The sequence below is a fragment of the Passer domesticus genome, chromosome 18 (assembly GCF_036417665.1).
Source record: "Passer domesticus isolate bPasDom1 chromosome 18, bPasDom1.hap1, whole genome shotgun sequence".
NCBI lineage: Eukaryota > Metazoa > Chordata > Aves > Passeriformes > Passeridae > Passer > Passer domesticus.
The window spans coordinates 957,442-1,028,020 of record NC_087491.1 but is presented as its reverse complement, the minus strand read 5'-3'; the positions used below and the strand labels follow the sequence as shown (position 1 = coordinate 1,028,020).

The 70,579-nt window shown below is 49.3% G+C and overlaps 1 protein-coding gene and 1 long non-coding RNA gene across 17 annotated transcripts; one reads left to right on the top strand and one right to left on the bottom strand.

Annotated features, from left to right (window-relative positions):
- The first annotated feature begins 27,463 nt into the window (after nt 1-27,463).
- Nucleotides 27,464-50,417, top strand: LOC135283070 (uncharacterized). 16 transcript variants are annotated; one of them, XM_064393497.1, is made up of 11 exons: nt 27,464-27,520; nt 31,010-31,062; nt 34,172-34,225; nt 35,177-35,203; nt 35,801-35,860; nt 37,260-37,427; nt 38,542-38,703; nt 38,964-39,128; nt 40,243-40,407; nt 48,579-48,731; nt 49,906-50,417. In XM_064393497.1, the coding sequence occupies exons 4-11, from the start codon at nt 35,188-35,190 to the stop codon at nt 50,148-50,150; spliced, it is 1,134 nt and encodes a 377-aa protein (XP_064249567.1). In that variant the 5' UTR covers nt 27,464-27,520; nt 31,010-31,062; nt 34,172-34,225; nt 35,177-35,187; the 3' UTR covers nt 50,151-50,417. The 16 variants fall into 16 exon arrangements, with proteins under 16 accessions (XP_064249567.1, XP_064249569.1, XP_064249566.1 ...); XM_064393499.1 differs by having other exon boundaries at nt 27,492-27,509; XM_064393496.1 differs by lacking the exon at nt 27,464-27,520 and adding an exon at nt 27,554-27,687.
- On the bottom strand, nt 31,370-45,834 carry LOC135283071 (uncharacterized). Its single transcript, XR_010348977.1, has 2 exons — nt 45,346-45,834; nt 31,370-32,841 (listed from the first exon to the last, which is right to left on the bottom strand). It is a non-coding gene; the product is annotated as an uncharacterized LOC135283071 (long non-coding RNA).
- Nucleotides 50,418-70,579: the final 20,162 nt, after the last annotated feature.

The following is a 70,579-nucleotide window of genomic DNA, read 5'->3' as shown; positions in this document are numbered from 1 at the left end:
ACAGCAGTGACACCTTAGAAATTAAAATTCTAGCAGAACCAGTACCAGTCCTGTAAAAGGGCAGAAAATAATGAGGAAAAGCAGCATGGATGGGAAAAAAAGAAAATGAAGAAACTTCATTCTCCAAGCAAAGACAAAACAGCAGTTAAAAAAAGCGGGGGGGGAAAGTAACTACTAAAAGTGGCTAAAATAGTTCAATGGAGAGAGTAGAAGCTGAAGGTCCGCTCACGAGCCACCCGTTGTCCAGGCTCCCTCATAATCTCCCCACTGGGCTGCTGCTCCACACCCTTGCCCAGCTCCCATGTCCTTCTCTGCACCCGCTCCAGCCCCTCAGTGACGTTCTGCTTCACAGGGGCCCACAGCTGCACACAGCACTCGCTGCAGCTGCGGCCGCAGCGCTGCCCAGCACAGGCCGACGCTCAGTGCCCTGCTCCTGCTGCCCCTCTGCTGCTGACACAGGCCACCATGCCCTTGGCCTTCTTGGCCACCTGGCCACACGCTGCCTCACGTTCAGCTGCTCTGGACGGGCAGCACCTCTGGCTCCTTTTGCCCACGCAGCTGGCCAGCCACAAAGTTGCCCATCTGACTTCAAATACTGCATCCTCCATTTCAACACGTCCCTCCTGTGCAGAGCAACACAAGACCGCACTCAAGGACTTGCAGCTTCACCCCCACTCCAGGCTCCAAGGCACTTTCCAAAGCTGCAGACTTCAGAGCGAAACAGATCCACGGAAACTCGCCGCTTCTGCCTTTTGCCTGACAAGAAGGCTTCGCAACTGCGCGGTTCCTTTCCTTGGCCACATGGGACAGAAATGGCCCCCCACAGCTTCACGGACAGCACAATCATCTCCTTGCAGCTTATCAAAAGCCAAAAGTCAGCTGGGCCAAAAGAGTCTGTACGAGTGAAGAACTCCTCAGGAATACTGCAGAACACTTCCACAAGCCAACTACACCTTTCCACGATGGAAAAACCAACATAGCCCAGGACCTCCAGCACTGCCATGTGTGCCCTTGGCCAAAGCACTGCAGAAGCCCAGAGATAGAGCTTCACTGAGTCAGGCAGCCAAAGGGTCATGCAGAGCGCCCAGCTCTTCGGTGCCTCAGCATGACAGGTTAAAGGCCAATTTTGAGCCGTCACTGCCCGCAGGAAATGGCTACATCCTGCAGGACTCCAGCACTCGGCATCCTTGGCCAGCAACACAAAGTGCTGGCTGCTCAGAAACTTGCACCTCTTCCTTGCACTAAAGACAGCAGCACCCACAACTGGCACTTAGTCTCTTGGAATGATCGGGCTGTGCTGTGAGCACAGCTGGACGCATGTGGTTGTCCTGCTCACTTTGCTCCTTTTTGGCTTCTTTCCAGGAGCAGAAGGAGCCAGGGGAGAGACAGCTGTTGCTTTTGTCGTCTGTGGCAAGACAGAAGCATCAGGGACAGGCTTTACCTATCATTTCTAACCTCATTTCTCCTCGCATCTACAACCAGAACTTCTAAGGAGAACTCGTTAACTGTGTCACAATGGTCTTTTGGTTCCATGACCCCCCAATGCATCATAATGGTCTCCACAGTTTTATGAGGCCCCTTGGTGTCACAATGGACCCTCTGTAGATGGGGCCTCACAGTGTCACAATGGTCCCTACCTTCCATGGAACCATACAGCTTTAGTATGGTCCCCCTGTTCCATGAGGCGAGCGAAATATCACAGTGCTCTCCATGATTCCATGAAGCCCCACGGTGTAACAATGGTCCCTTGGTCTCACAGGGCCCCACCGTGTCACAATGGTCCCTTGGTGTCACAAGGCCTCACGGTGTCACAATGGTCCATGCATTCCATGAGCCTTGTGCTGCTGCATTCCCCCCTCCCCTTCTCAGGCTGCCCTGCCAGCTGAGAAATGCTCCTTGGGCCTCAGCCTTGGCCAACAGCCTCTGGGCTCAGCTCCTCTGTGTAGGAATCCATTAAATTAGAGGGTTTTGGGAAAGCTGCAAAAGGCAAGCCTCAGAGACAGGAGAACTGTGATTAGAGCTAAGCAGTAGCCATAAGATAGGTCAGCAGAAAATTAACTAAGAAGTACAAAAATAAGCACAAATAGAACAATGGTCTGTGTATTAACGCTGGGCTAAAATAACTCCCTAAGCTCCAGAAAAGTACATCTAGTGAGATATTAGGAAGTTCTAAGCTTAATAATGGAGATCTTTGCCTTGTATTTTAAGGCTTACAAGCAGGTATTGTATTTGAAATAAGCAATCATTCTTTATGTTATGCTGCGAGCTGACAAATGCTCCTTGGGCCTTGGCCTTGGCCAACAGCCCCTGTGCTCAGCTCCTCTGCAGCTCAGCACAAACACTGTCTGCTCCAGGCACTGCTGCTGCCCAACCAGCTCCTGGTTGCTGTAGGAGCAGCCCTGGGAAGTGGTTTTGTTCCCTCAGTGGCACAACATCCCTGTTCTCACACTGCCAAAGAAAGCTGTTGATGCCAAGTGCGGCCAGGATGAACCATTGCTGTGACTGTAGCCCCTCTCTTGGGGCCCTACAAACAGCGCTGCAAAAGGAGCCCCTTGGAGCTCTCCTGGGCCAGCGACTCCCTCTGAGTGGGGCCTCTCTGAGCCGGGAACTCTCCCGTTTGCTGCACTCGAGGATCCTGAACAACGAGGGAGCCTGGACCGATGCCCCCACTCCTCCAGGCTCAACCCTTCACCCACTGGGGAGATGCCAAAGCATCCACAGGGAGCATTTCCTGCCCTCAGGGGAATTTCTCACAGGTGCCTTGCACTGACTCCTTGTGTCTGTGTGCACACAGGAGTGCCTGTGCTGGGGAAATGTGGTAGAAATGCTGCTCTCGGAGGGGTTGGATTGCCTTGGATAGCTGAGTCAGTCAGGCCTGTAAGTGAGGTTAAGTCATGACGTCTAAGCTAAGTTGTTATAAGAGTTGCTGCTAAGAGTTGTACTTCTGTTAAGTTTAATATAATTATAAGCTGATATAAATATTGTTCAATGTTATTCCACTGTTATATTGCAATATCATAGGTTATAAGTAAGGTTAAATAGTGTTAAGTGCTGTTCTTTTGCTAAATTGTGAAGTTTAAGGCAGAAATTAAGGTTAAGGTATAAGTTAAGTCCTGTTAAGTTTGAGCTCTGTTAAGCTTTAAGGCTGTATTCCTTTTGTCCTTGCCATCGCTGTCCTTTTGTCACACACAGACACACACAGGGACAGTTCACGCTTCAATTCTCGTTTGACTGCCTAGATTTTGTTTGGCTTAGTTGTTGTTCATTTGATTGGTGTGCCTGAAGTGTCCAGTCAGGAGCAGAGTGACTCTTGCCAAAGAACTTGGTGGTGCTGTCCCTTAATATTAAATCTGGTTGTTGCTGATCCCTTGCAGGGATTTTTCAGTGCTCTCAAGCCCTCATTGATAACAGGGTGAAGAAGCCCTGGCCCAGGTTCTGGCTCTGGGGGACAATGCCAGGGGGTCCCTGTCCCCCTGTCCCACCCCCCATGGCCCTGGCCCCCCATCCCCGTGTCAGGCTCTGGGGTCGATCTCGTGGAACATCCTCTGGGGGAGGCTGCAGCGCCGGGGGCGGGGGGACCTGAGGGGACAGGGGACCCTGCTGTGCACGAGCAGGGTTGGACTGCTCTGGGGGAACTGTGAGGGGGGCTGGGGCAGAGTGACCTCCCCAGTGACCTCACACAGCTCCTGTGATGTCACACAGCTCCTGTGATGTCACACAGCACCTGTGATGTCACACAGCCTTCCAGTAATGTAACACAGCCCCTGTAATGTCACACAGCCTCCTGTTATATCACAGCTCACGCTGGGATGTCACCCTGTGATGTCATACAGCTGCTCTGTGATGTCACAGAAGACTCTGTGGTGTCACAAAGTCACCCTGTGATGTCACTGTCTGTTCTGTGATGTCACAGCCTGCTCTATGATGTTTCACAGCCACCTGGTGATGTCACAACCCACTCTCTGATGTCACAAAGCCACCCTCTATGATGGAAGAGTCTGCTCTACAGCCTCACACCCTACCCTGTCCTGTCACAGCTGTTATAAATTCGAACAAGGCCAAATTTCAGAAGAGAGGTTGAAACAGGCTCTTGTTTATTAAAAATAAGTCAAAGAGAACAGAAGACCCAGGATAAGCCCAGGTCTTTCACAACAGCTCAAAATTCCAAAAGCAGTGTGCTTCTCACACGCTGGGGTTCTTTCAAAAATACACAAACACCAACACGAACAAACCCAAAAGAACCCCGAAGAACTGAAAACCCCCCTTTTTATAGCAGTCCCTGGTCCAGGATTGGTGGGTTTTGGATCCACGCACCAATTGGTGGAATTTGGGCGCTTTGATTGGTCCTTACTGATGTTCATTCTGGACCAATCATTTTCCCAGGGCGTTGAGTGATTGGTCGGTGCCCTGGTCCAATCCACTTCCAGCCCCCACCAAGTCCTGGACGCTTCCCTTCCCCCACAACGAGCAACCCCCATTCTTCCCCAACTTCCTAAAAACAAAACTCATAACAACTCCCCCTCTAAAACTTTGATCGGGCTTTAGCCCGCATCAACCCGCATCAACTCCCACTCAGTCTTTAGTTTAAACAGTCTTTTTAAATAGTCTCTTAACAGTTCATTTCTGAGCTGTTTTTAACAGTTTCTCCAAACAGTTCGTTTTGAACTGTTTTTAAATAGTTTCTTCTTTGATAGTGTATAATTCTCTTAATTTCTAGTATCTTCTGTAAGTCTCTGCCGCGGTTTCATCATTCTCTGCCACTGGGTTGGGTTCCATCCCTTGTTCTTGTAACATTAAAATGTTCTTAGCATCTTTGTCTTTTTCTCCACTTTTGAGGGTGTGTTGGAGGGAGTTGATCACGGTTCTCGTAACGACCCAGATGAGGCATGGGATCATACATGGAAGAAAAATTATACTTATTAGGGCATCACCTAAGACAATCAATACCTTCTTCCACCAATTACCTTTTAATAAGTTATTCCACCAATTTCCCCAATCAGTCTCTATCAATGGGGTCCACCTTTGAACAGGGACGTGGGCTAGTTTTCTGATGTTAGTCATGATATTGGTAATTACTTCACTGTGATCATCTATTTCAATACAGCATTCCGAGGAATTAAATTTCCCACATACTCCTCCTTCTTTGGCTAGAAGGTAGTCTAAAGCTAGCCGGTTTTGGTATATCATGGTTCTCATCTGCCTCGATTGGGCATTGAGGAGGTCTATTGTTAATGTGGATTGGTTGGAAATAATTTCTAATAAAGCTTGTAACCTGATTATTCTGTTTAGCGTGTAAATAGGTGTCCTATATCCCCATGACCCATCTTGAGCCCAAGTAGCTGGACCGTAGGTGGCTATGATACGTTCTGGTGGCCATTCTTCCTCTCCCCATTGCTGAGTGCCTCCTATGGATACATATCACCTTTTCCGGCTAACTCATCATAGAGAGGTACCCCTAGATGATATCCTTCTATCCTGGGGAGGAGAAAGAAGGAGGGTCTTATTACGCCCAGGGTACAACTCCCAGCCCATCCTTTTGGCAGGACTACATATGCTCTTTTTCCACACAGCCAATATAAATTTTTCGGAGCTCTCCAAAATTGGAGTTGGCTTTCTAAGTTATAGTTGGTTTTGTTCCAAAATTTGGCAATTTGGGGTGCATCCCAGAATGGATTGGGCTCTCTGGTAGGGCATTCATATAACTTTTTCTATATAAGAGCATTGGGATCTTTTGGACCTTGACCAATATAAGTGCGGACGTTTGGGGATCCACCACTGATAGGTTTTATTCATGACTAAATAACTCTTACAATGGATCTCACCCAAATACACGGTGTACTCTGGATGCCTCCTCCAAAGGCACTCTTCACCAGTCATTTCGGATCGTAGGTTCCATACCTCTTCTTCCGGTTGGTTGTCTCGCTCGGATCCTTCTTTGTCTAGAATTCTAAGTACGTCCTGTGGACTCATGGGGATTCCCTCCCATGGCCAAATTTCAGCCATACGAGTATCTCCACAAAACCAGCAGTTAGAGATGTTAAATTCGTGACTTATCTTTTCTGCTAGGTCAAGGAATAGATTTTTTCCTCCCGGAGTTGGGATTTTCGGTCCCTTTTTAATCACCCATTTTATTTCTTTTTCTTTTATCAAATCGGGTTCATAATCCTCAAATCCTACTTGTCCTTCAATGGGTTTCTTCTCAGAACAGATCCACTTCTCTTTCATAGGGCATTCCCCCAACAATTTTTGTTTAAAATTTGCTATATTTTCGAATAGCCAATATGTTTTACCGTCCTCTATACAAGTTGTTACTGACAAAAAGTTGATACAATTAGGACTCGGGTTAGTGTGTGTTCTGAGGACGGCAGTCCGAGATTCTCCTGCATACAGCGGATAGTAACACTTCTCACATGGTTCTGTCCCTCCCTTGTCGATGATCATAAGTAGGAGGATTCCTAGGAATGGGGGTCCGGTACAAGCCACTCTCCCAATCATGTCTCCCCTCCGTAGAGGATCAGCAACTCTTTGTGGCGAGAGTGTAACTTGATCCGGTCTTGCCCCCCTCTCTCTTTTTCTTAATGTGTTACTCTTACCAGTTACTGTTGCAGGAGTTCACTTTCCCTTTTTTTATCAACTTGTTTCTTCTGTTCTTTTTAGGGCCAGATTGCTAGATGTGTGGGAGAATGCTCTATTTCTTTCCTTTGATTTTCTGATCTGAAACAAGAGATACCAGAAATTAATATATTTTACAATTTTACATCTTTCACACTAAACATTAATTTCATTAAAAACATATTAACAACTTTTCACTTAAACATTTATATAACAAGTTTTAGGAATTATAGCTTATGGGTCTCTTGGCGGTGTGCCTGAGGTCTCTTTAGACTTTGTTAAAGTCGGTGGTGGTTCCTTAGGTGCAGAAACCGGCCCTTTTACTCTGGTTATATGTGTCCATCCTCGTTCTTGGGTTCGCACAGCAGTTTCAGTAGTCAATAGTACTTGAAAAGGGCCTTCCCATTTTGGGACTAAGGGTTGTTCTTTCCAGGCTCTGATTAACACCCAGTCACCGGGCTGAAATTTATGAATTTTAAAATCAATAGGAGTGGATTGAGGAAGGTATCCTTTAACTCTTAGTTCTTCTAAGGTGCTGGTGATAGTCTTTATATATTTTCTTACACTCATTTCTCCTTCTTCGTATGTTCCTGCATGTCCTAGGGTTGTTAAAAACGATAGCCCAAACATCATTTCTTATGGGGATACTCCTACATCTGCTCTCGGTCTTGTCCTTATTCTTAGTAAAGCTAAAGGGAGACATTTCAGCCAATTCATTATCGTTTCCTCTGTTAATTTGGTAAGTGTATTCTTAAGAGTTTGATTCATTCGTTCTACTCTTCCAGAACTTTGGGGTCTCCAGGGTGTATGAAATCTCCATGTGATGTTTAGGGCTTCTACAAGCTGTTGTATTATTTTGGCTGTGAAATGAGGACCTCTATCTGAATCGATGGTATTTATGATTCCGTACCAGGGTATGATTTGTTCTAATAGGATCTTACTTACAGTTTCTGCAGTTTCTCTGGTGGTTGGATATGCTTCTACCCAATGGGTTAGATGGTTTATTATTACTAATAGGTACTTATATCTCTGCACTTGTGGCAGTTCTGTGAAATCTATTTGGATGCTTTGGAACGGTCTTTTTGCTAACTCTCTTCCTCCTTGAGGTGGTTTTCTCATCACTTTTCTATTTATTCTCTGACATATCATACAGTCCCTCATTATTATTCTTGCAATTTCCCATACTCCGATACATGCATAGGTCCTCATGAAATGGTCATGTAATGCTTGGGTCCCCCAATGGGTTGATGCATGCAGGTCTTCTAATATCTTTCTGGTGAGTGCTTTGTTTAGTATTTGCCTCCCATCTGGCATTTCCCATTTTTCTGTTTCCTTTAATATTGCACCATGTTTTTGTAACTCTTCCTGTTCTTTTTCATCAAAGATTGGAACTTCCTCTAGACTCATTATACCTGCCCCCTTCTCCTCCTGCTAATCCATTGCTTCCAAATCCTGCACTCTCCCTTGCTACTGCCACCATCATTTTCACCTTGGTTCTTGTCTTCTCTTCATCTCTCCTCAAATATACCTTCTGTGCTTCTCTTAACAATTCATTCATTCCCTTGTCTTGCCAATCATCTATCTTTTCTAGTTTCCTTCTTATATCAACCCATGCTTTTGTCACAAATTGTATCTTAACCAACACTTGTCCCTCTGGGCTGTCTGGGTCAACACTTGAATATAGCTGGAAATTTCTCTTTAACCTCTCTAACCAGGCACTTGGTGACTTTTCCTTTTCCTGGTGACTGTCAAAAGCTAACCTTGCGTTATTGGTTCTCGGTACTGCCTCCCGTATTCCCATTATTATTAAGGTCCGGTATTGTCTCATATTTGTTCTTCCTTCCTCTTCATTTGGGTCCCAGTCAGGGGCGTTAAGAGGCATTTTATCTTCCCCTCTAGGACCACCTCGATTTTCCCTCTCCCAGATTCTCATACCTGCTGCCCTGATCATTTGTATTTCCTCGGAAGAAAATAATATATTCAGGATTGAGTTTAGCTCCTCCCACACGTAAATTTTAGGTCCCAAAAACTGATCTAATTGCTGGGAAATACCTAGTGGGTCTTCCAAAAAGGGTTTAATATCTTTCTTAAAATTTCTAACCTCGGAGGTGGTTAAGGGTGCATTCACAAAGCCTATACCTCCTCTGGCTCCACCCATAGGTACTTCCCTTGAAGGAAATAATTTTTCAGCTTTTTTTAGATTTTCTTGTATTTTCTTGGCCTGGAACCTAGTATTGTATGGGTGACTCTCAACATATTTGTCTTGCCTAAGGCCCTAATTCCTCAGGGGTCAGACTCCTCTCAGTCTGCCCCTGAGGAACAGCTCTCCAGATGGTTTTAGTTAGTGGGCAGAGACCCCCCTCCACTTGGGCAAGTCCACCTCACCAACCCCCATCCAGACACTCCTATGACCCCCTTTAACTGGGGTCCTAGTTCAGAGTGCCGGGCGTGCCCCCCTCTATGACCCCCTTTAACTGAGGTCCTAGTTCAGAGTGCCGGGCGTGCCCCCCTCTATGACCCCCTTTAACTGGGGTTAACTGGGTTCGAGGGGAGCAATTCGGGCCATTGACTAAGACCACCCCTAGGAGCCTCCACTCTTAGGAGGAACGGGAGCCTACGCGGGTAGGGGCGGCGAACGGGTGGGTACTCCCCGTCTCCCCTACTCCCGGGGGTCCCTAGGGGTACATTCACTCCTTCTCAACAGTCGCTTCCCTCCGTTCCCGGCCGGCCCCCTCGCGGGAGTCCAGAACCGCGGTACTAGGAGGTCCACACTCGCTCCAGGAGTCTGTACTAACAGCCCCAGTCTCACTCACATGCACGCACTTCGCACCCCCGATGCCTTAAACCGCACTCGTGTGCCTCATGGACAACACGAGCCCCGCTCCCTCTCGGAGGGCTTACCCTTTGAGCTGTTGTCGTTCTCTCTGACCTTGGGAGTCGGCACATTCCCCTCCTCGGTCCAACGTAGTCCAAGATCCGAGCAGCCGAAAAATGTGGCTGGACGCGTCTTCTTGGGCCCGGGCTATCCCGGACCGCTTCAGGGTCGTGGCCGATCCCGGACGAGTTCCCAAAGATATTATAAATTCGAACAAGGCCAAATTTCAGAAGAGAGGTTGAAACAGGCTCTCGTTTACTAAAAATAAGTCAAAGAGAACAGAAGACCCAGGATAAGCCCAGGTCTTTCACAACAGCTCAAAATTCCAAAAGCAGTGTGCTTCTCACACACTGGGTTCTTTCAAAAATACACAAACACCAACACGAACAAACCCAAAAGAACCCCGAAGAACTGAAAACCCCCCTTTTTATAGCAGTCCCTGGTCCAGGATTGGTGGGTTTTGGATCCACGCACCGATTGGTGGAATTCGGGGGCTTTGATTGGTCCTTACTGATGTTCATTCTGGACCAATCATTTTCCCAGGGCGTCGAGTGATTGGTCGGTGCCCTGGTCCAATCACTGTCCACTTACAGCCCCCACCAAGTCCTGGACGCTTCCCTTCCCCCACAATGAGCAACCCCCATTCTTCCCCAACTTCCTAAAAACAAAACTCATAACAATTGCCAGCTCTGTGATGTCACAAGCCCTTCAGTGATGTCATAAAACCCTCTCTGTGATGTCATACTTCCACTCTGTAATGTCACAGCACACACTTTGACCTGACAGTCTGCTCTATAGTGTCATACAGATATGCCATGATGTCACAGCCTGCTGTGTGATGTCACAGAGTCCCCTCTATGATGTCATAGCTGCTCAGTGACCTCACACAACAAACTCTGTGATGTCATAGCCCAGTCTGTGACCTCACACAGCCCACTCTGTGCTGTCACACAGCCCCTTGCTGACATCACAGCTGCTCTGTGCCTCTAGGACACAGCCACAGAGGGGCCACTGTGACACAGCCCCCTCTGGGACATCCTCCAGCCCCTGCCAGTGCTGAGCTCCTGTCAGCTCTGTCTGTGCCCTGCTGGTGTCCCTGAGCTGCCCTGGCAGTGCCCCAGCCCTGCTGGGCTGTGCACAGGAGCTGCTCCTGGCCAGAGCTGTCTCTCTGCAGCGCTGCCCTTGCCAGGAGCTGCCTCTGGGCCAGGAGCCCGGCCCAGCTCAGCAGCACAGACACAGCACAAGGACTTTAATGACCCTCTGGGGCTTTGGTGCTCTTTGCATCAGACTCAGTCCCTCAGAGTGTGCTCAAAGAACTTCTCAAGAACTCCAAATCAGATTCAAACTTCAAACTTTCTTTAACTTCTAATGGGTCCCAAGGAGGGACACAACTCATGTGAAAGTGTCCCCAAGTTCCAGGTAGAGTAGAACACTGGAGGCAGTGATGACAGGTGGGGACAAGCAAGGGAAAGGTGTCTCTGCTGCTGAGCAAACCTGGATGTGTTTCAGGAATGCAAAGGGCCAAGGCCTTAGCCCCAGCCCCTGGCAAGGCAGATTCTGTCCCTCCTTCCTTGCTCAGGGCTCTTCCCAGGGCACTGGCATGTGGGGATGTGCAATGCCAAGGGGAGTACCATGGGGTGGCCCCTGCCAGGCTGGTGGGCAGGGACAAGGAGGCAATGAGGCCCCAGGCCTGCAAGGGTCACTTGTCTCCTGCTCCTGGCTCAGGCCCAGGGCCAGCAGCCATGGCCAAAGTGCTGCACGAATTGGCTCTGTCAGGGCCTTGCAGCTGCTGCCCATCCCTGTGCCCTGTGCAGCCCAGGCTGTCCTACGGTGTCCCTGCCCTGCCCCTCTGTCCCTGCAGGCTGTCGTCATCCCCCGGCTGCCCCACCTGGCTGGCCCCTTCCTTTGCTGACAGCTCTGCCTCCTGCCTGCCTCTGCCTGCCCACACAAAGCCTTGGGTTGGATAGCAAAAGGGTTAATTCAATTCTTAGCATGCCTGTGAACTTTTAGCACAGGAACAAAGCATGCAGGGGCTGCTTTCTCAGCAGAGGTGGTTGGAAGACAAGAAGAAGACATCTGGCTCAAGAATGCAGCGACAGAAAAAGCAAGGACTGAACTGGAAACTTGGGGTGGATTTTACGGAAATGGGTAAATAACCATACACACATAGTGACTGTACATACGTGATACACTTGTGGAATCACGTGTCCCTGTAAGCTTAGGAATTATCCCCTCCTGGACCTCAGGCCTGAATAAATGATGCTCTCTAAAACACCAAATTAGTGTCAATGAGTCATATTCTGATATTTTGGACATTTGGTGACAGCAGAAGGTCCAGGCATCAAGGAGCCAGCTGTGACACTTGGAACCTCATGGAACAAAGGGTCCATTGTGGTGCAGTGGACCCTCATGGAACCAAAAGTCCATTGTATCAGTGCAAGGCCTGATGGAACCCAGGAGACCATTGCTGACAGTATGGAAGCTCATGGAGCCATGGGGTCATTGAGAGAGTTTGGGGCTGCATGGAACCAATGGTCCATTGTCACCCTGCAGAACCTTCTGGAATCAAGGTCGTCATGTTATGCTATGGAACCTCATGGAACAAAGGATCCATGCTGACACTGCAGAACTCAGACCATTGTTGACAATGCAAAAGCTCATGGAACCAAAAGTCCATTGTGACACAGCAAGGCCTCCTGGAATCAAGGGTCCATTGTGGCTCTGTAGGGCTTCACAGAACCAAGGAGACCATTTTGACACAGTGGGGCCTCATGGAACCACCTGCAACTGTGACACAGCAGGGCCACGTGGAGCCAAGAGGCCATTGAGACACTGAGGAACATCATGGAACCAAAGGTCCATTGTTACAATGTGGGGCCCTGTGGATCCAATGGGCCCATGGTGACACTGTGGTGCTCCATGGAACCAAGGAGTCATTCTGATTCTACTTTGCCTCATGGAACCAAGGGGCCACTATGACACTTCAGGGCCTCTAAGTCAAGCTAAGGCAGCCTTGTGACACTGTGGGCCCCATTGGAACCAAGGGTCCATTGGGATATTGTGGGGCCTCATGGAAGCATGGAGACCATTATGACCCTTCAGAACCCATTGTAACCAAGAGGCCATTGTAGCTCAGCAGGGCCTCATGGAATCAAGGGGCCCATAGTGACACTGTGGGGCTCCATGGGACAAAGCGGCCATTCTGACACCGTGGAAGCAAGGAGGCCATGCTATGCTACGGGGCATCATGGTACCAAGGAGGCCATTGTGACACATGGGGCTGCCTCGAACTAAAGGACCATTGCAGCAGGAATCAAGGGGCCCATAGTGACGCTGTGGGGCTCTGAGGGGCCAAGGGGGCACTCTTAAAGTGCAGAACCAAGGAGATTGCTGTGACAATTTGGGGCATCATGGAACCACAGGTCCATTTTGACACAGCACAGCCTCATGAAACCATGGAGGCCAATTTTACATTTTGAGGCCTTGTGAAGCCAAAGGGCCATTGTGGCACTTTGTGTCCCCAAGGAACCAAGGAGTCCATTGTGACACTGTGAGGCCCTGATGGGCCAAAGAGCAATTGTGGCACTTTGTGGCACCACTGAACCAAGGAGACCATTGTGCCACTACATGGTGTGTAGACACATGGCCAATTCCATGGGCCCCATGGAATTAAGGATTCATGAAACAATGTGGGACTCATGGAACCAAAGGTTCATTGTGACATTGCAGGGCCTCATTGAACGAAGGGTCCATTGTGATACTGCAGACCAAAGTGACAACTGTGACATGGCAAGGCCTCATGGAAGCAAGGGGAAACAGTTGTGACACTTCAGGGCCCAATGGAAGCCAGGTGAAAATGTAACTCATTTCATCTCCTCCTGGCTGATCTCCCCTCTTTCCCCTTCTACCCATTGGCTTTTGTCTCCCACCAGGGCCCCCGGTGAAGAGCCTGGCTCTGTGTTCTCCATCACCTCCTGGCTGGCACTGCCAGGCTGGGATGAGGAGCCCCTCAGCCTTCTCTGCTCTGGGCTGGACAAGCCCAGCTCCCTCAGCCTCTGCTCACAGCCCAAGGGCTCCAGCCCCACCTTGGAGGCTCTTCCCTAACCCTGCTCCAGCTGCCAGACATCTTTCCTGCCCTGGGGAACACAAACCAGGCCACAGGGACCTGGATAATCCATGTCCTTGATGTCCTGATCACACAGCCCTGGCCCCTTGTCCCCATGTCAAGCTCTGGGCTGGATCCTGTGGAACATCCTTTGGTGGAGGCTGTGGCTCCAGGTGGACCAGGGAGATACCGGGGGACAGGGACCCCACTGGCCATGAACAGCATTGGACTTGTTGGAAGAAACTGTGAGGGGGAGCTGGGGCAGAGTGAGTAACCCAGTGACCTCACACAGCCCTCCTGGGATGTCACACAGCCCCTCTGTGATGTCACAGCCTGCTCTGTGATGTCACAGCCCATTCTCTATTGTTACACAGCTGGTCAATGATGTAATAATCTGCTCTGTGATGTCAGACCTCTGCCCTGTGATGTCAGACATTTGCCCTGTGATGTCACAGCTGGCTCTCTGATGTCAAAGCCCACTCTATGACCTCATGTTACCAGATGATCAATTGTCTACACCAGGTGAGCTCACACCTGGAGCTTGTTCTCCAAAACCCCAGGCCTATGGAAACCACACAATGCCCATTGTGTGAGAAGGGGAACTGGAAGTTCACCAGCCTGTGTCTTGCCAGCTCAGCCAGACCCACTGGAACATTGGGGTCCACGACCACCAGGGACCACCAGAGAGAACTCCAGGAGAGAAGAACACATGGGTAAAGGGGAGGGGAAATAAGTCAATGATTTTGGGGAAATTAATATCATATATATGTTTAGTCCAGGACATTCAATGAATATGTGTGCAAAATACAGAAAATAAACAGAAACTTTCCTGCACTCAGCATGCACGGCTTTGGCAGGAGCTATCCCCCGTGCATCCAGCTGAATAAAGAATGCTCTCTAATGTTACATTGCGGTTAAGGATATTTTCTATTTTACTGAATTTTTGGTAACACTCCCACTCCCAAGGAAAGCTCTGTTTCCTGCTGTTCACAAACATAGAAGGGCTGGTGGCAGATGTGGGGCTTGTAGGCTGCCGGGGGTACAGTGACCATGAAATAATCAAATTTTCAATGTTCTGTGAAAGAAGGAGGGGTAGAAACAAAACTTTTGCACTGGAATTAGGAAGGACAGACTTTGGCCTGGTTAGGGTGAAGATTTGCAGAGTAACAAATCAGGTACTGATTTTTTAAGGGAAACAACCCTTAAAAACAAAGGGGTCCAGGAAGGATGGACATGCTTCAAGAAAGCAATCTTAAGAGGAAAGGAGCAGCCTGTCTCAGTGTGGCAAAAGATGAGCTAGTGAGGAAAATCATTGGCCGGGCTGCCCATGGATCTTTTGTGGGAACTCGGGGGAAAAAAGAGGGCTCATCAGCTTTGGCCAGAAAATCAGGCAACTTAGGAAATGTATAAAGATGTTGTTAGGTCATGCAGAAAGAAAGGTTGAGAGGTGAAAGCTCAATTAGACCTTAACCTGGCCACCCCCAAGAAAAATAATAATAAATGATTCTACAAATAAATTAATAGAAATGCTTTGGGATAACTAGAACCTCTACTCATTTTTGGATACAGTGGAGAATATTGGAACTAAAGATGAGGAAAAGGCTAAGCTACTTAACATCTTGTTTGTGTCAGTTTTCAATATCAGAACAGATTGTCTGCAGGACAAGTATTGTCCTGAGCTGGTAGATGAGCACAGGGAGCAGAACAGGCCACGGTAATCCAGGTGGAAGTAGCTGGTAACCTACTGAGCCACTCAGATGCTCACAGGTGGATGGGATTAGATGGGATCCATCCTAGGGCAAAGAGGGAGCTGGTGGATGAGCTCCCCAAACTGCTCTCCATCATTTACCATCAGTCCTGGCTCAGCAGGGAGGTCCCAGAGGAGTGGAGGTGCCAGTGTGAGCCCATCCCTAAGAAGGGCTGGAAAGAGGATCTGGGGAACTCCAGGCCTGTCAGCCTGACCTGGGTACCTGGCAAGGTTATGGAACAGATCACCTTGAGTGCCATCACAGGGCACCCACAGGATGGCTGAGGGATCAGAGCCAGCCAGCGTGGATTTTGATATCTGCACTGATGATCTGCATGAGGGGACTGAGTCCAGCATCAGCAAATTTGCATATTACAACAAGCTGTGTGTGAGTATTGATCTACTGGAGGGTAGGAGGGCTCTGCACAGGGACCTGGACAGGCTGGATCCAGGGGCCAAATCCAACAAGGTGAGCTTTAACAAGACCAAGTGCCGGGTCCTGCACTTTGGCCACAACAACCCCTGCAGCACTACAGGCTGGGGACAGAGTGGCTGGTCAGCAGCCAGGCAGAAAGGGACCTGGGGGCACTGATGGACAGCAGGCTGGACATGAGCCAGCAGTGTGTCCAGGTGGCCAAGAAGGCCAATGGCTCCTGGCCTGGATCAGGAATGGTGTGGCCAGCAGGAGCAGGGCAGTTGTGCCAGCACTGATATGCCCCCCAGCACTGCACAGAGACATTTCTGCTGGAGCTCCAGGGAAGGCAACAAAAGGACATCTCTGCAGAAAACTTTCCTGGGAGGTCCTTTAGTTCCTTTAAATCCCCCAAGAGCACAGCCCGTCATTGACACAGTCTGCGGCCACAGGCAAGTTGAAGAGAAACAAAATGGCACAAACAATGACATTCCTTTGTGAACAATATGAAAAAAATTAAAACAAAGAAAAAGAACTTCCAAAATGAAACCAACAAGAAGTATCCAAGATTACTTTTATTACAAGTGATTTGCAGAAATTGGCCAGCAGTTTAATATTCCTGAAATCATCCAGTCATCAGTCTCCACACTGCAGTCTTGAGCTCCTGGTTCCTCAGGCTGTAGATGAGAGGGTTCAGGGCTGAAGGCACCACCGAATACAGAACTGACAGGGACAGATCCAGGGATGGGGAGGAGTTGGAGGAGGGCTTCAGGTGAGCAAACGCTGTAGTGCTGAAGAAGAGGGAGAGCACAGCCAAGTGAGGGAGGCAGGTGGAAAAGCTTTGTGCCGTCCCTGCTCAGAGGGGATCCTCAGCACAGCCCTGAAGATCTGCACATAGGAGAAAACAATGAACACAAAATATCCAAGTCCCAGACAGGCACTAACAGCAATGAGCCCAAGTTCCCTGAGTTTGGAGTGTGAGCAGGAGAGCTTGAGGATGTGTGGGATTGCACAGAAGAACTGGCCTAGGGCATTGCCCTGGCACAGGGGCAGGGAAAATGTATTGGCTGTGTGCAGCAGAGCATTGAGAAAGGCACTGGCCCAGACAGCTGCTTCCACGTGGGCACAAGCTCTGCTGCCCAGGAGGGTCCCGTAGTGCAGGGGTTTGCAGATGGACACGTAGCGGTCGTAGCATATGATGGTCAGGAGGAAAAACTCTGCTGAGATGAAAAAGACAAGCATAAATACCTGTGCAGCACATCCTGTGTAGGAGATGGTGCTGGTGTCCCAGAGGGAATTGTGCATGGCTTTGGGGACAGTGGTGCAGATGGAGCCCAGGTGGCTGAGGGCCAGGTGGAGCAGGAAGAATAACATGGGCGTGTGCAGTTGGTGGCCGCAGGCTACGGCGCTGATGATGAGGCCGTTGCCCAGGAGGGCAGCCAGGAAGATGCCCAGCAAGAGGCAGAAGTGCAGGAGCTGCAGCTGCCGCGTGTCTGCCAATGCCAGCAGGAGGAAGTGGCTGATGGAGCTGCTGTTGGACCTTTGCTGTGCCTGCACATGTGGATCTGTTCGTGGATAAAGGAGAGTGAAGAGTTAGAGGAGACATTTTGGGGACCCAGAAAGGGACCCTGTGAGTGCTGCTGAGCAAGTTTGCGACCTGATGACGCTCCCGCTGGCATCAAGGGATTCTTGGGGAGCTCATTGGTCACGACCATCTCTGCTGCTCACATCGTCCCCGGGAGAGGTAAGGTGCTTTTACTTTGGTTTGGTTGCCTGCCAATAAGACACAGTGAAAGCTATGCTTGGTTGGGCTAAGGAATTCCTGGTGGTATTGCCTAGGCGAGGCGCCATCCATTAGACAATTGCGAAAGCATTGCAGGCTCGGCATTTGTGGTGTATTGTAGCTGTAACATGGAGAAGCTTAAAGGGATTTTGGGCAGCAATGCCCCCATACCACGAACTTCTCCTTTGGGGTGCTTATTAGCACATTGGAAACAGGGTAATTTTGAGGAAGAGTTACGTAAGGCTAAGTTGATTAATTATTGTAATACATGGTGGCCAGAATATGTCTTGAAGGATGGCGAAAAGTGGCCAAAGAATGGGTCTTTGCAATATAACACCATTTTGCAATTAAAGTCATTTTGTAAGCAAGAAGGAAAATGGGACGAGGTTCCGTATGTTGATTTGTTTTTCTATTTAAGGGGAAAGCCAGAATGGCAGGTTGAATGTGGATTAATGGTGGTTAGAGCATCTGCAAGTGATAAGTGTGGGGTTGGTGTAAAAGAGAAACGTTGTCTAGAACACTTAGCATTTAAAGAAAATCTGAATAGGAAAAACTATACAGATGTTGATTTACAGGTAGCTCCAACAAAACCAACAGAACCTAACCCTAGCCCGCCTGCTTCACCTGCCCCTATCCCACCGTCTGCCCCTTCTTCACCTAATTCTATCTCGTCTAGTCCTACTACACCCTTCTCTCTTTATTCTCTCTTTATCCTCCTCTCCCACCGTCACCTGATCCCTCTTCCTCGGAAGATGATCAAAACCTAACTGTGATACAAAAGGGGGGGGGGGGGATGTAAGTGAAGAAGATGGCAAAGGTGATGAATTAGTGACACCAATCTCCCACAAGACTAGGAGTCGGTCAAAGCTTGCCCCAGTCTTGGCTAGGAAAGACCGGGCAGACAAAAGCGGACTGTGATCGCTCCTTTGCGACAAGGAGTAGGAGTGGAGAGGCCAGTCTTTGTAAAAGTGCCTTTTTCTACTGCGGATTTAGTTATTTGGAAACAATTGGCTGGAACTTATAGAGAAAATCCTGATAAGGTGGCACAGGTAGTAAAAATGGTTATGAAAACTCAGAATCCTGAGTGGGATGACACACAAGTAATATTAGATACTTTAATGGATTCTGCCGAGAAAGAGATGGTACTCAAGGCAGCCAAAGAAATGGCAAGGGAAGATATCAGAAATGGACTTGTAACAGGAACGCTAGATGAAAATTTTCCAACTGAGGATCCAGGGTGGGATCCTAATGTACCTGGACATATGCGGAGACTGAAGAAATATCAGGAGTGGGTCCAAATAGGAGTTCAGAATGCTGTGCCTAAAACTATAAACTGGTCTAAATTGTATGAGGTTTGACAGGAAAAGAAAGAATCCCCTACTGCGTTTTTGGAAAGGCTTAAGGAGACAGCAAGGAAATATACAGATCTCCAAACAGACACAGAACAAGCAAAGGTTCAACTCACTCTCATATTCCTGGGGCAGTCACAGGATTTTTTTAGCAGAAAGTTGCAAAAATTAGAAGGGGGGGAATTAAGGAATCTGGATAAACTACTTGAGGTAGCTTGGAAAGTATACAATAATAGGGAAAAGGAGGCTAGTAAAAAGCAGCAGCAAAATCTTTTGGTGGTAATACAAGGAAAAGGGAACCCAGATTTCAGGGGACATGGCAGAGGTGGTCATGGACTGGGTAGAGGCGGGTTTGGCAGGAGCCGTGGAGAACCAGTCATGCAAGGGTTAAGCCTAAATCAATGTGCATATTGCAAGAGGGAGGGGCATTGGAAGAGAGAATGCCCAAGCAACCCAAACAACTGGTTTAACCAGGGCAATCAGTTCCAGCAGGAAGACGCTGCCAAGGCAATGGTACTGGGCGAGTATCACAGCTGACTAGAATTGGAATCAGTAGAAGAACCTGTGGTAACCATTCAATTAGGGGATAAAGAGGTAAAATTTCCAGTGGATACAGGGGCCACATATTTGGTACTAAATGATTTGCAAGGGCAAATTGGGGGCAAGCAAATAACAATAGTTGGGGCTACAGGGAAAGAGGAAAATCGGCCATTCTTGCAACCCCTAGATTTGTGTTTTGGGAACAAGGTTTTGACACATGAATTCTTACATGTACCTGAGTGTCCAATTTCGCTTTTAGGGAGGGATTTGCTGGCAAAACTTGATGTGATAATAACCTTTAAGAACGGGGAACTTGTAACGAAAGTACCTGAATCAAAGGTGGGAGAAATTTTAATGATCAAAGAAAAACCGGTCCCCTCTATCCCTAGGGAAGTAGAAGATGCAGTGATTCCCTCTGTATGGGAAACGGATATACCAGGAAAATCTAAACTGGCACAGCCAGTACATGTAGAGTTAAAAGAAGGGGCCAGGGCAGTACAGGTCAAGCAGTATCCCGTAAAACCAGAAGCACGGCAATGAATAGTAAAGATTATTGATAAATTCTTGAAATACCAAATTCTAGAAGAATGTGAATCAGAATTTAATACACCAACATTTCCAGTAAAGAAACCAAATGGGGAATATAGATTAGTGCAGGATTTGAGTGCAATAAATGAAATAACAAAGGACATTTATCCAGTGGTAGCAAATCCCTATACATTGCTGACATCCGTAAAAGAGATACATAAATGGTTTACCGTAATTGATCTAAAAAATGCCTTTTTCTGCATACCCCTTGACAAAGAAAGTAGGAAACTGTTGCCTTTGAATGGGAAAATCCAGGGAATGAAAGGAAAACCCAGCTCACTTGGACACAACTACCACAAGGCTACAAGAACTCGCCGACCCTATTTGGAAACCAGCTGGCGAAGGAGCTGGAGATTTGGACTGAGAATGGGCAAGTACCGAGAGACCAATACCTGTTGTTACAGTATGTTGATGATATACTAACAGCTACAGAAGAAAAAGCAACCTGTATAAAGGTAACCATTGAGATTTTAAATTCACTGGGAATGGCAGGTTATAAAGTATCCAGAGAAAAGGCACAAATTGCCTGACAAACTGTAAGCTACCTGGGATGTGAAATTTCAGAAGGGCAACGAAAACTAGGTACTAACCGTATCCAAGCTATTTGTGCTATTCTAGAGCCCCAGAATTCACACGAGCTGCGAGTCTTCCTCAGGATAGCAGGGTGGTGTCGCCTGTGGGTCATGGCCTATGGACTAATCATGAAACCCCTGTATGAAGCCCAAAAGACACAGCCATTCACCTGCGGCAAACCACAGAAAGAAGCCTTCCTAAAATTAAAAGAAGCACTGACAACTGCTACAGCATTAGGGTTACCTGATCTGTCTAAAGATTTTCAGCTCTTTGCACATGAAAGGCTGCACCTAGCACTGGGAGTCCTGACCCAATGTCTGGGAAGCTGGAAAAGGCCGGTGGGCTATTTTTCCAAACAACTTGACAACGTCAGTACTAGGTGGCCTTCATGTCTGCGAGCAGTTGCAGCCACTGTGATACTGATACAAGAACCAGGAAGCTTACTATGGGAAGGCACATAGATGTCTATGTACCACACATGGTAACCACTGTCTTAGAGCAGAAGGGGGGCCATTGGCTATCTCCAAGCAGGATAGTAAAATTCCAGGTAATCCTGACTGAGCAGGATGATGTCACATTAAAAACAACTAACCTTTGGAATCCAGCTTTGTTTCTAGGTACCACAACTGAAGAAGGCGCATTACAACATGACTGTGTAGAGGTAATAGAGTACACCTATTCAGCAAGAAAAGACCTGAAAGACATCCCGCTAGAGCAGCCAGAGTGGGAACTATTCACAGACGGGAGCAGCTTCGTGGAGAATGGAACCAGATACGCTGGATATGTGGTAACAACAGTCAGTGCAGTAGTAGAGGCAAGAGCATTACCACCAAACACATCTGCCCAGAAGGCAGAACTGGTTGCCTTAACCAGGGCACTCGAATTAAGAGAAGGGAAAAGGGTAAACATATGGACTGACTCAAAGTATGCTTTTGGAGTGGTGCATGTACACAGAGCACTGTGGAAAGAAAGAGGACTATTGTCTTCTCAAGGTACGCATATTAAACATCAGGATGCAGTCCTGCAATTGGTAAAAGCAGTACAAAAACCTGAAGGAGTGGCAATTATACACTGTAAAGCACACCAAACAGGAAACTCCAAAATCTGTGAGGGAAATTGAAAGGCAGACTGGAGAGCCCGACAAGTTGCTCAAGAAGTGCAAACAACAATGGCATTGATACCTTAAAAGCTTAATGAATCTCAATTCAATTTGCCTCCAAAACCAAAATATTCAGTAGAAGATAAGAGATTGGGACCTTTGCTAAATGCACAAAAGAATTCAGAAGGGTGGTACATGACTGCACAAGGGCAAATAGTGGTACCCCCCTTGATAATGAGAGAAGTTCTACAAATTAATCATAACGAATGCCATTGGGGTGCAGAGGCATTGGTAAAATTGCTGAAGCAAAGTTTAATCTCGGTACGGATGTTAACAATAGCAAAATCAGTAATGTCAAAATGTGAGATCTGCTTGATAAACAACCCAGGGGCTAGACAGCAGGCACAGCTAGGAAGGATTCGGACAGGAATAGAGCAAGGAGACTATTGGCAGGTAGACTTTGTAGAGTTGCCAAGAACTTGAGGATACAAATACCTGTTAGTGGGAGTTGACACATTTTCTGGATGGCCAGAAGCACTTCCCTGTTGCACAAACCAAGCAAAGGAAACAGTTAAGTGGTTACTACAAGAGATTATTCCCAGGTTCGGGGTACCCCTAGGGGTATCATCAGACAGGGGGCCCCATTTTATAGCTACAGTAGTAAGAGAAGGAAGTAGATTGCTGGGAATAACTTGGGATCTCCACACGCCGTGGAGACCCCAGTCAAGTGGACAAGTAGAGAGGATCAGTAAAATATGCCAAGAAGCCAAATTGCAGTGGCCCCAGGCTTTGTCAATAGCACTGCTGAGGATTCAGATAAAGCCTAGGAGTGGGATGTCAGTCAGTCCTTATGAAATATTGTATGGGAAACCATATGAATCTCCTGAGCCTAACCCAAATGTACATGTCACAGGAAAGCAGGAAGTGTATAATTATGTTCTGTCTCTCGGGAAAACTTTAGCTTGACTCCGGAGCATCCTCGTGTGGAATAGGCCGCTGACTCTCGAGAATCCAGCTCATGACATATGTCCGGGAGATGAGGTGTACATTAAAAATTGGAATGAAGAACCGCTGAAAGAAAAGTGGACTGGACCCCATCAGGTACTGCTGACCAGCTTTACAGCAGTCAAAGTAGCCAGTGTGGACCCCTGGATTCACTATACCAGAGTGAAGAAAATCCATCCGGATCAGGGACTGTGTAAACTGTGGAACCAACAAGACTGCAGATAAGATGTGTTTAAGTGCTTCAAGAATGTTATCAGTAATTGTGCCAATGCTCATTTTATGGTTATTAATGTCTTTGGGATGTGGAATGCAAAGCGATCAACTAACCACTCTTAATTCTAGAATGAAGAGAGAGGTACAAGCAGAAACACAGGTGATAAATTTTCTAATGAAATTCGAGCTGAGAATGTAATGATTGGATTAGTCAAAGACTTTGCCAAAATGCAAAACACCAGCAGAATAACTGACTGTCTGCCAATATTGAAGGCTGCAGGAGACCCAATAAACTGGGGAATTATAACAACAAAACTACCTGAAATACAAAAGAACAAAACAATTGCATGCAAACAGGTACCTGAGTTGAGGCAAGTAGTCAAGGAAACATGGGAGAAAATAGGAACATGGATGAAACTTTTGAGCCAGAAAGATTGTCTTCTAAGTGATGGCATACTAGGAACTCCTGTGGGAGGGTCGGGAGACACCGCACAATGGCAATACTATTTGCCACACTATAAAAAGATTATAGAGAATGTTACAGAAACCACTCTGGTATGGAAGTGTGAGGCCAAGGATCAGAAATACCAGATAGAACCTTGAGACAGTGCGTGGTCCATGAGTATATTCCAAAAATTCCAATATATGGCAAACACCCCTTGGAGTATTAAATGGGAAGGCTCTGAGAATGAAACAGATCCAGCAGTAATGAACACTGCCACTACTTGCAGAACGAGGGCAGACAAAGTAAGTTGGTGGGCATGTAATAAAACTTATGACTGCACTTCTGATGATATAGAGATAAAACAGATGCCACCTCTGGTAACAACCCTACAAATTGGTTGTGCCTGCAGAGGGATCAAACATAAACAAGGTAAAGTGGATTACAAAATAATCGTAGGATGTACCAAGAGTACAATCCGAAGTCCAGGACAATTTGTATGGGCAACAAGCAATGGTACCTGGACAACACATCTGCCTGTAGACGGGAAAGTAAAAGAAATTACTTTGGACCTCCCTACCTTATGTCCACTTTGGAAAAAGTCCCCATTTAATGGAGAACATGAACTTCTGCAGATAAGAATAAGACAAGAAGTTCTAGACAATGAAAATCAAGATGAAAGTTGGTAGGAACCCTCTAGCGGAGTGAAATTTGGGTGGGCCCTAGAGTCTTTGCTTGGTCCTATAGCAAACTATCAGAGTAGAGAAATGCTATACAAACTTACAGGTCAGCTAGATAGACTGGCAAGAGTCACTCAGGAAGGATTTAAAGAACTAAACGCACAATTACAAGCTACCACAAAAATGACTTTACAAAACCGGTTGGCCTTAGATTTGTTACTTCTGAAAGAGCATGGAGTATGTGGATTTTTGAAGGGATGGGTTGATCATTGCTGTGTCCACATCCCAAATGTAACTGCAGATGTAGATGATGACATCAATCAGTTGAAACAAATAGAGCATGAAGCACAAGAAGAGCAAGACGGATTGGATACGAGCTGGTTAGGCAAAATCTTCAAAGGGTTAGGGTGGAATGTGAGTTCATAGATTAAATCTATCATTGAGAGTGTGATAATCTTACTAATTGTATTCTTAGCAATTTGGTTACTTTACAGCACCTTAAAGGGAGAAATACAGAAGAAAACGTCCTGGAACCAAAAAATAATAAAGGCACTGACACAAGATCCACACCCGCCATCCTCGGGATCTCCAGTTCCTGACAGCACCCGTGACAACGTTTACATCAATCATGGATTCCAAGAACATCAAGTATAGACCCAGAAAAAAAGGACTGTATCAAGTGAAAACATTTGCACTTATAGTGAAATGAAAATGCTTTCAAAGGGGGGAAATGATAGTAAAAGATTTTAAAATCATAGAAAATTAGGGGATTTAGAAAGAAAGCTACACTTAGTAGGCCCCGGGAAACATTACGCCTTGTGTTTGCCAGATCATGTGAAATTGCGCCTGCGTAACCAGTACATGATAAATGATATAATTGTTAGATATGATGATTGTTTAGATATAATTGTTGTTTAATCATAAGAAGAATCATGAGAAACTATGTTCAAGGGTTTGGGGGGATCAGAAGAAACCTATGCTTGGATGAAATCAATAGAACAATGTAAGTTGTTATGTATACATAACATATGTATACAATAGAACAATGGAAGTTTAATAATTAATATGTAAGTTATATAACGATAGGATATAAAACCATGTTCATCCTGAACCCATGGTGGAGTCAGATTTAGGTCTGTACCCCTGACATCCAGAGCACTTCAATAAAAGCACCTGCATATAATCATTCCGTGATTATGTGTTCCTGAACGCTAACAGTGTCACCATGGTGTCCTTGGACCTGCATTGTCACAACTGACCCATGGCTCCATGAGGTTCCGTGGTGTCCCCAAGGTCCCTGTCAGAGGCTGGATGAGGTCGATGTCCCGAGACTCCTTGGGATGCTCGGAATGCCCGTGTGGGGCCAGGCCCGGGTCAGGCCTTGGTTTGTGGTGGGACTGAGCCCTGCCCCCAGCCCTGGCAGAGCTGTCAATCACACAATGGGGGGAGGGGCCAGTGCTAATCCAGCTCTGGCTCCCCCCAGCATTTCAGCGTTCTGGGGTGTTCCAGCCCTGCAGGCTCACAATGGCCTCTTGTTCCCATGAGGCCCACAGTGTCCCACTGGCCCCTTGGTTCCTTGAGGATCTGGAGTGTCACATGGGTTTATGGCATTTGTCCTTGCTGCCCCTCACATCCCCCTGCCCCACAGAGAGCCCCGAGCCACCCGTGAGGGACAGGCCCTGCTGGCCCAGGCTGGGCTCAGGGCTTGGCCTTTCTTCTTCCCCCAGCCAGCCCAGGCCTTGCTCAGCATTGCAGTTCCCTGCCCAGAGCCTTGGCCTCCCTGCACTCCTGGCCTCAAGGATCTGCTCTCAGCAGTCCCGGGGAGCCTTTGGCACTCCCTGCCCTCACTGGGGCCCAGCCATGCTCCAAGGCACTTGGAGTTTTGCTTCTGACTCCTTGAGCAGCTTCTTCATCCTTCTCTCAGTGCCTGAGGCTCCTGGACCCAGCCCCAAATCCACTGTGGGGCTGATTAAAACACAGAAAGCCCTGGGGGGCTCCTTGTCTTCCTTCAATTGTCTTCAAGTCTCCAGGGCTTGGGCAGTGATTGGAGTCAGTTTGGAGTTCTGTTAAGGAGGAAGATATCAAAGTGCACCTCATGATTTTTATTTTTTTAATCACATGAGTATTTTTTTTTAGTTTTCTGTTCAGAGAAAAGGTGACTGCAGCTTTCTTCAAGTGATCTTGGTGATGAATGTCTCTTTAGGAGGTCTGGGCACAGAGAAGAACGAGCCCCTTGCAGGGTGACCCTGTTTGGACAACCTGCTCCCCATCGCCAGCCTCACCATGTCTGACATGGCCCACCTGGGACTAGCATCCCAAAATACAAAAAAATTAATGTGATTTATTCTTTATTTTTAATATTTTAAATTAAATGTATTTATTATATTTATTTATTTGTAATAATAGTTGTTTCATTTTTATTACCTAATTTTATATTTATATCAAAAATCTGTTCATTTTTAGCAACCAATAAAATTAATGATCATTGGTTCTAAGTATCACAGTTCCCTTCATTCAGCGATTAACTTCTATTGGTTATTTGGTTATTGATTTCTCCCTCTTTATGCTAATTCGCCCTGTGTTTAGTCCTGTAGTAATCTTTTTAATCATCTTTTTCTCACACATGGTTCAAGAGGGTACTTAGCCTTACACGGAGGTAGTTTTGGGGCACATTTGGGGTAGTTTTGGGTCTGGGGAGGGAATTTAGAGAGAACTTGAGGGTCGGGAGGACACTTGGGAGAGCCGGGCAGGAAATGGGGGGGGGGGGGGCACTAACGAATTCTGTAGTACGAATTAGTAACGAATTCAGGGTCCAGGGGACCACTTGCGGGTCCAGAGGGGCCCTTGGAGGTCAGGGAGGGGAATCTGGGGCCCTTCGGGGTCCGGGCGGGCCCTTGGGGGGCTCGAATGGGGCTCTCTGGGGTGCTGAGGCTGAAGGCACAGGGCTAATGGCGCCCTGCGAAGCGCGGGGGATGACGGGAGATGAAGTCCTGGCTGCAGTAAAACTCCATGAGCGCCGCGGAGCATGATGGGAGCTGTAGTCCCGGAAGTAGCTCCACTGCGGCAGTTGGGGGTCCGGGGAGCCAATTGTCTATGCGAGCGGCCACTTCGGGACCTCAGGGGGCACCTGCGGGGAACCTGCGGTGTCGGGGAGCCCTGGGGGGAACCTGGGAAGTCGTTATGGGTCCCTTTTGGGCCCGGAACGTGACGGGACTTGTATGGCCGGAAAGGGGTTGTGTCGGGGCTCATGTTGCAGATGGAGGCCGGGCTATAATGACGCTGCATGGTGCGCAGAGCGTCACGGGAGATGAAGTCTCGGCTGCAATGGCCCTCAGTGGGTGCCGCGGTGCATGATGGGAGCTGTAGTCCCGGAAGGACCCATTGCTCGCTGTCATCCTCACCAGCCCATTCCAGCATTCCATCATTCCAGGGGCTGGTCCGTCACAGGGATGTCATAAATCCACTCAGTGCCTGCTTCTTGGCCAGGTGTCTGTAAGGTTGTTTCGGCAATGAGTCTGATTAAATTCTCTCACGGGGCACCTTGTGCCCACAGCACTCATTTCGAAGCCCAGGACAGTGTTCCGGGCAGTGACACGGGACACAGGCTCTGTCTGCAGCCATCCAGTGGTTGTTCTCACCACCACAGGCACACAGCACTTGCTGGGTGGGTTTGGGGTACAGTCAGTCTGCCAGGCTTCCCCATACTTGTATTCCAGCCCTCTTAAGCAAAACCCTCCCTAAATAGGTTTTTGATTTGGGAGGTCAAAAACTCTTTAATTTGATATTTCTGAGCCCAAATCCTCCCTAAATGAGTGTTTCTCAGCTCCCTAAACTGGTGTTTCAGACACAAAAATATCCTTAAATGGCTGTTTCTAAGCCCAAAATCTCTCTAAAGTGCTGTTTCTGAGCTAAAAAATAGCCCTAAATTGCTTTCTTTGAGACACGGAGCTCCCTAATTAATTTTTTTCGAGCCAAAAACCTCCCAAAAGCAGTGTTCTGGAACCCCAAAGCCCCCCAAATTGCTCCTTTTCGGCTCCAAAGCTCCTGAAATCACCATTATGCCCCCGAAGCTGCTGAAATAGGGGTTTCTAAGCCATGAAGTTCCCAAAATGAGTATTCAGAGCCCTGACGTCTCTAACTGCAGCCCTGTGCCGTCTGCCATCAGCCCCGGGGGTCACTCCCAGTGCCCCCAGTGCCCTCCCGGCGCATTCCCGGGGGCTCCAGGAGCAGGGAGGGGCCGCTGGCTGCGCCCATTTCCCCCCAGCCCAGCCAAGGAGCCGCTCCCTGACCGGAGCATTTCCACTTTCAGTTTCCAGGGCTTTACGGGAAATCAGTGTGAAACCGAGAAAGGTTTTACTGGGGCGGGGGGGGGGGGGGGGCGGAGCCCGTGTGGGCGGGAACGGGAGCGGGCGCTGGGATATACCCGGGTTATCCCGGGGCTATCCCGGATTAGCCCGGCGCGGAGCTGCTTCTTCCCAGCCCTGCCCCAGGTAAGCGCCAGCCCCCTGCTCCTGTGTTTCCCCGGGGCTTGCTCCTTCTGCTCCCGAAACGGATGCTTCTCAGCCCAAAAGTTTCCTAAATCGCTGTTTTGGAGCTCCAAAGCTCCCTAAGTAGGGACTGCAGAGCCCAAAATCGGCTTAAATCGGTTTATTTTTTTTGGAGCCCAGAAGCTCTCTAAATCGTTCTTGCTGATCTGAAAACATTCCCAAATCACTCTCCCTGATTCCCAAAGCTCCCAGCATGATTTTTTTTCTCAGCTTTGAACTCCCCAAATCATTGTTTCATAGGCCTGTGTGTCCGTAAATTGGTGTTTAAGTGTCCCAGTGCTCCCTAAATCAGTATTTCTGAACCTAAATGCTGTTTCAGGTCCCAAAAACTCCCCAGGTGGCTGTTTCTGAGCCCCAATGCTCCTGAGACTCCTGTCTTCTCAGCCGTGAAGTTCCCCAAATGCCAATATTTGAGGCCAAAAGCACCCTGAAATGGTGTTGCCGAGCCCCAAAGTATCCTAAATTGCTGCATTTGAACCCCAAGTCTCAGGACACTGATTTTTCTGAGCCCCAAAGCTCATTAAATTGGTGTTCCTGAGCCCTGAAGCTCCCCAGGTTGCTTTTCCTGACCTGCAAAGCTTCCTGAGATGCCTTTTTGTGTACTGCAGTTCCTTAAATGTGCTTTTGAGCCCGAGAGCTCCCTAAATTGGAATTTTGAGTTGAAAAGCTGCCTGGAGGGGACTTTCTGAGGCCAAAAGTTTCTCAAATCACTGGTTTTGAACCAAATGCTCCCTAAATTGGTGTTTCCAACCCCAATGCTGCCTGAAGTTTAGGTTTGTGCATAGCCCAAAATCTCTCTAAATTAGTGTTTCAAACCTCAAAGTTCCCTAAATCACGAAGTCCCAAAGCTCCCAAACTTGCAGTTTCTTAGCTCAAATGCTCCCGAATGTGAGTTGCTGAACCCCTGAGAACCCAAAATTGCTGGTTCTGATCTCAGAAGCTGCCTACATAATTTTTTTCGGAGCCAAACCCACCCCTAGATAGTTTGTAAGGCTGTGCCTGTGTGCTGGTGGAATGCAGTGGGAGAGGCTCTGCCAGAGGAGTGCCAGGGAGGATGAGGATGGGAGGTGTGAAGAGCAGCTGGCACACCTGGAGATCCTCAACAGGATGGGCAGAGTTTGACTTGTGTGCGTGAGCAGTGGAGGGGTCAGAGAGGGGGACACTGCCTTGGCAGCTCAGAAACTCCCTGATCATCAGGGAGAGTTGGCAGAAGAGCTCTGGGGCAGCCGGGAGGGGTCTCCAGGCAGGGAGCAGGTTCCCAGGGGAATGGCAGCTGCCCTGGCACTCGTGGCCAGGCAGAGCAAAGGGCTCCAGCAGCGTGGGGAATTTGGGAGTGATGGCTCAGCAGAGCTGCCTGGCGGGTGCACAGGGGGATGCTCACGGGCACCTGGTCCTGCCCCACATGGAAGGGCTGGGCAGGGACCTGCTCATCCGTGCCAGCCTGGGCTGGCACAGCCAGGAAAGAGTGGGGTCCAGGCACCAAGGGCAGGGACTGAGGCCAGCAGCAGAGCACAGGACTGGGGCTCCAGAGGAGAAGGCTTTGATGTACTGAACCAGGCGGTGGCAGAGGCAGCAGCTCTGGGGGGTTCCCACCCCCACGGGCCCCTCCCTCCCCCCCCCCAGCACCTCCTTTCTCGATTTGACACTGATTTCCCGTAAATGCTTGTCAGGAAATCTGACTGGGGGCAGGAGTGGTCTCTCCAAGAGGCCACAAGTAAAGCACTCATCTCCCGAGGCTCTCGGCTGAACAGACCGAGCTCCAGGGCGAAAAGGCAGCACAGGGAGGTGCAGCACAGCAGCAAAGCAAGCCAGCAGCACCCGGGGCTGTGTGAGCAGGAGCACAGCCAGGGGAAGGGCTGAACCCCTGCCCAGCACATTCACACCACACCTGCCCAGTGACAGTGGGGCCGTGGCACTCAGGAACCACTGCCCTGGTGGGTCACCGAGGTGGCAATCCTCCAGCTGTCCTTGAAGTGCCAGTGGAATCGCTGTTGGCAATACACAGCAGTGACACCCGCTCCCCACACGGCTTCCCAGGCAGTGACCGTCCCTGGGCTGGGCACTGCTGAGGGCACTCAAGGGCTGTGTCCAGTTCTGCCAGAGAACGGAGTGGGAAAAAAAAGCTTCCTGGCCCATCCTGGGTCCTTCACTGGCCTTTGCTGAGGTTTGAATGAGCCCTGCTGCCCTCCAGGGCCCCCAGGGCTTTCAGTGTCTTTGCCTCATCAAGGCCCAGCTGTGCTGCAGCGGGTGGGGGATCAGTCAAGAAGCATTGGAGGGAGACCACAAAGTTAATATTTAATGGAATTCCCATTCAAAGTCCATTGTCCATTCCCACCCCCAGTCTACAGACATTAATCCAGTTCCTAATTCATTCCTACAAAGAAAAAGACTGTCAATTCTGTCCTTACTTATTTATTTAATGTTATTTTTGTCCAATAGCAAAAATTGTTCCCATGACTCTTGCTACACATTAAGTGGGAGAAGAGTAAAAAGTAAGTAGCATGTTGATTAGGCACAGCCTGGATGCCATGAATACATTATGGAAAATTGTTTGTTTCTTTGATCTTGGCTGATCAGAAAAAAATTTAGTTGGAATATATAATAGATAATTATTTCATGGAATGAGTAGAACTTAATAATATAAAATATAAATATTAAAACAATAGCTCACCTTAGCACCCCAGAAAAAGCATAATGAGATTTAATCACCACTCATACAGTCTTCCTGATTTAACTCAAATACTGGTATTAATGTTGTATTAATGTTGTGTTAGACTTGTTATATATGCTTTAGCCAACTTGATTTAATAAGGAGACTTTATTCCATAATTAAAATACAATCCTAAAAAGGTCACAAGCAAAGATTAGATTGACGCTGAACTAGGCTAACAGAGTCAGGTGAGACAGGTTGGTGCACTTTGGCTTCTCTCCCCTGTACATCACAAAGAGACAGCTCTTACAAAGTCTTTTTATACATTTCTAAGCTCTAAGAGTTGTTGGGAGGGTTTCTTGCTTTCTTATAGTTGATCTTATTCTTTTAGCATATTCACGTAGTTTTTCTTTTCTTGTTGTCACTCTTGCTGAGTTTCCCAAAACTGGTAAATTCACTTTAGACGAAAATCTCCTGCAGTATACATTCTAGAAGACATGTATTTATTTTATTGATGATGCATATCGAATGCATATTGCTGGGGTTTGGTCAGACAAATAAGCCTCTGGAATCAACATTTCTGGAGATGAATATTCAGACTAGGATTTTGGTGCATATCGCTGTAATCTCATCAGAGGGAATTTCCTGGAATTCTCTTTTGGTATGCTAGGATTTTTATCAGGTGAGATTACTGTAGTCTCAGCACAAATTTATACATATCATCTATCACAGACTCAATGCATAATTCAAAATTTCTAATTTATTTGGCCTCTGTTGGCAGACCAGACTCTATTGGTCTCTGGGCAACAGAGACATCACTGACAATGCAGAAGAGAGAGTTTGTTGTTTTTTGGGGTTTTTCCTTTCTCCTCTCTCTCTTCCCCCCCCCCAATTTTCTTTTTCATTCTCCTCCCCACTTCTGTCTTTCCTCCTTCATTTTCTTTTTCCCTCTCAAAGCTTCAATTTTGGTTCAGGATTACAGGACTGGCCTTGCCTAAAATAATTCTCCTGTCTAAAGCAGTTGTCACGGCTCCTTCTAAATATGAGAGAGACAGAGAGAACAATTTGTCTCTGACTGTGAGAAGTGGGGTGAGACTTCCCTGGAAGCACAACCATCTTCCCATGAGTGGTGAGCTGAGGGAATGTCTGTGTTCATCAGTTATCAATGGCAGAGGCACATCCAGGACAGCTCCACATGCACATCATCTCTTCTTTGCTACTGTTTGAGAAGCCATTTGAGAGCTATTGCACTGCTTTCAGGAGAAAACCCCTCGAACTCTGAGCGTTTTATGCATTTATATGCTTTCCCTCCTTTCAGACCAGAGCAAAACAGGAAAAGGTAGTGGGAGGAAACAGAGCAGGGTTCAATCCTGGGAAAGCACCCCTGATATCTCCTGTCTGACCTTCAGTTAGACCCATGGGACATCCATGGGCCCTGGGGCTGTGACTTCTCTTGGGTCCCTGCCGGCATTTCTCTGTTTCTAATCCTCAGTGGAGCTCTTTTCCTCAGCTGGGTCTCTCCTCCCCTTGAACACCAGGAAAGCTTTCTGGATATGCAGCAGCTTTTGGCAAGGGGTTCCTTAATTCAGTCCAGGTCCTCCTCCTTCTCTGGAACATGGCCCTGGGCAAAGAAAACAGAAAGTCAAAAGGAGCAGACAACCCAAGGGAATGGAGTGCAAGAAGGAGAGGGAGAGCAGAGCATGGCAGCGAGCTGTGCCCTGAGCAGTCCCCGTTTCTGCCTTCACCTCATCCCTGCTGCTCTGATGGATGTGGTCAGAAGGGACAGGTGGCTTTGTTGGAAGGGTCAGCAGGGCCCTGCTTTCTGCAGCCAGCTGTGCAGAAGAGGATATTTAGGAAACTTCCCAGTCTGACCCTTCCCGAGGCTCTCTGGCCATCACACTCCAGCTACCAGAGGTGTTCAGGGCTGGGACCAGAGCCCCTCCACAGCAGTGCCCCAGTGCCCCAGTGGGCCCTGCTGGACTCCCCCCACTCCCACACCCAGCCCCCGTGTCCTCCCTGGTTCCAGCCCAGCTTTCCCAGAGCAGAGCCTCAGCTGTCTGATTCCATAAAGCCATTTATTCCCAGTGCAGTGACACAGGAACATCCTGAGCTGGTGCCTCTGAGGAGGGACCCCAACAAAGGAATCCCTTGGTTTTAACCCCTCACAGCGTGCATGCCCAAGGCTCAAGCCTGGCTCTTCCTCCAGAGCCCTCAGCTCCTGCTGGGTCTCTCGGTGTGCCTCCCCCAGCGGTGCCACCACTCTTGGTGCCCTTTGTTGTGCTTTGTTGGCCATTCACAAGCTGTTGTCTCGGGCTCCCACCTGGAGCTCAGCTTGCATCTGGCACTGCAGCTGGCCAGCCTCCTGCACCAGGTGTGTTCACAACCAGGGGGAGGGAGAGTGGGAGTGAGGTGGTTTCAGTTTTGTCTTTGTTACTCAGCTTGCTGCTCTATTGGGAATTGCTGAGAAAGCAAAGCAATCCTCCCCAAGCTGAGTCTGGTTTGCCCATGATGGCAACTGGTGAGGGATGTCCCAGGCTGTGTGTGAGCTCTTCAGTCGTATTTTCCCTCCTGTCCAGTTGAGGAGGGGGAGTGAGAGAAGTTTGGTGGGCATCTGGGAGCCAGCCAAGGTCACTTGTCCTTTCTCCATAGATTTCTTCATAGCTGGTCAGGATAACCTCCAGGATTTGAGTTTGAAGGAATAGAAAATTCCCCCTTTCCTCTGTGGAAAATTGTGGCTGGGGTTGAACACCAGGCTCTGCACTCGGCAAAAGCAGAAGGTCTTAATTTTCACCAGGGAAGATGATGTCTGTGAGAATTCTCAGAGCTCCAGGGCAGACAAGATGAGTTAGGGATTGGCTGAGAGTACAACAGAACATCTTATCTACTGCGTTATCTTCTCTAGTCCTGTGCTCACCACAGAGATTTTGCCCCTCTTTTTCCTTGCATTGCAGAGTGAACATAGAGAAAAGTATACGGGAGACAAGAAAAAAGGACTGAATATCTTGGTAAGAGCTGAATTCTGTTCAGACAGTGATAGAAGAAAAAATAAGTAAATTAAAAAATCCTGAGTAGATCAGAGGTTTGAGTAGTATAAGGGATATATATGTGTCTCAAAAGAGCTCTTAAAAAATGCATTTTTTAAATCCTTAGGGAAATACCATAGTGAAGCTTCCACTTTTTCATTTTTCATTTTCTTCTCATATGAACCTAATGGCCACAAAAAGAAAAAAAAAAAAAAAAAAAAAAGAGTTCATGGCAGCATGACCAAGGAGGCCAATTTGAGTCCATAAGTAAGTGTGGACTCATGGATCCCATTGCTCTTGTCTGTGGCCATCCTTGGGAACCCTTGGGATGGGATGTGTTATCCTGAGAGAAGTGAGGGCAGTGGAGGTCTCTCTCCTGAGCACTTTGCCTGCAGAACCCCTTCCAGAGCACAGCAGAAGGCCTGGCCTTTGGGGTGGGATCAGCTTGGTCACAGGGGTGACTTTCTTTGACCAGAGACACATCCTCCTCTAGCAGGGGGTGTTGCTGAGCAGGGCTTTGATGGTCAGGCTGAAATGAATGTGCCAAGGCACACAGACGGGGCCTGGGAGGTCCCTCTCCTGGAGTGTGAGGCAGAAGAGTCTGACCCTCTCGTGGGTGGCTGTGCTGTGGTGGGACTGAGGCACCTGTGTGGTGCCTGAGTGCTGTGCCAGCTGAGGCAGCTCCCTGGCCCAGGAGACCCTCAGTGGGTCCCGAGGGTCAGGAGCCCCCCAGCACTGCTGTGGGGCTCCTGGTCCTCAGGAGTGGCTCCTGGGCCAGCTGTGGGATATGTTCTGCCCTAGAACCTGCTCAGTGCAGTCCTGGAGCTCTTTGGGGAAAGGTCCTTGTTAAATGTCCTGTTTTTCTTTTTCATTTTATTTTCATATGTACCTGATGTCCTACCATGGTGTTTGCTGTCTCTATGGCTCTGAAAGGCTCAGAAAACATGTTCAAAGCCTCAGGTAAGTGTGCTGGATCCCATTGCTCTTGTCTGTGGCCATCCTTGGGAACTCTTGGGATGGAATGTGTTATCCCTGAGAGAAGTGAGGGCAGTGGAGGTCTCTCCCCTGGGCACTTTACCTGCAGAACCCCTTCCAGAGCACAGCAAAAGGCCTGGCCTTTGGGGTGGGATCAGCTTGGCCAGAGGGATGACCTTCTTTGACCCGAGATATATCTTACTCTAGCAGGGGGTGTTGCTGAGCAGGGCTTTGATGGTCAGGCAGAAATGAATGTGCCAAGGGACAGTGAAGGGACAGTGAAGGGTCCCTCTCCACTCCCAGAGTGTGAGGCAGAAGAGTCTGACCCTCTCCTGGGTGGCTGTGCTGTGGTGGGACTGAGGCACCTGTGTGGTGCCTGAGTGCTGTGCCAGCTGAGGCAGCTCCCTGGCCCAGGAGAGCCTCAGTGGGCCCCGAGGGTCAGGAGTGGCTCCTGAGCCAGCTGTGGGATGTGTTCTGCCCCAGAACCTGCTCAGTGCAGTCCTGGAGTTCCTTGGGGAAAGGTCCTTGTTAAATGTCCTGTTTTTCCTTTTGATTTTATTTTCATATGTACCTGATGTGCAGCTACCGTGCTTGCTGTCTGTGTGGCTGAGAAAGGTGCAGAAATGATATACAACGAATTCAGTAAGTGTGCTGGATCCCATTGCTCTTGTCTGTGGCCATCCTTGGGAACCCTTGGGATGGGATGTGTTATCCCTGAGAGAAGTGAGGGCAGTGGAGGTCTCTACCCTGAGCACGTTGCCTGCAGAACCCCTTCCAAAGCACAGCAGAAGGCCTGGCCTTTGGGGTGGGATCAGCTTGGCCAGAGGGGTGACCTCCTTTCACCTGGGACACATCCTACTCTGCCAGGGGGTGTTCCTCACAATTGGTAACCATTTCAAAGACATAGCACATCCCTTCTGGGATTTTCTTTCTTGGAGCACTAAAGGAGGAATCTCATCCTCGGTTTAGCTACAGGGACCTTTCTGCAGGTGAGTGCCAGTACTTGCCCACACTACCTGGAAACTAAGCCCTGCCAAGCAGAGATCCAGAGGTCTGTTGTTCCTGAGGGCCCTGTGCTGTCAGATCAAGCAATCTCACCTGTCCATAAATGCCCATTTCCAAAGGCCCCCAGCCAGTCCTTTGTTATGTTTGCCATCCCCATGCAGATGCCCAGGACCCCAGGATCCCAGGGTGCAGAGATGTCCCTGCAGTGGGCTTTTCCCAGCACAGACCAGCACAGCCTGGCCCCTGCTGGATCCCACCCCCTGGATTCTAAGTGCAGCTGTTCTCCTGCCCCCAGCTCTTTTCAGCTGGGATGCTGGCAGGGGAATGTCATTCCCTCAAGGGACACGAGGCATTTAGCATGGCCTGGGCTCGCCCCTGTGTCCAGGCCTTTGTGCAGTGAGGAGGCCGTGGGGTTCCTCCCAGTATTCCTCACCAGCTGCACAGGAGCTCCAAGCCCATGTTTAGAAGTGCTGCCAAGACTCCTTTCAAAAGGCAAAACTTGTTAGAGAAAAACATGTCAGGAAGAAAACGGGCTACAGTAGGGAGGCCAGGCTTCTTCCCACAGCAAACTCCTGTTGGGAAAGGATTTGAAAACCAGGACAGTGGTATGTGGTACCCAGAGGTGCATCAGCCTGTGAATTACACATCTCTGTTTTTCAGGGATGAGTGAATTCATTTCCAAGGCTGCTGAGTTAGAAAGGATGATTGAAAGAAAAAGAGGCCTGAAGCAAACAAATTGCTAAACAGGCAGGACATGAGGGAACTAAGTCTCAGCATTTTGTTTGACCTCTGAATAAAGAAATGAAGCAAAAAAATAATCCATTTCTGGATTGCACCTTGAGCCCAGTGTTTAATTCCTCTGAAGTGATTCTTTCTCCAGAAAGAAGAAACAAAAAATGACCTGCAGCAAGATCTAAGAAGAGACCCTCAAGAAGAGACTTTAAGAAAGAGGATATGAGCACCTCAGAGAGGATGGGTGGTCTCCCACTCAAGGGAGAACTGCCAGTTTCCCAGTAACACAAATCTTTTTCTACAGGAAGGAGAAAGAAAGAGAAAACCAACAAGGTCCTGGAATCCATGATAATCGAGGCCTTCCAGGAGCTCAACAATAAAATAAAAGCTCTGCATGAAGATTTCAAAAAATTAGAGGAGTCCACAAAGCATGAGGTTCAGATAATCAGAGCAGAGCTGGAGGAGAACCCAGGTGAGCAGGGCCATTGCCAAGCAGACCTTCACCCGTCTGAAGGCAAAAGCTGCTCTACAGGCCAACCACCCTGTGAGCTCCTCCTGCTCAGCTCCTCAGAGGGGATGGGGAGGGACAGTCCTTCCATGGGGAACAGCTTCTGTGATCCATGGCACTGGAACAGCTCCATGCTGAAGTGTTCTCTGCAGGTGGTCAGAGTCCCTGTTCTGTTCCTCACCTTTGCCTGGGGTGTGTGCTGGGAGTTCTCTCACTGCCCAATACTTGCTAAGGGTCCCCCCTTGAAGTCCTGTCCCTGTCTGTCTCCCTTTCCCACTGCCCTTCTGCTGCTGCCCCACTCCTGGTCCCGTGCTGGGGCACATGTGAGCTCAGCCTTGTTTCCCTGTTGATGATCAGCAGGGAGAGGAGCTCCCCTGAGCAGAGCCTGGATGTGTGTGTGAGCGCAGGGCCTGTGGAGAACAGCTCTGCCTGCAGGAGCTGGTGCTGGGAAGGGGAAGGGTCAGCTGGGGCACAGGCTCCAGTGTGGGCCAGGCTGGCCCCAGACTGTGCCCCTGGGCCTGGCTCAGGCAGGACACAAAGTGTATTGGGAACAGCCTCTGTCTCCAGGGCAGGGACAGCTGAGATCGGTCTGACCTGAGTCCTGTTCTTGCTCCAGCTGCAGCCAGCAAAGCCAGGGCAAGGAGCAGCCCAGGAGAGTCCAGGGAAACCCCTGCAATTCCTGCTGGCTCACGCCATTGTGGTCTAGGAATTAAGTGTGTGGTCCACTTTTCAAAGCTGGAGCTGTTTATGTATTGGGCTACAGAAAGGATAAACAAGATGCTGAAGAGAAATGAAAATTTGTTCTGAATTTCTTGGGCCCTCCCTGCTAAAAGGGTGTGGGTAAAGGCAAAACCATTTCCAGATTGTGTCTTCATGGCCAAATGGAATTCCTGTGAAGTGAGGATTTCTAAGGGGGAATGAGGAAGGAAAAATCCACCCACAGGAGAGCCCTGAGCAGAGACCCTCTCTCTGTCAGGGATATTGTATCAGAGCCTTTGGGCAAGCTTGTGTCAGATAGCTGTTCTCCTGCTCAAGGAGGAAACATCAGTGAGCCAGTGATGTCATTCTTTCATCACAGGAAACAAAGAGATGGCATTTGTATGGGCCCTGGAATCAATGTTGAAGAAGAACCTCCAGCAGCTCTCCCAAAGGCTTCAGATTCTGGAAGAAGATGTACAGGAATGGCCAGAGACCACAAAGCATGAACTTCAGCTTTTCAGAGGTTACCCAGAGAACAGAGGTGAGCAAGGCCATTGCCAAGCAGACCTTCACCCATCTGAAGGCTGAAGCTGCTCTACAGGCAAATCACCCTGTGAGCTCCTCCTGCTCAGCTCTTCAGAGGGGATGGGGAGGGACAGTCCTTCCACTGGAGAGCCCTGAGCATAGACCCTCTGTCAAGGGTTTTGTATCGGAACCTTTGGGCAAGCTTGTGTTAGACGGCTGGTGTGCTGCTCAAAGAGGAAACATCAGTGTCCCAGTGATGTCATTCTTTCATCACAGGAAAGAAGGAGAAAGAAATTAAAAGGGCCCTGGAATCATTGTTGAAAAAGAAGTTCCAGCAGTTCTCCCACAAAATTCAAACTCTGGAAAAAGAAATGCAGGAATGGCCAGAGACCACAAAGCATGAACTTCAGCTTCTCAGAGGTTACCTGGAGAAGAACCGAGGTGAGCAGGGCCATTGCCAAGCAGACCTTCACCCATCTGAAGGCAAAAGCTGCTCTACAGGCCAACCACCCTGTGAGCTCCTCCTGCTCAGCCCTTCAGAAGGGATGGGGAGGGACAGTCCTTCCATGGGGAACAGCTTCTGTGATCCATGGCACTGGAACAGCTCTATGCTGAAGTGTTCTCTGCAGGTGGTCAGAGTCCCTGTTCTGTTCCTCACCTTTGCCTGGGGTGTGTGCTGGGAGTTCTCTCACTGCCCAATACTTGCTAAGGGTCCCCCCTTGAAGTCCTGTCCCTGTCTGTCTCCCTTTCCCACTGCCCTTCTGCTGCTGCCCCACTCCTGGTCCCGTGCTGGGGCACATGTGAGCTCAGCCTTGTTTCCCTGTTGATGATCAGCAGGGAGAGGAGCTCCCCTGAGCAGAGCCTGGATGTGTGTGTGAGCGCAGGGCCTGTGGAGAACAGCTCTGCCTGCAGGAGCTGGTGCTGGGAAGGGGAAGGGTCAGCTGGGGCACAGGCTCCAGTGTGGGCCAGGCTGGCCCCAGACTGTGCCCCTGGGCCTGGCTCAGGCAGGACACAAAGTGTATTGGGAACAGCCTCTGTCTCCAGGGCAGGGACAGCTGAGATCGGTCTGACCTGAGTCCTGTTCTTGCTCCAGCTGCAGCCAGCAAAGCCAGGGCAAGGAGCAGCCCAGGAGAGTCCAGGGAAACCCCTGCAATTCCTGCTGGCTCACGCCATTGTGGTCTAGGAATTAAGTGTGTGGTCCACTTTTCAAAGCTGGAGCTGTTTATGTATTGGGCTACAGAAAGGATAAACAAGATGCTGAAGAGAAATGAAAATTTGTTCTGAATTTCTTGGGCCCTCCCTGCTAAAAGGGTGTGGGTAAAGGCAAAACCATTTCCAGATTGTGTCTTCATGGCCAAATGGAATTCCTGTGAAGTGAGGATTTCTAAGGGGGAATGAGGAAGGAAAAATCCACCCACAGGAGAGCTCTGAGCAGAGACCCTCTCTCTGTCAGGGATATTGTATCAGAGCCTTTGGGCAAGCTTGTGTCAGATAGCTGGTCTCCTGCTCAAGGAGGAATCATTAGTGACCCTGTGGAATTGCTCTTTCTTCACAGGAAAGAAGGAGGAGGAAAATTCAAGGGCCCTGCAATGCAGAATGGAGACATTACTTCAGGAGCTTTCCCAAAGATTTCAAACTCTGGAACAAGCGTTACAGTTGAGACAGGCATTCCCATATCATGAGTTCCTGCTTTTCAGAGCATACCTGGAGAACAACCAAGGTGGGTAGGGCTATTATTAAGAAACCTTTAATCTCTCTGAAGGCAGAAGCTGCTGTACAGAGCAACCACCCTGTGAGCTCCTCCTGCTCAGCTCCTCTGAGGGGATAGGGAGGTACAGTCCTTATGTGGGTAGAGGCCCAAAGAAGCTGACTGTTGTCATGAGATGCACCACCACAATCCATCCTATCACTAAAGTCAGCTTTTCTGAGCCTCTCAGCTGTTGTGATCTATGGCACTGAATCTCCTCTGTGCTGAAGTGTTCTCTGCAGGTGCTCAAAGCCTCTCTTGACTCTTGTCTTTGAGGAGTGTGTGTAGTTATGGCCTGACATCACCTGATACGTGGTAAAAGTGTACAAATCCACTTGCCCACTCACCTTTCTCATGACAGAGTGTTGTCTCCCACAGCCCACAGATGCTGTCTGGGGAGATGCAGAGAGATGATCCCCCTTCTCCATCCTGCCCCCCAGGCCTTTGCCAAATTCTCAGGAATACCCACAGCTTTCCTGCAGTCCATCCATCCAAAGCAATTCAAAGAACCTGGTAAGGAATAAGCCCAGTCACCCATCCAGGCTCAGGGCTGACCTGCTGCAAAGCAGTTCTGCAGAGAAGGACCTGGGGGTTCTGGTAGACAAAGAGTTGTCCAAGAGTCAGCAATGTGTCTTTGTGGCCAAGAAGGCCAATGGCTGCCTGGGCTGCCTTAGGAAGAGCTTTGCTAACCTCCAAGGGAGGAGCAGCCCTAGAGGGGCACATCTGGAGCTCTGTGTCCCATGCTGGGTGCCTCAGTACAGGAGAAACCTGGAGCTCTTGGGACGGTCCCAACTGAGGAACTACAAATGTGATCAGAGGCCTGGAGCATCTCTCTGGTGACGAGAGGCTGAGGGAGCAGGGCCTGTTTGGTCTGGAGAAGAAAAGGCTAAGAGGGGATCCCATCAATGGACAGAGGTGTTTGAAGGCTGGGTGTCAGGAGGATAAAGCTGGGCTGCTCTTGGTGGTGCTGAGTAATGGGATGAGAGGCAACGGACAGAAACAGAAACAAGGGATTTCCAATCTTACCCGTTTGGTGATTTGTGAGGGTAGGAGGAGCTTTTTAATCCTCTCTCCTCTCTCATGACTGCACCTGAGGGAACAGCTGAAGCTGTGCCAGGGTAGGTTTAGGCAGGATATCAGGAAAAGGTTCTTTCCCCAGAGGGTGCTGAGGGACTGAACAGGCCCTTCTTGGTCATGGGCCCAAGGCTGCCAAAGCTTCAGGGGCATTTGGACAACACCCCCAGGCACAGGATGGGATTATTGGGGTGTCCTGTGTGAGCCAGGAGCTGGAATCAATGATCCCTGTGTGTCCCTTGCAGCTCAGGATATTCTATGATCCTGTGATTCTTTCCAGAGCCCATGTGCCCTTGAACCTTGGGAGGTAGACACTTCAGGGAGAGAAGGACCACAGGATTGTGAGAGCCCCAGAGGAAGAGCTTAAGGGAATCTTGGGCTCAGGCCTTGGACAAGGCCTTGTCACCATCCACTGGCTCAGGGGTGCTCAGTCTGTCCTGATGTGGCTTCTGTTCTGTCAACCCCAGCTTGCCATGAAGTGTGTCCCTTTCCCGGACAAAGCAGCTCAGGACCTGGATCACTCATATTCCACTGTGCTTTGAGGTTGGGTCCTCTTTGGCAGGGAAAGGACATCAGAGACTTCTTGGTGTTTTTGAAGTGCAAAGGCCCAAAGGCCCAGTGTCATTACTGAGACAAGGTGTCCCTTCAGGGCAGGCAAGATCACTGTCCCAGTGATGCTGGTCCTTCCTCTCAGGAAGGACAGTGTAGCCTGCCAAGTGTCCTCTCGGGTAACTGGTGCACAAAAGTGGCCTTTGCTCCCTGGGAGCTCCTTCTCTGTGAAATCCCATGTCCTTTTCAGTCCATGTCTGGCCTTCCCTGGCCTCTCTTTCCCATCTGAAAATGAAGGAGAGGCTGAGCTCATCTCTCAGCAGATTTTAGTCCTCCTTGGACCTCAGAGAAGGTTGAGCCAGGAGCTCTATGTCTGGGAAACAAAATCACACACCCTGATTTACTGTTTCCTTTTGGAGACATGAGAGCAGAACTAGTTAAGAGAACAGAGTGGGGAGGAGGGGAGTATGAGGGTGGTCTCAGAGCAGATAGTTGGTGAACTCTGGATCCCCCTCCAGTGTGTATTAGGGGACACATCCTGAGAAGAATCAAAACCTGAAAATTACTGCAGACAATGAGCAGATTTCAAGGCACTCTGAAAATATTGCAATGGGGACGTTTCAGTTTGCACCAGGAAATAGTCAAGGAGCAGCTGGGCTGTGGTGGGGAAGGTGTATCCCTACACCATATAGGACCAGTGAAGAGCCCTGCAGCTACAGCCCCTCCCATTTTGTGGCAAACCAGAGAGTTCTCCTGGAGGGAAATTAATCTCCTTTGTTCCCTATCCCCTCTCCCCTGCCACCAGCATGGCATCTTTCTCCTCAAGAATGCCCACCTGGATTTCAGGTCTGGTTGGAGTTCTTGCTGGTGAACAACCAAGCATCCCAGTGCCTCAGGCTTTGTTCCCTTTGGAGGACGGTCCAGGACTCCTGGATGTTTCCCCACTCTGAGAAGCAGCGTTTCACTCCAGGAGAATATCATCACTTCGGGCAGAGGCTTGGGCTGTGTCTGAGAACATGGGGACCTAGGAAGCCTCAGAAAATCCATCTATTGCCTGCTTTTCCCTTTTCCCCAGAGACATTTTAGAAATACAACTTTACAGCTCTTCCCTATGCTATGAGGAAGCACTGGGAAGATGATGGAGTTGAGTCTTCAGTGCAGCTCTGGAAAGCACATTCCCCCCTCTCAGAGAGCTGCTTGGAGAAGAACATGCCCAGGAAAGGGTGATTTGATGACGTTTTTCACTGTCATGTGCTGCCCAAGGCCCTGCCTGTGCTTGTCAGGAGCCCTCACAGCTCTGGGCAGCCAGCCAGCACTGCCACTGCAGCCCCAGCTCCCACTCCTGCTTTGACCTCTTGGGCCTCTCAGGAAAAGTGTCTGGAGCTCGTCTTGCTCCAGGTGACCCCAGCAGCTGGTTCTTCTTTCAGTCTGAGCTGAGCTAGAGGACCACATCTGATGCCATTGCACCTTGCTTAACTCCTGCCAGGGATGAACCCTTTCCTGATGAGTGTGGAAATCTGAGACAAGAAACCCTTATCCTTGTGGAAGTGTATCACTCTTCCACTCTAATCTGTGTGGAAGCATTATCCTAGACTGGTGCTCTGCTGTTACTGAGGAGTAACTGCTTAAAGATTGAAAATCACCTTCTTCAGACTTTGCTAAGGAGTTGGTCCTTACAGCTGTTGTGGTTTAACCCCATCCAGCAGCCAAGCCCCACACTTGGGGCTACTCACTGACTCCCCCACCAGCAGGATCAGGGTGCAAATTGGAAAGATAAAAGTGAAAATACTCAGGGGTTGGGGTAAAGACAGTTTAGTAGGGAAAGCAAAAGTCAGGCACTCAAGGAAAGCAAAGCAAAACACCTATTCCCATGGGCTGGCAGGAACTCAGCACCTCCAGGAGAGCAGGGCCCCATTCCATGGAACTTGAGAAGACAAACACCACCACTCTAAATGTTCCCCACTTTCCATACTGAGCATGTTGTATTATGTATGTTGTCTTATGTCTATGTCCTAGCTGTGTCCCCTCCCAACACCTCATCTCCCTAGCATGGTCATATGAGAAGCAGAAAAGGCCTTGGCCCTGTGTGGCCAGTGCTCAGCAATAACAAAAACATCTCCATTATCATCCCTGTGTTCAGCACAAGTCCCAAAGACAGCCCCACACCAGGCACTGGGAAGAAAATTGACCCTGTCCAAACCAGCACACAGGACTGATAGAGACTTGCTGATTTCTCATAATATGTGGGTAAATCTGTAATTAGCTAACAAAATGTTTTTAAGACCTTTTTGCCTGTAGTGGTTTTGGTTTGCTAATTTAAGATTTCCCGGTCAATGCACCAATTAGTGTGATGGGTTCAGTGCTCACTAATCACCAGTGCACTCACTAGAATATACTTACTCATTTTCTGCTGTGAGAGAAGATTAGGAGACAGGCAAAGCAGGCTCAAAACTTTAAAAGGATACAAAGGAAAGTTTAGTAGCAGTAACTAAGAGTACTAAGAATCAGAACAAAGCTTTAAGAGCACTTCTCCTCTCCCTGCAACTTTTCCTTTCCTATTGGCAATGCAAAGAGACAAAACTTAACATTTTCAGTCAGTTTACCACCTCTAGAATAGTCTTCTTTCAGTTCACTTAGGGAGAGAAGTCCCTCTTGTTAATCTTATGGCGACATCTCCACAAGAAAAACAGCTCTCTTGTGGCTCTCAATTTCTACGAATAGCAGCTACCCCGGGGAAATCTGCAATCATGAAGTCCCTCCCATTTTCCACAAGCTTTCCCACAGCTGTGTTTATGGGCCATGTCAGCTTATGGGGTACTGTTTTAAAGATGGGCTCTTCAAAAGCAGGAGTTCTCTTTATCTATCTCTAAAATCATCTTCATTTCTGGGAACAGAGATCTGCTTCTCTCCCTGGGGCCACAGGGTCTTCATCACTCTTCTCTCTCTGTTCAAATTCTCATAGGATCACAACTACTTCAACATTTGCTTGCTTTAGCATGGAGGCTTTTGCCAAACAAGTTATCTCCCTATACTTGCTAATGTGTTACAGGGGAAAAAGTCTGAATGTATCAATTGCATTAGTCTCCATAGCTTTGCAATAGGATTTCAGCTCCAAGATCAAGGCATCTCCTCAGCCCTGCTATCTGGGACTTTACTCTTTGTTCACTGGCCTTGATGCCTTTGTGTTGCTCCTCTACATTGTCTGCATTTTCTTTTCTCTCACTGGAGGGAGAATTGAAGCACTGAAAGAGTTACTATCTCGCCCGGGGCCTGCAAATGGTCACTGACCTGGCCGAGCTCGGTGCTTGCAGATGGGAGCTGCGGCTGGGCTGGGCTGGGGCAGGGCCCGGGTCTCAGCAGCCGGGCCAGAGCTCAGCAGCAGCACAGCGGGGCCGATGGCTTCTCGTCCCCCTGCCCGGGGGTTGCGGGTCAATCTCAATGGCGGCAGAATCTTTCCCGAGCCAGCCCCGGGGGCCCGGGGCTGCTCCTGGGGCCTGGCGCACCCAGCTGGGCCCGGGCTGGCGGCGGCGCAGGGTTTAACAAACAGTGAGATGTCGGAAATCGCAGCCGTGGCCCAGCCCGGCCTCTGCCCCATGGCACTGCCCTCGCCCTGCCTGGCAGCCCATGGGGCCCGGTGGGCGCCCCGGGAAGGGGCCTGGCCCTGCAGCAGAGGCTGCCCGGCCTGGCCCTTGTCACCTCTGTGCCGACCGGGAAAGAAAGAGATATTTCCTGGGATTTTCCGTCTTTTACGTGTTTGTTCATAGAAGCATGTACAGCTTTTAGTGCTTTTACAGACTGTCAAACCTATTACTGATGGGTTCTTTTTGTCAGAAATGGAGGAAACTGATAGCAGCTTCTCTGAAATCATCACTTCTGTGCTACAAAACTAGGACATTGCCCTATGGCATAACAAAAATAAAGGGAACAATGGTTAAAAAACCAGAAGCTATAGATTATGTTTAACCAGGAACTAATAACTGCTCAGGAAACATATGAACATATGTTGAGTAATTATTTTTTCAGAGATGGCACCCCAACAGAGTTGGCTGTAGTAGCAAAGAGGCAACCTTCAAAATTTGTAATTAACACTGGGGCTTAAAATCTCTTTGATTACTCCCACAAAAGCCAAAACCCGAAACTTTTAGTTCTGGATAAAAATAAAAATTGTTTAACTGGCTTTAATAGAAAAACCATTATCTGTTATTCTGCTGAAATGCGTTGCAATGTAATTAAAAATTTAAAACTAAGAGGTGTTATGGTAGGATGCATTCGGCTTACAATTCTCTTGTTTGGCTATTGAAAAAAGCAGACAGGAGGTGGCATTTAACAATTGATTATCAAATGCTTAATGCTAACATGGGACATTCCATCGCAGCTGTCCCAGATATTGCAAATCTCACGGCTACGCTTTATGTGCAGGCATCTGCACATAAAATAATGGCAGTTTTGGTTATAAAATATTGGGTACTCTGGGATACTAGAGAAATCATGTTCCTGAATTTTCTATAATAGCAAGACCCTTGTACACATTAATGATACATATATCTCAGTTGGTCACAGATCAAATGGATGTCACTGAAGGACCCACAAAACCTACAAAGTTACAGATAGCTGTGACTCCAGTCATGTTAGCTCTACAGCACCCTTATAAGCCTAGTTCTGTACTGGGTGCTCCTGCATTCACCTCAGACTCTGAAGTCAAAGCTGTGTAGCTCACTGGTGCCTCAGCCAAACACATTGATTGGAAATCAAAGTACAGAGCAGTTGCTTTCCATATTGAAACAGGACTGGAAGCAGTAGAAGACGAAATGGGGAATGCACAAGTAGGAGAGCTGAAAGCTGTATTTCTGGCAGTAAAGGAGAAAACAAGATCAAGAATTATTGAGAACTCCTGTTGGGAGGGGCTGAGGGACCCAGAGATACACCCAGTCCAAGTAGAGAAGAATCAGAGTGCTTATTGTAAAGAAATAGGACATAGGAAAAAGAATTGTCCTAGGTTATGGATTCCAAATTCAGATCCTTGGGGCATCAGGATACCCTTATGACACAGACAAGGGGTTAATTCTCAGCCTGCTGATGGCAGAAGTCGAATGATGGGGACTGGGAAAACCTGCCCTAGCAGACCCAATGGTTGCAATTAGGCTAGGGAATCAAAAAGAAACTGAATTTCTGGTCAAAACAGATGCTTCACATTCAGTGTTAAATCAAGAACTAATACAAGTGGATAAAGATTTTGTAAAAGTAATAGGAGCCACTGGCCCACAAAAGAAAATGTACTTTTTGCAGCCAGTTAAGTATCAAATAAGTAAACAAACTGGGATACATAAATTTTTATACATGCTGGAATCCCCAAAATCATTATTGGAATGAGACTTGTTAGAACTATTAGGAATTGGAATAACTTTTAGGCAAGGAAAAAATAAAATCTAAAATAAAGGAAGATCAATTAATCAGAAATACTAAGCTTAACATTGATGCAACCTGAAGTGAGAAGTAAAGTGCCTCAAGAAGTCCTGGATCAAGTATATCCAGGAGTGTGGGCAGCAGGGACACCAGTTCGAGCTAAAATGCAACTCCAATAGAAATAAAATTGAAACCAAGACCCAGCCCTGTTAGAATTAAACAATATCCATTGAAAGCAGAGAATCAAAAAGGGATAAAAGAAATAATTAGTACTTCTTTGAAATTTGGATTACTCATAGAATATGAATCAGAATATAATACTTCCATTCTTCCAGTTAAAAAACCTTATGGTAAGAGCTATAGATTAGTGCATGATTTAAAAGCAATAAACAAAATTGTGGTGGATTTTTACCCAGTAGCAAACCCTACACCCTGTTAACAAAGTTTAAAAAGTAATCAAGTTTATGGTACTATATTTAAAAGATGCCTTTCCCATTTGGCTTTAGCCAGGATAATCAGAAGCTATTTGCTTTTGAATGGGAAAATCCAGATACAGAGTGAAAGACCCCATTAACCTGGACAGTGTTACCCCTAGATTTCAAGAACAGCCCTACCATAAGCCCAGCAACTGGGACCTTACAAGAGAGCTGTTGCTGACTTCTCTAAGCCATTGGATGAGGTAAGCAAGGCTTGGCCTGGGGGCTTGTGAGCCATCGCAGCCATTATTCTTAACATTCAAGAGGCCTGTGAGTTCACTATGACTTTGACACAGTCTCTGGGGTGTTAGAGCAGAAGGGGAGTCACTGGCTTTCCCCTCCTCCATTCCTGAAGTATCAAGCTATACTGGTAGAACAAAATGCTGTTAATATTGTAGCCCCTAATACTGTAACACAGCATCTTTTCTCAGTGGAGCTACTTTGGCACCTGTAGCCCACAACTGTTTGGAAATCATGGAGACAGTTTACTCCAGCAGACCTGACCTGAAGAAGGAACTCTGGAGGATGCTGAGGACTCCTGGTCCACACACAGAAGCAGCATTATAAAGTCAGGGACTCATAAGGCAGGATATGCAGTGACCACTGCCCTCAAGGTAATCAAGGCAAAACTTTTATCTGCAGTGATAACCATGCAGCAAGAAGAGATAATTCACTTACAAGTCCTGGAACTGGCAAAAGAGGGGAGGATTAATATATGGACTGACTCCAGATGTACATTTGGTACAGGGCCTGCTCAGGGTGCTGTCTGGAACAGAAGATTGCGCGAAGATAGAGGTAAATAAGTTAAGCATGCTGAAAAAATTTTATGTCTATTGGAGGCTGTAAATTTAGATGAACAGGTGGCAGTCATGCACTGTAGAGGTCACCAAAGGGTAACACTGAACAGGAGCTAGGAAACAGATTGGCAGACCATGAGGCTAAATAGGCAGCAGAAGGGGCTCAGACTGAGGCACTGGCTTTGATACCAGATGGTAAAGCCATGGGTACAGACAGAGAATACCAGCACTCAGGTGGTATGAAGAGGATATGAGGCTGGTGAAGGACTTAGAAGCAAACAAGCATGGAACTGTGCTCATTACACCTGACAATCTGGTTCTTATACCTTCAAATATATTGTGGAAGGTAGTCCTAGTAGAACATAATGAAACTCATTGGGAAGCAAATGCATTGTAAGCAGATTTGACTAAATGCGTAACAGGCCATAATCTGTATACCACTACCAAACTGATCACTCAGCAGTGTGCAATTTGCCAGAAAAATAATACAAACACTACAAACAGCATAAAATTGGTACAACTGGAAAAAGGAAATATAGCAGGGCAGCAATGGCAAAGTGACTTTTCTGAAGTCCCAAGGAGGGTACAGGTACCCATTGATACTGATAGACATCTTCACTGGTTGGCAGGAAGCTTTCCCATGCAGAACAAATACATCTATTTATAGAAGATACTGAAGTACTTTTAATAAAATTATACCTCAATTTGGGGTACCAGCTACAGTATCTTGTGACAGTGGTGCACATTTCTGTGCACAAATAGTTCAACAAGTCAGTAAGGCCCTAGGGATAGACTGGCAATTACGTAACTTATCATCCACAGGGCAGTGGACAAGTAGAGAAAATGAACCATTTAATCAAACAGCAATTAGCAAAGATCTGTCAAGAAACAAATTTGCATTGGAAACAGGACTCCAAGTTGCTCTACTCAGAATTAGTGTCAAACCATGGTCTAAGGAAGGCCTAAGCCCATTTGAAATGTTATATGAGAGGCCTTATCAAACTCAATGTAGGGGAGAAGACATCAGTCAAATAGGAGAAGGATACATGAAATGGTACATAAAACTCTGGGAAAACAATTGAACAAAATTAATAAGAGGGTTTTGGAAACCAAGGCTAAAGGTTTGGATCAAGCAATTAATTGGTTTAAATGGAGACTGGGTATTTGTTAAGGCTTTTTCAGGTCAGTGTCTGGAGAAGTGGAATGGATCACACCAGCTGCTTCCGACAACCTTCATGCCAATCAAGATCAAAGAATAGCCTGCCTGGATTCACTATTCAGGAGTATAGAAGGCATCCAAAGGAGCATGGACATCAGAGCCAATAGGACCAACGATCTTCAAGTTCTGATGCTGACCCTTGTGATTCTGATCAGTGTCATAATTCTGGCTCGAATCTTTACCTTACCCTGGATATAGTCCTCACATTCCCATCATCTATTCCAGTATGGCTGGGGAAAAATCTCTCAAATTTTAATTTGGCCACTGTGGTTATGCACAGAAATGAAACATGCTTGAAACAGGATGGGAAGAAGAAAAATGGGACTAGTATTCTAATTGAATAATTCAGGAAGAAATACAGATAGGGTGTAGAGGAATCAATACATCCACACACGGAAAACTTGTATAATTCAAATCACTGTAAGGGATTTTATAGAATATAATAAAGGAAAAATAATTGGTCAATCTGTTTGTGCATCCAATCAATGCTGGCACAACTTTACCTTAGATAAACCAGTTTCCACTGTATGTCTTTGGAAAGTACATTGCCATTGTTACAGTGGCATTGTGACACTTTGGGGCCCTATGGAACCAAGGGGCCATTGTGACATTGTGGGGCCTCATGGAACCATGGAGACCATGCTGAAACTCTGGGGACTTGCATAACCAAGGGTCCAGGGTTTTCCTCTCCCTGTCACTTCCCTGTTCAGCCTCTCCCTGCCCCAGCAGAGCAGCTCAGCCCTGTCTGGCCCTGCAGCAGGAACTGCAGACACTGGAGGTCAGGGACAGCCACTCTGGGTGTGGAATGCTCAGGAGCAGCTCCTGCAGCCCCAGGGCCAGCCCCGCTGCCCAGCCCAGCAGCAGAGTTGGCCCCAGGGCTCCTCAGGCAGCTCCTGCTGGCCCAGGGACAGGGCAGCCTCTTGCCAGGGCTCCTCTGCACACTCACGGGCTCCTGCTCTGCTCCTGGCCCATGCCAGCTGCCCCCAGAGCCTTTCCCAGGGGAACACATCTGTGCTGGCCCGAGCAGCCATTGCTGCAACCCCTGCCCTGCTGCCCAGAGCCCCGAGCTGGGGCTGCTGCTCTGCAGAGCACGGGGGCTGTGCTGCCCGGGGCCCTCGGCTGCCTCTGCTGGGCTCTGCTGCTCAGCCTGGCACACGGAGGCAGCTGATGGTGCTCCCTGCACTGACCCCCTCCCACACAGGCTCTGCGGGGCCATGGAGGGGGCTCAGAGGTGCCTGCCTTGTGCCAGGGCTGCCAGAGGGGCTTGGGGCTGCCCTGGATCCTCCTGGGGGAGTTCCCTGAGGCTCAGAGCAGGCAGTGCCCAGACTCCTTTCCCTGGGCCTGCTGTGTCCCTGGGCTGCAGAGCTTTCCTGGCTCACAGCAGACATTCAGTCCTTGATCTCAGGGTGACCCCAGCCTGGCCAGGCCTGTGCCCAGTGAGCTCCACTCCCTGCTGGTCCCTGGCACACACTGTCCCTGCATGTCCCCTGTGTTCTCCTGGCAGCTCCCAAGGTCCTCCAGACAAACCTTCCCCTGCCATCAGCCCTGGCACAAGCTGCAGAGCCCCAGGAAGGTTCATCACAGACCATTCCCCATCTGATGGGCACTGGCCACCCACAAGCAAAACCTGAGCCAGACCTGAGTCCTCTGAAGGCCCCAGTGAGACCCTGATCTCATCCCACTGAGCTCTGGAAAAACAAAGGAACACAAGGAGCCTCTTGAGAGTCCTGAGAGTGACTCTGGAGGGGAGCAGAGCCTTCCTGCCCTACGCTCAAGAGATGCCCTTTGCTGGTGGAGCTGCTGTGCTGGAGCCCAGCTATGTCCCAGCAGTGCCCATGGCCTGTCCCTGCCTGAGGGCACAGCACGGACACGCAGCAGGACAGTGACCAAGCTGCCAGAGCAGTCTGGCCTGGCACCCACAGCAGGGCTGGGAAGGGGAGTGTGGAGCTGGGAGGAGCAGATGTGGGGAGAGCCAGGGCCATTGTCCCTGGCTGTGCTGCTGTGCTGGGAGCCCCTTCCCTCCACCTCTGCTCACAGGCACTGGCCCTGCAGAGCCAGAGAAGGGCTGAGGAAATGCCTTGGACACACAAGTCAGGGAAAACACTTATTTTTGTTGAAATGCACTGGAAACAAGTCTCCTGAAATTCTTTGTGCTGCAAAAGAAAAGTAGATGTTCATGAAAAAATGATGAGTAGTACTCCAGTAATTTATGAAAAATACTGTAACACCAGAAAAATAATAAGAAAAAGGTCTCAACGATAAAATGGACAAATAGGAAAAAAACAGCCAAAATTGTAAAGAGTTACCTTCTGAAGGTTCTGAGCAGAAAAAAAGAGAGTTTACTGCTTCTGAAAAGATAGAGTTATTATTTTCCTCAGGGTACCCTTGAGCTCCTGGTTCCTCAGGCTGTAGATGAGGGGGTTCAGGGCTGGAGACACCACCGAGTACACAAGTGACACCACCAGATCCAGGGATGGAGAGGAGATGGAGGGGGGCTTAAGGTGAGCAAAGATAACAGTGCTGACAAACAGAGAGACCACGGCCAGGTGAGGGAGGCAGGTGGAAAAGGCTTTGTGCCGTCCCTGCTCAGAAGGGATCCTCAGCACAGCCCTGAAGATCTGCACATAGGAGAAAACAATGAACACAAAACAGCCAAATACCAAAGAGGCACTAACTGCACTGAGCCCCAGTTCCCTGAGGTAGGATTTGGAGCAGGAGAGCTTGAGGATCTGGGTGATTTCACAGAAGAACTGGCCCAGGGCATTGCCATGGCACAGGGGCAGGGAAAACGTATTGGCTGTGTGCAGCAGAGCATTGAGAAAGGCACTGGCCCAGGCAGCTGCTGCCATGTGGCACAAGCTCTGCTGCCCAGGAGGGTCCCGTAGTACAGGGGTTTACAGATGGACACGTAGCGGTCGTAGCACATGATGGTCAGGAGGCAAAGCTCTGCAGCTAGGAAGAAATACAAAAAAAAGAGCTGAGCAGCACATGCTTTGTAGGAGATGTTCCTGGTGTCCCAGAGGGAATTGTGCATGGCTTTGGGGACAGTGGTGCAGATGGAGCCCAGGTGGCTGAGGGCCAGGTGGAGCAGGAAGAAGAACATGGGCGTGTGCAGGTGCTGGCCGCAGGCTACAGCGCTGATGATGAGGCCATTGCCCAGGAGGGCAGCCAGGGAGATGCCCAGCAAGAGGCAGAAGTGCAGGAGCTGCAGCTGCCGTGTGTCTGCCAATGCCAGCAGGAGGAAGTGGCTGATGGAGCGGCTGTTGGACATTTGCTGTGGCTGCACATGGGGACCTGTTCATGGAAAAGGACAGTGACAAGTCAGAACAGGCTGCTCTGAGCCAGTCCTGGGCCATTCCCTGCAGACTGTTCAGGGGGACTCGCCCACCCTTGTTCCTGCTCTGGGAAAACCTTCCCCCAGGTCCCTGCCTGAGCTCCAGTTGTGCTGGCTGAGTGTGCCAGGAGCAGCCAGGCCTGTGCGTGGGGGCCCTCAAGGAGCCATCCCTGCCCTACTGCCCTGGGTTTGTGGCCATGGGGCAGAGGGAGAAGGCTGGATATTCATGATTTGTCAGGGGAATCACTCCTAATGGAGAAAGAATTGGTATCATCTGCACTCACACTTCTAAAGAATGTCAGGAGTTGGTTTTAAGAATTGTTTTAAAACATCACTGCTGGTTTGCTGAGGTCAGAAAAACGCAGCATTCCCGCTGCACTCAGAGTCTGCCACTGAGAGATGGGAGAGGCAAAGGATTCCCTGTGGCTCAGGGAAGGTGAGGGGCTGGATGGGCTGGTCCCCAAATGCCCTGGCTTTGCACCTTTGGCTGCAATCAGAGCACAATCACACTCTCGGGTCAGCCTGGGATAAACCAGACCCTGCCCAGAGCAGAGGGATCCCTGAATGTCTCACCATCTCTAAAGGTCTCTGGGCAAAGTCTCAGCACCCCCTTGTGCCAAGGACACTCACGGCTTACTTGGCAAACCCAACAGCATTTCCTCAGCTGTGGCTGCCCTGCCCTTCCCCATGGGAAATTCAGGGAACTGCCAGAGGCTCTGGCACAGATTTGCACCCAGGAGGGCAGCTCAGAGCTTGGAAGGGCACAGCAAGGAGATCCCCGGCTGTGCCCATGATGGGATCTCAGGGAGGGGGCTCAGCTCATTCCCCTTTCCCATGGACTGCTTTGCCCACAGCCCCACAGGTCCCAGGGGAGCTTGGACACCCCATTCCCATGGACACCCCTGCCTGGCAGGAATGCCAAGGGCAGTGCCTGACTCAGCTGCTACAAATGCCAGAGCCTCCCTGAGAGCAGCAGATAACAGTGACAATATCAGGGCAGGGCAGAAACAAGAGAAGATGTGGTGCTATGCCTGAGAGGGCAGGGCAGAGACAGCCCAGCTGTGCCCGGCACCTCCCACACACCAACAGTGCCCTCCTGCCCCAGCACTGCTCTCTTCAGCCTCCTCTCCTTCCCTGAGCATCTCCCTGGGCCTGGACACTCCCTCCTGAGAGGAGCCTTGTCCCTGCTAGCGCTCACAGAGCCCATCCCACTCTGTGTGCCCTGGCCCCGGCCCTACAGAAACCTGCCTGTGTGCAAGGCCCTGGCTGGGGCAGGCTCTGTGTGCAGGTGGGCAAGGGCAGCTCAGGAGAGCCCTGCTGAGCCCTGCAGAGGTGATGCTGCTGCTGTCCAGGGCTGAGGAGTGGCTGAGGGCCCTTTGGGAGGCTCCCAGCAGAGAGACTGACCACCCAAAGTTACAGTTCTGGAGTCCCTGTAAATGTTCAAACATTCCTTTGATGATTCTGTGTGTCTCTTTCAACTCAGAATGTTTTGTGATTCTGGGATAAAAATTCCTGCTCTGCGTCTCTCATCCCTCTGTTGTCTCTAATAACAAGAGAAAAAAACTCTTGCAAGGGTGTTAGAACATTAAAGGAAAAACCAGACCTTTATTGGAAGCTTCCATGTATCCAAGTGGGAATTGGGCACAACTGATTTCAACAATTAATTAAGGTGGATTAATTAGGATATTTAACAGGAACATCCAATAGGAGATTCTGTTTCCCCACTTACACATAGCTGCTCAATTCATAGGAGTTGGTCCAAGGGCTTCTTTGCCATCACTTTTTGTTATGATTGCTCACATTCTAGTGAAAAAACAAAATGTTCTTCTAGTAGGGCCTCTTCCTGATAATAAGACTATACAGTATCAGGAATGTATTTATACAGTCAGCTTATTGTTCTAAAATCTAAGAGAAGGGTTAGGAAATGTACTAGAGTTAATTAAGGATTATAGTTAAAGAAGTATGTAATAGTTGTTTAATTGACTTAATAAAGATTTCAATAGAGTTATGTAAGGATTATAATTTTAAAATTATATAATAGTAATTTTCAGAGCTATGAATACATGAAAATGTATCAAAAGTAAAAAATATTTTTGTCATCACCCCAACTTTCCTATCCTTCTCCAAGCAGGAAATTGAAAACATTCTCAGGAAAGCTCCTGATCTCTCCAGCAATGCCAGGCTTACTTTCTTTGGGAAGTGTCCTCTGGAGCTGTGCCCAGGCTGGTCTGGAGCTGGGAGCAGCCCTGCCCCACCCAGCCCCTCTCAGCAGCAGCACCTGCCCTGCTCAGGGTGGCTCTTTCCCCCCACAGCTTCTCCCCAGCGCTGGGAGCAGCTCCCTGGGCCGGCTGAGAGCTGTCCCTGGCAGGCAGCAGAGTCCCTGCCCCAGCACAGCGCCCTGGGCTGCAGGAGCCTGCTCTGCAGGACAGCCCTGGGCACCCCTGGCTGCTCTGCACAAGAGAGAATCAGAGAATGTACTCACAGAGTCTGCAGGCATTGGGATGTTCCAGCTTTAGGAGATGGCTCCAGGAGCTGCAACTGCATTGTCCTGCAGCCAGAGGTTCCTGTGCCAAGGGCTGGCAGTGATTCTGCCCCAGGCACTTCTCAGCACCTTCCCAGCCCTGACTGATTGAAGCTCTCTGTGCCTCTGGGCTGTGCCCGGGCTGGCTGCAGGCAGTGCCCCAGCCCTGCTGGGCTGGCAGAAGAGCTGCTCATCAAGAGAAATGTGCTTTTGAAGCTCTTCTTGGTTACCAGGAGCTGCCTGTGGGCCAGGAGCCCAGACCAGCTCAGCAGCACAGACACAGCAGCAGGACTTTAGTGACCCTCTGGGGCTTTGTGCTCAGGCTCTGAACACCAGTCCCTGAGAGGCAGCTGAAGAAACCTCTCCAGAACTCCAAGTCAGAATCCAACTCCAAAGTTGCTTGGACTTTTAATGGGTCCCTCTGAGGGACACAACTGAGAAAGTGTCCCCAGGCCCCAGGCAGAGCAGAGAACTGGAGGCACTGATGACAGGTGGGGACAAAGAGAAGCCAAGTCTTGGTGCCCTGGGGCACAGCAGCAGGGTTTGTGCCACCAAGGGCTGGGAGGAGACACCTTGTCCTGAGGCCCTGGGGCCTGCTGGCACAGCCCCAGCCAGGCTGGGCACTGTCAGCCCCTTGTCCTGCCCTCAGCATGCCCCCCTAGCCCACATCCCAGTGGCCTTAAGGATCTGCTGGAAGAAGTCCCTGGGGAGCCTTGCTCAGCAATGGCCCTGGGGGCTCCTCACTGCTCCCAGGAACTGCAGGTTTTTCAAAGGACTTTGGGTTTGGCTTTTGCCTTGGAGTCTCTGAGAGGTTTGTGCAATCATGGCCTCCAATTATCTGCTGTAATTAGTCCCTTGATATTCTTTGTCAGTAGCAACACTCTGTGGGACTCAATACTTCAGGGTACTTCCGTTTTTTAGGCTACTTTTTGTTTCCCTTTTGATACAGACTTTATGAGAAAGATTGTGCAGTCACTGCCTCCAATTATCTGCTTTAATTAGTCTCTTGAGACCTTTGTACTGACACTGTTGGGCTCGTTAATACTTTGAGGTAGTCAAGGTGTTTAAGGTACTTTGGATTTTCCTTTCCACATTGAGTCTCTGAGAGGTTTTTGTGCCATCCTCGCCTCCCATTCTCTCCTCTAAGGAGTCCATGAGGGGCCTGTGTTTGGGATTGTCCTCAGTGGGACCCTCATGCTTTGAGAAACTTTGGGGTTTTCTTCTGACTTTGACTCCTGGAAAAGTTTGTGCAATCTCCTCTCAGGCCCTGAGGTTCCAGGGCTCAGCTCCAAATGCACCACAGGGCTCGTTAGGATCAAGTAAGTACTGACAGACCTGGCTCTTTCTTGATTTCCCTCTGCTCTGGGCAGTTCATCAGGAAGATTTCTGTAATGGTTTTGGTTTGCCATTTTGAGATTTCTTGGAGAATGGATTAATTAGTGTGGTGAGTTCAGTGTTGGGCAATTTCCAGTGAACTCACTAGAATAGTTTTACTCATTTCCTGCTGGGAGATAGGGTTAGGAGAAAGGCAAAGCAGGCTCAAAACTTTAGAAGGGTGTAAAGATAAGTTTATTAATAGTAACTGAAAGATAGAGAATTAAGAATCAGAAAAAAGCTTTCAAAACGCTTGTCTCCCTACAACCTTTTTTTCCTTAGTGACAATTTAAGGAGACAAAACATAAAGTTTTCAGTTTGTTTGCCACCTCTAGAATAGTCTTTCTTCAGTTCACTTAGGGAGAGGAGTCTCTCTTTCAGGCTCTGGAGACATCTCCATAAGAAAACAATTCTCTCATGGCTCTCAATTTCCAGGAATAGCAGCCACCCAGAATTACATGAAGTCCCTCCTATTTTTTCACAGCTTTCCCACAGCTGTGTTTATGGGCCATCCCAACTTATGGGGTATTAGTTTAAAAATTAGTTGTTTAAAAGCAAAACTTCTCTTCATCCATTCTTGAAATCATCTCCATCTCTGACAACAGAGGTCTTCTTCTCTCCCGGAGGGCAACAGGTCTCATCAGTCTTGCCGGTTTCAATGTTCAAATTTCTCATGGGATCACAGCTACTCCAACATTTGCTTACTTTAGCATGGAGACCTTTGCTGAACAAGTCATCTCCCCATATTTTTAATGAAATATAGGGCAAAAGAGAGCCTGATGTATCAATTACATCCTTCTCCATAGCTTTACAAGAGGATTTCATCCTCAAGATCAAGGACATCTACTCATCCCTCCCATCTGGGACACAACTTCTCCTCACAGATCTCAGTTCCTCCTCTATGTGCCTGCACTTTGTCCTTTTCTCTCACTCAAGGGAGGATGGAAGCACTGAAAGAGTTAATATCTCTCCCGGGGCCTGTAGATGGTTCCGTGACCATGGCCGGGCTGGGTCCTTGCGGCCGAAGCTGTTTTACGATGGAGGTTTCTGCAGCGGCTGCGCTGGGGCTGTGTCAGGATGGGCCGCGCTGGGGCAGGGCCAGGATCTCAGCAGCCAGGCCAGAACACAGCAGCAGCATGGCCAGGGCCCATGGCTTCTCCTCCCCCTGCCCGGGGCTTGCGGGTGAACCCCAAGGGTGGCAGAATCTTGGCCGAGCCGGCCCGGCCCGGGGCTGCTCCTGGGGCCCGGCGGATCCTGGCTCAGCCCGGGCTGGCGGCGGGGCAGGGCTCGGTAGCGCCCAGGTGTTGGCAACCGCAGCCATGGCCCGGCCCAGCCTCGGCCCCGCGGCCTCCCCTGCCCTGCCCGGCAGCCGATGGGGCCTGGGGGGCTCCCTGGGAAGGGGCCCGGCCCCACGTCAGGAGCCGCCCGGCCCGGCCCGGCTGAGACGGGGGCTGGGCCAGCCTTGTTACCTCTTTGCTGGCCAGAAGGGAAAGAGACCCTCCCAGGCTTTCTCATTTTTAACATGTGTCTTCACAGAGGTGTGTACAGTTTCCTTAGTGGTTTAACAGACTGTCAATTCTCAAAGCTAATTACTGATTGGTTTTTTGTCCGACATGGAGGAAACTGCTAGCAGCTTCTCTTAGAACATCACTTCCATGATGCAAACCCACAGCAACAGCACAGAGGCCAGAGCTCCTTTGTCCACATGTAGTACTCATGTGCCAAAGGCCTCAAGACCCCACCTTGGGAGACTTTGGGCCCTCTCCAAGGTGTTTTCAAATGAAAACATCCAGCTTATAGTCTAAGAAAATCACCAGAGGACAGGGCCATCCTGACCTGTCTGTCCTGGCTACTTTTGTCAGGGAGCCATCTTTGGATATATGGAATTTGGGAGGCCAAATTCTAATTTTGGCCATGGCCTTTGGACATGAAAGCCGGTTCTTTTCCATAAGAAGGAAGAAACAGAGCCCCAGTGTTTCCCAGGCGAATGAGAGGTGACCACCAGAGGCCAAGGCTAGCCAGAGCTAGCAGGTTTTGTTCTGAGAGATGCCCTTGCTTAGAGGAAATTTTTTAGGGAGAGTACCTATTTTGACAATGGGCACCTGAAAAGAGGGGTGGTTATTTTCCATAGCAAGGAATGCATGGAGCTCCAGCGCACCAGGAGCTGATGACAGGCAGTCCTTGACAACACAAGATCAGCCAGACCTGTCAGGTGGCCCCTGGGAGGCCAAGCCAGCCAGACCTGTTCCATGTTTCCTCAGTTTCCATGGGGCCCTACACTGTCCCAATGGTCCCTTGGTTCCATGAGGCCCTGAGGTGTCATAATGCCCCCTTGGTGGCATGAGGTCCTGAAGGGTCCTAATGGTCTCCATGGTTCCATCAGGCCCCACAGAGTCACAATGGTCTCTGGTTTCCATGAAGCCCCGCTGTGTCACCATGGCCCCTTGGTTCCATGGGCTCCAGTGGTGCCACAATGATCCCCTTGGTTTCATGAGGTCCCCACAATGTCCCAGTGATCTCCTTGGGAAGGAAAGAACCAAGCCCCAGGGTTTCTGGGGCAGTCACCAGAGGCCAAGTTGACCAGGAAGTGAGTTTTCTTGGGACTTTATAGTCAAAGCAATCATTGGTCAGTTTTGAATATTGATACCTGGTGTAACCACAGAAGACATGGACACGCCTCTGAGAACACAGGGGGATAAAAGCAGAGAACTCCCAGGGGAACTCTCTCTTTTGTTCTGGTCAATAGCATAGCTTCCCCTGCCCCACCCGGCCTGTGGCTGGGCAGGGTTCACACCTCCCCTGCCCAGCCACAGGCCGGGTGGGGCAGGGGAAGCTATGCGGCCTAGGCTGAGGGAGGCCGGAACCCCGGACAGAGAAGGGGGTGAAGGGAGTGGAACCGGGCACAGCCCCTGCAGGAACAGAGGGGTGGAGAAGCACTGAGATGTCCTGGGCAGCCCCTCCAGAGAGAGCACCCCTGCCAGACAGAGAGAGCCTGTGCCACCTTGAAATTTGATATCATGTTCTCACAGCACAGCTACAGAGGGGAAAGAGAAGGGCGGTGGAAGGTACCCAGTTGTGGGAGTCCTGGGCAGGCTGCTGGGAGATTTCAGCCCAAGACTTTAACCCTTCCTTAGACAAAGAAAACTGTGAAACACTAATCCTTGATCTGAAAGAGAAGAGAGACACCCTGGGACTTGAGGTGTCAGGAGAAGATGGGAAAGAATCCTAGGTGGGAAGAGATGATGGAGTGGCCTTTGGCTGGACTTTTTCTTCTGTAGCCATAGACGGAACCAATTTTCCTGTAAGACAGAGACTGCATTTAGGGGGATGCAATGGCTTGAGCCAAGAGAGTGACCTATTCAGTGATTGCCAGTGCAGGAGTGAGAGTGACCTGCTGCAGTGATGCCATGTGAGGAGTGAAGTGAACAGAGAAAGATGAGGAGGGTGTGGTGGGGCCCTCTGGCTTCAGGAAAAAAAAAGATCTCTGTTCTCAAGACCCTCAGCCCCAGGGGAGGTGAAAATGGGGGGGACTGTTGTCCCAAAATTAGAAAAACTGTCAGTCTTTGGTACTTGGCAAAGCATCTTTAAAGGGAACCCTAGAAGCAGTCTTGGTCCATGGATGTGTGTGAGAGCATGGAAGGAGGAGGTCACAATGGTAGATTTTCTCTGGGCAGTGCCATGTGTGACATGGAAACATAAGGGGTTTCAACGGTGTTTCCTGGGGAAGACTATGGTACAAGAGAGACTCCTCTCCCCCTTGATGAACTGAGAATTGATTATCTGAGGGGTGGTCACTTGACTGAGAAACCAAGGTTTTGTCTCACTGTGCTTTACTGGAAATTGGGTGGGGGGAGGAAGAATGTTTTTGAAGGTTTTCCTTTTGAATTTTGTGTGTTTCTTTTATTACAGTTGTAGGTTAATCAAGTTTTCCCCTTTATTTCTAAGCATGAGCATGCTCTGCTCTGTTTCTGGTCACATCTCACAGTAGCCTTTTAAGAAAATTCTATTTCCATGGATGCAATGGCATTGCTCCAGCGCCAGCCCATGACACAGAGAAAAGCCAGACAGGCAGGAAAGACACCAGGAATTGGTCACATTTTCTCCTGTCACAGCCGTGACTCAGGGGATAGGATTAAACCTGGAAAGGCTCAGGCACGTTACTGACCTCCTGCTGCCTAAGGAAAGAAATAGAAATGAAGATAATTTTTTCTTTTTTGGGTTGTGCAGTTCAAAAAAGACACCAAGTGACATGATCTGTCCTAAGGACGTGATTTGTGAAGGTTCTTTTCACTGATCTCAGGATGCAAAAAACTGACACAACAAGGGGATTTTGCAGTAAAAATCAAAACAAATGTACTTTATTGAATGACCACAGCAAAATGTGTTAGGGAGAAGGGGAATGAAGAAAAGGGAAAGAATAAGGAAAAAAGAGGGGAAGAAAAGAAAGGAGGTGTATAGCTACCAGATGTGGGATCCTTCGAAGCCCAGTCAACAGAGCCTGCTGTCTTCACGTCAGGGGAGATCTCAGTGGTACCAGTCAACTCTAACCTCTTATAGTCTTTTTTGATTGGGGGAAGGGGACACATTTCAAAATAGTCTATTGGAAAAGGGTACAAAAATCCATCAGCAGTCCATCAGCAGTAGGCATCGTACAGAAAGTCCATCAGCAGTAGGCAAGAGCCATTGTCTTCTCAGTCCAGTGGTCACTTGCAAACTTGCTTTGGTTACCTGGCCTTCCCCACACACACCTTCCCCCCACCCTGCAATGAAGATTTCAGTCTCAGTCTTCTAGGGAAGAAAATGGGGGTTTTCCATATCGGGGTTGCATGTCTTAGTCCTTGAGGGGAGAATCTTCTCCCATCTCAGTCCATCTGTCACGGTGGTTGATGTACAGTGAATGGAGGGTCTTTTTGTGGTGACCACCGGGAAGGTCATTCCAGAGGGAAAGTCCAGCCAAGTCAGAAGGGTGGAGAAATTCCAGCACTAGTGTTGCTAGGTGACGCAGGCGAAGGAGAGCACACTGCCCCTTCTTGGGTGTAGTGTTCCATGAGTTGAGCAAACACACCCATAGGCAATAATCTGGCTTGGTGGACCAGGCAGACCTGGATTTTCAGAACAGGATCTTTTCCTTTCCCTGGTGGTCTTGGCTTTCATGACAATTGAGAGGCAAAAAATGAGGGAGGTTTCAGACAGACACTCACAACAGGGGACCCTGCTGTGCACGAGCAGGGTTGGACTGCTCTGGGGGAAGTGTGAGGGGGGCTGGGGCAGAGTGACCTCCCCAGTGACCTCACACAGCCCCTGTGACATCACACAGCCACCTGTGATGTCACACAGACCCATAGTGATGTCACACGGTCCCTGTGATGTCACAAAGCCCCTGTGATGACACACAGCCCATTTGTGATGTCACAGCCCATATTATGATGTCACATCTAATGCTATGATATTACACAACCTACCCTGGGATGTCCCACAGCCATTCTGTGATTTCACAACCCCTCTGTGATGTCACACAGTTACCCTGTGATGGCCGAATCCATTCTATGATGTCCAGCCTATGATGTCACAGAGCCTACACTGTGATGTCACAGGCAACTCAGTGATGACACACACAACTGCTCTGTGATGTCACAAAGCCCCTTCATGATATCACAGGGCCAGTGCTGGGATATCAGTGGGTGATATCATAAAGCTGCTCTGTGACGTCACAGAAGATTTGGTGATGACACAAAGTCACCCTGTGATGTCACAGTCTGTTCCGTGATGTCACACCTGGCTCTATGATGTTGCTCTGTCACCTGGTGATGTCACAACCCACTCTCTGATGTCAGAGAGCCACTTTCCATGATGGCAGACTCTGCTCCATGGCCTCAGACCTTACTCTATGACATCACAGACAGTTCTGTGATGTCACAACCCCCTCAGTGATGTCACAAAACCCTCTCTGTGATGTCCTACTGCCACTCTGTAATGTCACAGCACACACTTTCCCTTCACAGCCCTCTCTATGATGTCATACAGCCATGCCATGATGTCACAGCCTGCTCTATGATGTCACACAGTCTCCTCTATGATGCTGTAGCTGCTCAATGACCTCACACAACAAACTCTGTGATGTCACAGCCCATTCTGTGACCGCACACAGCCCACTCTGTGCTGTCACACAGCCCCTTGCTGACATCACAGCTGCCCTGTGCCTCTATGACACAGCCACAGAGGTGCCGCTGTGACACAGCCCCCTCGGGGACATCCCCCAGCCCCTGCCAGTGCTGAGCCCCTGTCAGCTCTGTCTGTGCCCTGCTGGTGTCCCTGAGCTGCCCTGGCAGTGCCCCAGCCCTGCTGGGCTGTGCACAGGAGCTGATCCTGGCCAGAGCTGTCTCTCTGCAGCGCTGCCCTTTCCAGGAGCTGCCTCTGGGCCAGGAGCCTGGCCCAGCTCAGCAGCACAGACACAGCACCAGGACTTTAATGACCCTCTGGGGCTTCGGTGCTCTTTGTATCAGACTCAGTCCCTCAGAGTGTGCTCAGAGAACTTCTCAGGGACTCAAAAAGAGAGTGAAACACAGAAGTTTCCCATACTTTAAACCGATCCTTCTGAGGGACAGGACTGAGAAAGTGTCCCCAGGTTGAAGCAAGAGAACAACACTGGAGGTGGTGATGACAGGTGGGGAGAAGCGACCAAAAGATGTCTCTCATGTTGACCAAACCCGCGCCTCTGTCCCTCCAGGCTGTTGTCATCCCCCGGCTGCCCCACCTGGCTGGCCCCTTCCTTTGCTGACAGCTCTGCCTCCTGCCTGCCTCTGCCTGCCCACACAAAGCCTTGGGCTGCTCCAGGCTCTGATTGGGCAATATCTTGCACCACAGCCCTGCCCTGGCAGGGAAATTCCTTTCTCCTGGTGTCCAGTCTGGGCTTCCCCAGCTGCCCTTGGTGCCATTATCTCTTTCTCTGGCTGTTTTATACAATAAAGAAAAACTCCAGCCTCTCTGAAACCACCCTTCAATCCCTCCCTGGCTACTCTTATTCTGTCCTCAGTCTCCACACCACTGAGCCCAGAGTCTGCCGCCTCTCCCTGCTGGTTATGTGATGAGGCCTCCAAACCTCATCTTGAGAGGTTTTTGAGTCCTCTCCAAGGTCTGTGAAAATGAAAACAGTGGTCAAAGTTATTTTCTCCCAAATCTTGCAGTGACAGAAAAAGGCTCAATATCTTTCAACTGAATGAGGGTGGATTTACATTTGTTAGAAGGAGGAAATATTTTACAATGATGAGAGTGCACAAGACTGCAACTGTGTTCTTCCACAGAATTGGATTCCCCATCTCAGGAATTACCCAAAAGCAGGAGCTTTGTACAACATGACCCAATGAAACCCTCTCATCCCCCAAGACAAAATTCCTGTTGTGTGGGTTCTCTGATATGCTGGGTGCCCTCACAACGCTTCTGGCCAGAATGTCTGCTGAGGGCAGCCAGGCTGCTGCAGAGGCAGTGACCTCATGGCCATCACCATGGCAGCCCTGTGCCCTGGGCCTGGCTCTCCACTTTCCTCTGCCCCTGCCTTGTCTCTGCTGGCATGAAGAGTTTTGTCATTCATAACTTGTCCCCAAGGTGCTGGGGCCAATGGCTTCCCAGGCAGGCTCCTGGAGCAGAAGTGGCTTTTCAGAGCCCAGGCAGAAATGAGCCCTGAGGCAGCAGCTCTGCAGTGCTGGCCACCAGGCCGGGCTGCCAAGGGAGGCTTCTGGCCATGCCCTGCAAGCAGCTGCTGCTGCCGAGGTGCCTTTGGTGCCTCAGGCTCTGCCTGGCACAGCTCCCAGCACGGCACTCTGCCCTTGTGCCCGAGCCCTTCCCTGTGCTGGGGCTGGCCTGGGGCTTTTCCTGCAGCGGGACCTGCCCTGCTCCTGGCACAGGAAAGGCAGTTCCTGCTGGAGCAGGAGGCTCTGCCTGCAATGGGCTCCAACAACTCCAGCAAGGCCCTGTTGACTTCTAAACTGCTTCCTAGAACAGAATATTCTAATAATTGTTATAGAGCCTAAACTGTGGAGTAAATAACTGTGGTTAAGTTCTTTCTTCTAATCATGATCAGAATCAATCAGAGCTGTGTTTATATAAATATATCTGGTATTCCATTGTTAATCCTGTTGGACAAATTGCATTAAGGTTCAATTCCACCTGTACAATCTCTACACCTTTGACAAAGTCTGAGGCTCGGATTCGATCCATCTGCTCCCAGTCTCCCCTTTCAGAAGGAATTTTAGAAGTCTAGAGGCCCTGCAGGGGTTTGAGGATCCACGGTGGCTGTTGGGTGTCATTTCTCCACCTCATGACTCAGCAGGAGTTTCTCCAATAAAGAAATAAAGCTTTTGCCTGAAGCTCCCACTGTGCCCATGACAGGAAGCCCTGGGAGTGTCTGGGACATCCCGGCTCTTTGGCAGCCTGGGGACTCCTGGGATGTCACCGTGGAGACCCCGTGAGTGCCTGTGACAGATTGGTGCCTTTGCAGCCCAAGGTGCCCTGGGATGTCACCATGGAATGGCTGTGACTGCCTCTGAGCACAGGGCTCTTTACCATCCCCAGAAAGCCCTGGGAGGTGTCTATGGAGCCCCTGTCTCTGCCTGTGACATTCCATCTTTTGAACAGCCTGGAGACTCTTGGAAAGTCCCCATGGAACCCCTCTGAGGGCCTGTGACAAATCTGATCCTTAGCATGGCAACCAGGGCTGGGACCAGCTGAGATGTTTGCTTTCCACAGGGCAGGGCTCAGGAATGGGATTCCCCAATTTCCTGCTCCCCCTAAAACTGCGCTGCCGATTGCTGCCCTCCTGCCTCCTATGGAAAGCACAGAAGGCAAAGATCCTGGGCTGGGATAGGAACAATTTATTTGGAACAGCAACAAGTTCAGGAACAAACACAAACAGCAACAATATTGATAAAAACAGGTATAAGAAAAATGGAAAGCTACAACTCAGCTGACTGTCTCTTCCGGGACACAATTTCCTCCTGCCTAGAAAGAACACCCTTCTCCTCGAGGGGGGAGAGAGACTCTCTTTCCTGCCCCTGGCAATGACCTGTGTTGGGAGTAAATGGAATGTCATGGCCATGGCCATGATTCTTCGATTCCACATCATGTCATTGGCAGGTTCAGGAAAAGGGACAGGTGTCTTCCCAGCATGGATCACAGGGAACATGGATCACCAGGGCTCTTCACAATATGGGTCCTCCAATGGGGGATGAAGCTGCAGCAGTGCATGGAACTCTTCCTGCAGTGCGGGAATTTGCAGGGCTTCCCTTATCGGTGACTCCATTGGTGTCTGGTCAAGTGAGAGCTCTGGGTGAAGCTCTTTCCACACTGGGGACACTCGTAGGGCCTCTCCCCAGTGTGGATTCACTGGTGGGTGATGAGGGTGAAGTTGTTCTTGAAGCCCTTCCCACAGTCGGGGCAGCAGAAGCGCCTCTCCTCTGTATGAATCCGCTCATGCAGGAGGAGATTTGAGCTGGTCTGATACCTCTTCTGACAGGTGCTGCACTTGTAGGGGCTCTCCCCAGTGTGGATGCGCCTGTGAGTGATGAGGTGGGAATTGCGCTTGAAGCCCTTCCTGCAGTCGGGGCAGAGGAAGGGCATCTCATCAGTGTGGATGCGCTGGTGGGTGATGAGGTGGGAGTTTTGCTTAAAGCCCTTCCCGCAGTTGGGGCAGAGGAAGGGCCTCTCATCGGTGTGAATCCTTTGGTGCTGAGGAGATTGGAGCGGGTCTGAAATCTCTTCTGACACTCAGAACATTCATAGGGCCTCTCCCCACTGTGGATGCGTTGGTGGGTCACAAGGTTGGATCTGTAGCTGAAGCCCTTCCCACATTCCCCACACTCACAGGCCCATTCTGCAGTGTGGATCATCTGGTGGCAGATCAGGGTGCTGCTCCGTCTGAAGCTCTTCCCACACTCCAAGCACTTGTAGGGCTTCTCCCCATCATGAAGTTGCTTATGGAACACAGCTCCGATCCCTGACTGAAGCTCTGTCCATTTTCCTTGCACAGGGTGTCTTTCCTCCTCAGAGCACCCCGGGCTGGATTTGAAGCCCCTCCTCCTGCAGGATGTCAGGGAATTTTCCTCCTTGTTAGATTCCTGTGCCATGGAGCTGCTCAAATCTGCCTCTTCCACGAGGTTCTGCTATGGGGATTTGTCCTCCCTGGTCTCTATTCTCAGCCTGTTGTCTGAGGAAGACAGGGCAAGGAGAGGATGGGATTTGCCTCCGTGCCAGAGGGAAGGGGAAGGAAATCCTCCCAGTGCATCTCTGGCAGGACAGCGTTGGCAGTGGGGCTGTCCTGCAGCCTTGGGCTGTGCTGGGCAGGGAGATGGAGCAGGAGAGAGGGGGAAACGGGCAGTGACTTCCTCCTCACCTGCCTGAGTGTCTCGGGGCATCTTCCTCTTCCTTGAACCCTTCTCCTTCATCTGGCAGTGGGTTTGGGATGTGAAATTCTGTTTTGGGAGGAAAACAAGAGATTAGTGCATTGAGGTTTGTACTGGTTTGAGGTCAAACCAGGGGGAGATTTTAAGCCAGAATTAAAATTTAACAAGAAAATTAAGATCAAGGCAATGATACAGAAACACTGCCTTACACTGACAGAGTCAGGATATAACCTGGCACCCTTTTGGTCAGGGTGCTGGTAGCAGTCCCATTAAATGGTGGCTGCAGTCCTGTTGGAGTGATGAACGTGATTCCGTCAAAGCAGTGATCCTGTAGAAGGGTCTGGTCTTCCTCTGAAGGTCCGGTGGTGCTTATGGAGCTCTTGTGCGCTGCCAAGGTGCTCCTAGTGCTGCAAGCCTCAGCTTATATCCACGTAGGAATGCTTGGCTCCTCTCCCTGGGCAGAGCATCCCACAATGGGATGATGTCATTTTACCAGTCCTGCAGGGACACTCAATGGCCCATTAACAGAAGATAGCCCCTGCAGGGCATTATCAGGGCTGAGTCATGGAAGAGATAAAGAACACTGCCCCATCTGTTTATAACAGTTTGTGAAGATGGTGATGGAAAACATGCATTTGGTTACATCTTGCACTGTAACCTGAAACAGTGGGGTAATCCCTGCTCGGGGGGTGAACACCACCCCCCTTACCCAAACTGGCTCAGGTGTAAAACCCCCACCCTGGGAAGGCGACGCACACAGGGGACAATGTCACACTTGCCCCGACCCAGTGAGGCTCTCGGTCCCTGTCTCTTGCTCTCCCCCCTTTCCTCTTTCTTTCCATCTTTCTCTCTTTACCTCACATTTACTGTTCAATAAAATCTACTTTAAATTTGGTCTCATTAGCACCTTAATTGGGGCAGAGGCATTTCTCTAACAATTGTCTTAACCAGATTGTGACATTATTTTGGCACAGTGAGTTTAGGCACTGTTCTCGGACCCCAAGTGCCTTTGACAACAGCATGGTTCCCTCCTCTGAGGAGTTTGTGGCTCTTCCTTTCCGGAGGAACCCTTGGAAACTTGGATTCAGCTTTCTCTGAGGGATTTATGGGAAAACTGATGAGGAAAATGGCTTTTGTGGGTGGCCAGTGTAAAGAAGATATTTTGTTGTCAATCCTTGAAAAGTTTGTTCAAATCACTGGAGAAAACGGAACGAATGTTACCAGTGTGACTGACAAGGTTCATTTACCCCAAGGTGAGGAACACAAGGCTGCTAAAAGTGCCACAGGAAGCCCAGCTAAGGTAGCTAAGTTCCTGAATAATTCCCAAATTCACAGGCTTAGGGGCTTTGCCAAATGTGAGAATCATTATTCTCTTCATCCCTGTCACCTTTGTGATAGTTACACAAAGCTTTCTCTTGCTTTTAATAATCTGTACTGGGCCGAATTTCCACTTTTCTTTTATGGGAACCTGCCAGCAGCTGAGCTGGGACTGTGCAGGAACTGATGTAACTTGGAATATTCACACAATTTCTTCTATTGTCAGTTTATTAATGCTTGGGATTGGTTTACGTTTTCATCACGTGCCACTTGTGGGAAAATCAAATATTCACCAAAGTGGTTTATGCAGAGCTGAATTTGATTTCTGCCAAGTTTATTTTATCCAGTGCCCAGGGGATGGTTCAGGGGTCTCTGTTCTTGCCTCTCACCCTGGGGGATGCTTGGGAGGGGCTTGTGGGGGCTGTCCCTGTCCCTGTCACCCCAGGCCATTCCCCAGGGGGTTTCCATCATTCTCACCCCAGGAAATGCTTGGGGGGTTTCCCTCCATCTCACTCCTGTACCAGGGGGATGCTTGGGGCACTCTCTGTCCCTCTCAGCCCAGGGGAAGCTCAGGGGTCTCTGTCCCCTTGCCCTGGGGCATGCTCAGGGGTCTCCATCCCTTTGGCCTCAGGGAATGCTTGTGCAGGGCTGGGGACCAGGGGCTCTGTGTCCCTGTCACTGCTGAGGGCGCTCAGGCCTGGGGGGGCTCTCCGACCTTCTCATCCCTGGGGAGGCCGGGGGGATCTCTGTCCCTCTCAGCCCTGGTGCGACCCCAACCAAACATCACTGGGGTCAGATGGACAGAGACACCCCCAAACCCCCAGAAGGGCTGAACCTGGGATCATGCTAATAATGTCTTCATCTGTTTAGCCCAGAAATGAGTTCTGCACCTTTAAGGCAGGTTCTGAGAGCAAAGGGAGGCAGGAAGTGAGCAGGTTTTTTAAGAAACTGCACTCCTCCATACTCCGACTGCTGGACAGACAGATTGCAGGACAGGGCTCTCCTTTGGTTTTAGTTTTTAGCTCTCTGAGGCAGATAAGTGCCCTGGACTGTGGTTTTTCTTTTACTTTAGAGCTGGTTAAACCTGCTCTGAACATCCAGAAGAGCACTGGCAGCTCCACCTGTGGCCCTTTGGGCCAAGCCTGGTCCATAGCATTTCCAGTGCTGGAGAAACTGATAAGAGACTGAGTGAGCAGAGCTACAGCCCACGGAGGGACTTTCTGAGTTTCTCATCTCTTTTGGAGCAGCAAGAGGTTTTATTGTTTAATATTGGTCATTTGCTGTGCTCATGAATGCTTTGTCTGTTAAATAAACAGGTTTTGCCACTTTTCTCCAAGGAAATCTTTTCCCAAACTGATTGGGAGACAGGCTGCTTGAATTTGCTTTCTAGAGGAAACCCCTTTTGGAGGTTTTGTCCCAAATTTGCCCTAAACCAGGACAGGGCAGTGGGGAGAGGAGAGAGCCCCAAGTGCCTGGATTGGGGGGAGGCTGGAGAGAGGGACCCTGGAACCCCAAAACCCCCCAGCATCCCTAAGCAGGACCCTGGAGAGGGGGGATCCCCAGGTGCTCTAGGATCCTTGGCAGCCATAAGAGAGGGGACCACCAGAACCCCAGAGGGATGAGAATGGAAATGGGACACTCATGGCGGCTTTTTTAATTCACGTTTGGTTTTTGAAGGTTTTTCTGG

Bases quoted from the DNA above. Each gene is read 5' to 3' on its own strand.
- LOC135283070 (XM_064393497.1), top strand. The intron at 35,861-37,259 runs GTAAGTGTGCTG...CTTTTTCTACAG, and splicing joins AATGATATACAACGAATTCA to GAAGGAGAAAGAAAGAGAAA. The intron at 39,129-40,242 runs GTGAGCAGGGCC...CTTTCTTCACAG, and splicing joins TTACCTGGAGAAGAACCGAG to GAAAGAAGGAGGAGGAAAAT.